Below are 72,089 nucleotides of genomic sequence, written 5' to 3' on the forward strand. Positions count from 1 at the left end.
TGGGGTGTGTATCACACACATGTGAGGTATCTGTATGTGCATGACATAGGTGCATTCAATTGTGGACTCCACGGTGTGTGTGTGTGGGGGGGTATGTATGCATGGCTGTCTGGTCCATGGAGTGAGGATGTATGTTACCATAGTCAACAGATAGGACCCCTAACCCCTCCAGGTGATGCAATCTACTACCCTGTTGATGCCGTCGATCTTAGGCATTAATGACTACCTGTACATGTGTATTCCATGTGTCACGTCATGTGGGTGCACAGTACTGTAATGGTGATTACCACATAGGCAGGGGTCCTCACCTCAAAACTATCAAGTGTGTGTGTGTGTGTGTGTGTGTGTGTGTGTGTGTGTGTGTATGTGTGTGTGTTACAGTGTCGTTGACCCCATGAGTGTGGGCATGTTACTGTGTGTCTGAATACATGTGTGTGAATACCTGTGTGTGTGTGTGTGTGTGTGTGTGTGTGTGTGTGTGTGTGTGTGTGTGTGTGTGTGTGTGTGTGTGTGTGTGTGTGTGTGTGTGTGTGTGTAGTTGTGTGTTCTCATCCTGTAATGTGAATGTGTATTACTGCTACACAGTGAGGCCTCAAGCTATCAACTGGCCTCTACCCTTGTCATCAGCTAGACTGCTATGTAAACTCCCCGCCCCATGTAACTGTACCTATGATGTCACCCAGTATCAATGTCACATCTCTAGCCACTGTAGCTTAATACACAGCTCCCATGCTCCTGGATCAGTAGATGTGTAGACATCTTTGGAATGTCAGCCTTTCTAACAGTGAGGTTGAAGCTACGAATAGCATGCTGGTATTGCCATACATACTTGTGAGTAGTCCACATTTACACATGGGAAACTGCAAACACTGGCACTCAATGGCACATGCGATTAGATCTAAAGGAGGGAAGCAGGACATCATGACCAACATGCTGTTACTGTTGTTACCAAGACACATACTGTGAACAGAAAACAATACATTCTAAACCTGTACTACATGGTATGTCTGCTGCATGTCAACAGTACACAGCAATTGTAATCTGCACTTATCTCCCTATTCTGTTCACCCTGTGCATCAGACCATATGAGCATGTCCCTGCACCGATGATGTGGATGACAGAGATGCGGCACAGGCATCATCATATGCACAGGGTGATAATGTTTGCCAGGGGCCTAGGCTGCACCAGTGGATGACATCATGTGTGTGGGTTAGGGCCTGTGATCTAATTGGCCATGTGTGGTTGTTATGCATGTGAGTGTTGCGGTACCCTACAGATGTTTCTGGTGTGTGCTTGTATGTGTGCACACAGTTCTGCCATGTGTCTGGCCTACACAGAGGTATTATTGACAGCTCTAGACTGCACAAACCAGGTTTTACAGCTGACGGTGTCCAGCCATGGCCACATGACCTGTGCCTGCCAGGGGTTGCATGGGCACTACCAGGCAGAGGTGCAGATTGGGTACTGTCCAATGACACATTTCCACTGGAACCGTGTCCCTGTTGGGACCTTCCAGGGCCACATGCATGTGGCCTGCTGTGTCCTGGTATGGACAGCACAGCACCAGCTGCACTGCTGCTGCTACTGCCACTATGGGAGCGGGCATGTGAGGTAGCTCGTTGACATAGACCTGCACCAGGTGAAGTAGCTGGCCTATGTCCACGTGTCCTATGCCTCACTCCTACCAGATGTTCCAGCACAGACAGCTCATGCTCATGGACTTTCATGCCATGGTCAAGGATTCCAACCATGTCACCCAATCATCTGTCCAAAACCTCGGCAATCTGCTGTTGAGCATTTGCCAATGCCTGGATGCCGTCATTTAAACAAAGGATAGCAGCCCTCTGAAGCCTCTGCCATTCTCTGTTCTGCCATTAAGCACGTGCCTGTGCCACCATTACAGCCTGAAACATGCGTCTGGTGACACCAGCTGCCGCGCTCTGTCCTGCAGGGGCTTGTCGGCCAGAGGTCCTCCTACAAGCAGCACTGGACACATGCCTATGTGGCCTATCTCCAGTCATTTACCTGACACCATGGTGTGAATACACACCTTCACCTTCCGTAGCCACCACACATTCCTGTTCCAAGCTACCACATGCCAACTGTCCTTCCTCTATGGCCACTGGTGATGGGGTATGTGTTGGCATGAGATCTGTGTGCGGGGATGAGGGGGGTATAGGTGGAATGGCAACCAATGGCACAAATTCAGCCCCTGACACCCCTGCCTGTGCCTCAAGCATATGTGCATCATCACTGCTAGAATCTGTGGGGACATTAACATCAGATGGACCATAGGAGGGTAACGCACCTACATCACCTGTGAAGGCAAACAAAGACTCTACAGTACAATACAGACACACATAGACACACAGACACACACACAGACACACACACAGAAAGATTATACACACACACACACACACACACACACACACACACACACACACACACACACACACACACACACACACAGACACAAACCATGCATGTGATTTGACAGAAGGCATGCAACATTTATGTGATACAGCAGTCGGCATGTAGCTCAGACAATAATAGTGGTAGTTATCATACATCCCTGGGTTGCACACAACAGCATGCATGTGTCATAGCAGAAGCCATGCATTTCACACAATCATGGTAGTAAGCATGCATCCCTGAGTTACACCATGTGGACCAGCACAGGTTAACAGTACATATGGCTGATGTGTGGCATATGACCTTGACATTAACATGTAGTATGACATGTAATCTGCTGACATGTGCATTGACATGCATACATGTTTAACACAATGGTGTCCTGTCACATATACAGTGGGGTAATGGTGTCACATTGCAGTGTTGTCTGTCCACCCTACAGATAAAATGCACATTTAGCAGATGTGCATGACCATTGCAGGGTATTATGAGGCATCTATATTGCTATACAGTCTGAAGTACAGACACAGTGCCATTGCATGGAATCATGAGGTGTCTCTATTGCTATACAGTGTGAATTACAGATACAAGTGCATAGCCATGACTGTGTGCATACACAATACATATATACTGTGGATTGTGACCCACGTCGTTGAGGTGTATACACACTAAACCATGATATGGAATGTGTGACACAGGTCACCAAAGTCCATACGGATGACACCCCTGCACATCTGCAAACATATTTTAGCTGTCTGGCAACCATGTCCACACATGGCAGATTTTTCAATACACCATGTCCCACATGACATTTGTGTACCACACACACGAGGTGCATGGCTGAAAGTGATGTCCAACAGTAGCAAGGGAAATGTACTGTATCTGTGGCCTGGTGTGGTTATCTGTGTATGTATGTGGATGCTGTACAGGTGACTACTGTCATGCTGTGACACAGTCGTGATGTTCAACGCATCTTATGTGGTCGAATGATGTTACACCTCCACAAGCTGTACACAGGCCTGTAGGATGTCCAGTGTTCCACATCTGCAATATAACCATTCAGCAAAGGCTATAGTTGGACCATGTGTAGCTAATGTACAACAGGGTGCACACACAAACAAATCACATCTACTGTGTGTTGCTACATGTCTCTGGCCATCCTCCATGGCCATCTGCGAACATGTGTTGGCCAAACAGCTGTGATGGCCATATATCTCACATGTCTGTGATGTCCCATATGACATAGACCCATGGATGTCATATACTCCACTGTCCACATGGTTATGCAGACAAACGGTTGTATGTTTGGTATGTGGGGAATGTTTTATGGGGTAGTGAGACAATGTTGCAGCCGGCCCACTACATGTCATGGACATGTCAGATGGCACATCATAATGTGTGCACTAATACCATAGGTTCATAGGTTCATAGGTTAGTACTAAGCTTACCGCGCTTGCGAGCCATTTTAAGCCTAGCCAATTATCCCTTGTGAGACTCAAACCCTGCACCTTGTGTTTGTAAGGCAAACACCTTAAGCATTAGGTCATCCTCCCAACCCCCTGCATAATCCACAATGGTGAATCCTGTGCACTGCCCATACTCCAGCTCACTGTGTAGTACTGTTTGTGTACCCTACATGTGTAGTTCTGATGTGTAGTACATGTTCCTACATTGAACAACAACTCCACCATTGTATGCACAGCTGTCCACACATCTAGCAATGACAGTTTCTGAGGATTCATGTCAGTGTTTCACTTAGTTTGTAAGTATTGCACATGGGTAGCCATTGTGATGGATTGCAGATGTGACCTGTATATTGTGACCAGACCATACATTATGTGTACATGTGTTAGCTGGCCACATGGTGAATAGATCTGTGCATTAACATGCCTGATACTTATAACTGTCTCACCTGCAATGGCCTGCTGTCTTAGCGGAATGCCAGAGGTACCTATATAGGGGTGACACAGCAGTATGATCATTATCCACACCTGAATGACAACTACAGGGTGCAATGTGCATGTTAACACATTCACCAGTACAATAGGATATACTATGGAGTATGCACATGTGTGCATACACAGAGTAGCATACTATAGTATGCGGCATGTATGTACATTACATATTGTACAGTGACACATGCAACTATATGGGATATAATAGTCATATGTGCAGTAGTGACTTACCAGGCAACTCCAGGCTCGGTGGTTGAGAGACACCCACTTCCATGATGTCAGCTAAGGCTTGTGGATGCTGTTCTGATGGTGTCCCCAGGTTGGCCCTGGGCCATGTATGAGCCTAGGATGTAAGGTTACTTAGCTGTAGCCGACAGCCGTGTTTCCAGCGCCAGGTAAAGCAGTGCCACATAACTGATCCACACGGTTAATGATACATCTACCATGCGGTCATCACACCATGTCTGACAGAGGTGAAATGTGCAGCTTTGCTGGACAGGGTTGCATAATATGGCAGGAGTATGTAACGTGTATGGCACAAGGATCTGTCTAGCATGTGGTGATCTTCATACTAGGAAGGTGGATGTCCATGACATATGTATTTCAGATCAGGATATGTACGTGTAGCATGTCCAACATCACAGTGTTGGACATGTCTTTATGCAGGGTACGCATCAAGCTACATAGTGGAGATGAGGATTGTGAAGGCTGGTGTCGGCCATCCAAACATGGCCAATACACCTTAAGGTGATATGTGATCCGATATTTGTCACTTGAGTGATGAGTATGGCTGTACAATGATGTCCATGTTCATGGATGGCATCCTGTCATGACTAGGGTTGCCTAATAGGCTTGATAACGTCGCTAGCTCAGGGAGGTAAACTGCACAGCACATCCCTTACACACAGTGTCCATTATGTTGACCGCTGCCTAGGTGGCAGTTCATGGGTACTGGGTTATTAACCTAGCGGTGACAATGCAATATGCAGCTGTCAGATTGTGCACATATGTCACAGCCCCTTCTGTATGTTGTCTACAACACTGAGTCACCTATTGCTCCTAGGTCAAAGCCATTCACATACTTTCATAGGCAAATGCCTCTCATTTGTCTGTGTGGTATGGGCTAAAATGAGGGGGAGTTCAACAAATTAACCCTGTTTTACTGTAGTTGGCACTGATGTGATATGCACATATTACTCAGACACCTTTTGTAGTGTTGATTCTGTCAACAGTCCACTAGCAGAACACTCCTGTGACATACAAATGTACATCTAGTATACTGAGTGTAGGTGGAACACAGTATGGATGATGGTGTCCTATGACCTGTCACAGGTATGATATGCAGTGTGAAATCATCCGTACTGTCATCTACATCTGTACTGCTAACAACATATACGTTGATTAAGGTTCATGGACTTTCAGACCAGACTCAGCAGGGTAGTAGTGCAGTGCCTATCATTATGAGTGGTGTCTCCACTTTTTGGGTTGTGATAACTGTTGGTGTGCACCATTCAGTGTTTTCACAGACTGACATGAAGCTATGTTTTACATGATGTGTATGTGTAGAGCAAACTGTTTTGACATATGTGTATGATACAGCCAGGGATGTGGACAGGTCCCATGCAGCCTGAGTGCACCTTGTACCATCATAGTTAAGGTTACAGGGGCTCTGTAGTGTATATCGATATGTGATTGTGTTCCTGTTGGGGGGGCAGTGTGTTTATGTTATCCAACACCCTATCTGTATTGCTTATTCATGCTCAGCACTTGTTCAGAACATGTAAGTACTACATGAGCTACTAATTACTATAGCACTCAATCCTCCTCATTACCTACAGGTAAACACTGTTTGTACTTACATTTCCCGCTTGCTTAGAGTAAAACAGCTCTTGTACACACTTTCCTCACATATCTAGTGGGAAATAGTTAAATATTCAGGCATGTCCAAGTGTCAATTCCCAGTGTTATTGTCTGTCTATATGATGAATATGGGCATCATGAGGCAATATAGAAATTGTCTCGTGTACACAGTCAATACTCCCCTCCTAACATACAACACTACAACCTGTGGGAGATGCACATATCTAGCCATACAGGAGGTAAAGCTCTCTCCAACCCAGACTGAACCTGACAATCATGTGGGAATGTTAAATGTTTGCACCACACCACACTCATCACATAGTCTCACTAGATCTCCACAACCACAGGCCACACATAGTAAGACTACAACATTTGTGGAGCCTCTCAATACTACTCTGTCTAGGCAACAGAGAACTCCAAAGCAGAAATACAGGCATCCCCATCCCCCAACACAACACCAATTACTTATAGCCCACAGACTCAGTGTGCCCATCAACCATTGCCATTAGGGCGATATAACATACCCAACACACTAGTCATAGGTGACTCTATAGGCGGTCACACTGATGTCCCACTCACCAGGCTACACAAAGAGATAGTTACTGTCAGCTGCCTGTCGGGTAACAGGATCCGCTACATAGCCTATGCACTCAGGTCACTCCTCAACAGGTACAATATGACTGTGTCATTCTCCATGTTAGTGTGAATGCCCTGAGATATACCTTCCTGGACTACATGTAAAGAGACATGAAATAGCTCTCCGATCTTGTAGCCCAGGCAGGTACAGCCCTAGCCCTGAGTAGCATTGTGCCATCGTCCAGACTGATAACGCAGTACAAGGACAAAATGATTTACTTCAACAATCAGCTATGCTTCTGGTGTCATTCCAAGGGTATCCAGTATCTGTCTGCTTTGGATGACATGGTCGACAGAACATGATGCTTTGGCACAGATGGCCTGCACCTGTCGGCCTTGGGATTCCGGATAATGGCTAAGGCTCTTGCTGCTCCAATAGTGCCTGTTTTAGGCATGGTTCAAATAACATATTCACCACCATAACAGGAACAGGCAAGCAAAACCTGAGGGTAATGCTACTCAGTGCTTGACGTCTTCATCTCAAACACACTCACCTGAGGCACTCCTTGTAATGGACCACTTTGATATCTGTGCAGTGATTGGGACCTGCTTCTAGGCTCCTGAGAGCATCCCTGCACTACCAGGCTATTACTCATACCACACCTTTCAGTCATGTAACCAGGACCGGAACACCCACGGTGGAGGTGTGTCCATATTTCCTAAGGATATCCACACCTTCAGGCTAGTTCCTTAGCACAATGCATCAGAGGTTATCCAAATGCAACTAACTCTAGCCATAACTGCTATACAAATTATAGCTTGCTACAGATCCCCCACCATACCCCATGGTTAACAGTCCTCACTTCTTGGTGCACTGGAAAGTAGGGTTCAAACAGACACAGTACTGATGTGCGACTGACACTACCCCACCATTAACTGGGATACCTACTCATGTACCGACACATTAGACCAACACTTTCTGGGATTCATAACCTCCAATTGCCTGGATCAACCTATCCACACCACCACCAAGGCCAACAATATCCTAGACCTGGCCATTACCAACATGTGTGACTGGTGTTCCACACCTGGGGTTATCTCCTCGTTGGTCAGATCCAAATGTATGCTAATCACCCTTGTTATCCACATCCCGGCACCACACCCTTTATGGAAAACACAGTACAATATTTCTGCAAAGCCAACTTCAGGCTTCTTATGACAGCAGTAGTAAACATCATGACACCCGTGCAGATGACAATACAGTTACAACTGCTGAATCATACACAACTGCACTTAATTAGCACTTACACGACTGCATGGATCAGGCTATCCCAAACAGAACCATGACGGTACCCACCAGAAAATGGAGGCCACTCTGGTGGTCCACTGCCATGGACATAATGTACAACAAAAGGAGGAGACTGTTGCAAAGTAAATTTTAATCCCATGAGTGAAGGAGCTCCCTGGACAGCCTCAGTAAGAATCTGAGATCCCTTATCACATCCTCCAAAGCTAGCTATGTAAACATAACTGTGACTAATTCCAAGGACTACCACAAAGCATTCTAGAGGTATGTCACTACTCTTGATTGTGATACTCACATCTGCTCTGACATACAGCAGTAAGACACGAACATTACAGAACCAACTGATATTGGCAACATCTTGGCAGATAGGTTCAGTGCTAACTTTACACCCCTTTCACACCCTAAAGGGCCCATATCTATACAGGAACAATGCAGAGTCCCTGCGATCACAACTATGCAGTTCAAAGCTGCACTCTCTAAAGTCAGGAACACAGCATCCATGTGACTGTACAACATCACAGGCTGCGATTTCCATGAACCTCAGAACGAAATGGCTCCCCACTTGGACACCATATTCACTAATAGCCTTGCATCAGGCATTGTGGCCCCTGAATGGCACACAGCAATAGTTATCACACTCCACAAAGGTGGCGCCACAATGGACCAGGGGAATTATTGCCCTATACGCCTGACTAGACTGTTCTGCAAGGCTATGGAGCACATCATCATGGATCTCATTCACAGAGACATTGGTGGCCTCCAAACCTTTGATCCCACCCAGTTTGGATTTGTTAGGGCCAGACCATGCCTCCTAAACCTGATGGAGTCCTTTGAGACAGTTACCAAGACAGTAGATGAGGCTAAGGAAGTCCACACAGCCTACCTTGATCTCTCAAAGGCTTTCAACACCGTTCCCCATTCTGGTATTGTCAAGATACACATCCATCTGCACATTAACCCCTATGTCACAAGATGTTATGCAAAGTGGTTCACGGACAGAACCCACACAGCGAGGGTAGCAAACCCTAGGTCCTACTGTAAATCAGTTACAATTGGCATCTCCCAGGGCTCGTCATAGGGCCCCTCATGTTTGGTATATGCTTCTCTGAGGTACAGGCTAGCACAGGAGGACTTACCCTGAAAAGGTTTGCAGACGACTGCAAACTAGGGGCCATGATTGATTCCCCAGCTGATACAGACACCCTCCATAAGGGTGTCACTGGGACGGATACCTGGTGTCAATAACATGGCCTCAAGCTATATGCTACAAGGTGAATAGACATCCCCTTTGGATTACACCAATCACCCATGGACTATCACATAGGTGGTAGTCCCCTACATACATAAGACATAATAAGGGATCTTAGAACCCAAGTAGATAGCATTCACTCCTTTGATAACCATATTGCCAAGGTGGTGTGGATATCCTTCTACATGGCCCCCCCTAATCTCTAATAGGTTTGTAGCCAGAACAAAGGCAGCCATTGTGCCTCTCTACTCATGACTTATGAAACACATTAAAGGGTACAACACCCAATTTGGGATGTACCTTACGAGACAACAGCAATGGCTTGAAATACCACAACATTACTACACCAAGAGGAATACTGACCTCCGAAGGATGATGTATGCAGCCCAACTACAGAAAGCCCAACTGTACTAGTTTGCATACCGCATACTCAGAGGTGATCTCTGCTGAACATACAAGGCCCATGTCCAAAACAGTATTGATGGATATGCTCCACATAAGCAAAAGCACCTGAGAGCCACATGCTCTGAGATATGTACCTAAATGCAACAATGAGTAGGATGTGCTGGAGGGATATATTCCTGACCCAGACACTCACCATGCTTTGGAACATGATTCCTATGTACATCAGGCAGGGACCCTCACTAGCACTCTTCAAGACTAGCTCTTCCATTTCAATTAGCTATCATGCTGATACACTGTCTGGTGACTACAAGTCATATGTATCCTGTTATTGTGTATTGTACATGCCAATAGACATACCTTATGTTTGCATAACATAACAGTAATGCTATGTAAAATGTTAGACATATCTACCTACAATAATGTACATTTCACATTTTTGCCACAATATCCCACAATACAAATCATAATTGCACAGCAGGTCCACCTTAGATATGTTATTCTCAGTTATATGCCCATACATATGCCTACTGTTACAGTATATCAACATATACTATCCCCTGTTATGGCACATACTTGTTGGACCAACCCTGCCACTGACAGTGGCTGGAGTGAAATTGTTGTGTTCAAAGTCCTTATATAGCATCTCTTGTGGTGTATGAGGTGTTTAACTTGTGGCCTACAGCGGTACACACAATTTCTACGAGCGTTACTATGCTCAACAATACATCACTGCATAATACCTTTTCCCACTATATGCATTGCGTACAATTTAATTATTACAGAACAGGTACTACAGACACTGACATACTGAGCGTTCTACATACCTTACTAGTATCCCGAGTTGACGGTAATATTAATCCTATTCGTTTTCTGCTGCAATCCCCGTTGTAATGTTTTTCTGGTATGTACATACATTTTGAATGTATGACAAGCCATCCTTTTATACTTAGATATCAGTAACATGTGGTATCCTGCCACCAATTGGTGTTCCGGAGTAGATGATTGCATGCACATCAGCTGTGCAGCTACTCCATTAGCCAATGAAATGGCAGCAGTGGGGTATAATTGAATACTCCACTTGGGCATTGTCCCTTTGCCCTACCTTCGATGAAGATGGCCTGGATGTGTTGTTTGTGATGAATTGCAACAGCTATATGGAGACACACAGAGAGATATTAACTTCATGGCCCCCGTAGATTGTGTGTAATGGCTAGAGGATGTAGTTCTACATGTGAGTCTGTTATATTTCTGAACATTGCTACTTCTGCAGGGTTTGTACCTGATACATCTGCAAATGTTTAGGTGTGGCAAGTATGTTTGGGCAGCTCAAGGCTGTGTGGCTATGCATAGAACATTAGGTGTTTTGAACTGTGCTCACCTGATATCTTTGGTATGTGTATCATACTGTGCTGTTAATCAGTAATTGGTAACACTTCCTGGTGTATGCACAGCCATCTGATATGGGATTATTGCAACCAAACCCTGTAACATCGGCGTCTGTTCCATTGTACAACAGCAACAATTTCACATAGGGCCATTATAGTGTGTCTCTGACAAGGTATGTTAAGGCTTCTGCAGATGTCATAGAGTGAGTGGATGTTTATGATGTTATTACAGTCTGTATTGCAATTGTTTCGGGTGTGGGGGAGATGTAGGTGGGTGTATATAGCAGATACAGGTGTGTAGGAACTGCATTTATACATATTTGATATGTGTGTGAGGGCTCCTTCCCTATTTGAAGACCTATCCTTTAGTAGACTAATACTATGGTAATTGCAGACTGATTCATTAAGCCATTGTTAATTGGTTCCTGTGTAGCATGCAGGTGATGTTGGTCCTTCAGTCCCTTCAGAAATACATCGGTATGTAATGAAATGTTGCTACATGAAAGCCTGTCTTGTGTATTTCTGTCACAGATATTTGCACTCATTGGAGTTGTGTTGGTGACTGAACCTCTTTGGCTTGGGTTGCCACCTTTTCAAATGGCCATAGTGGGACATTTGCAGGATACACATCGGATTTTAGTGGCCGACACATACCCATGGTCAGTACAAAGTATAGAACTTTACATATATGCCTATATAACAGCTTATATTCTTGTAGCGGTTTACTTGCTTATCCTGTTTCTTGTTACATGTAGGTATTTTAGATACAGATGACTATTTTATGCAACAATTGCATTAAATATGGAACATGACAAATGTCTCGAGATTGTAGGATATTAGTGTTTGTACTCATTTTGGTCAGGACACTATCGCACATAGAGGGACTGCCCTTCGCAAGGTGGGACAGGTGGTAACCCTATCTTTGGCTCATGTCCATAGCACATATTTGTAATAGTGTATAGACATATATACTCTCCATATCCTTTGTTCATAACATTCGGTCGTGGTGGAATGTGTGATTGCTATAGTCCATGTTATGCACATATTTGAAGACTTCAACCACTGTATATGGCATAACCACAGATTCAGGAACGCACACACTTCCAACGACCACATTACTGTTTCCAGACTCCCAAACCCTACAATACCAAACACTCAAACTCGCGACAGTCAAACTCCCGGAACTGACACAAACACAGAACACACACATGCACACACAGACACACGGCTACCCATCACATCCAAACAAACCATCCTACACTACATATGGCCAGGTAGCCATACCCCCATACACCCCCATGTGGGTGGCTGTGCCCCCCACACCACACCTACTTTAATAATCTACCTCCGAGATAGCACAAACAGACACATGAAGCAAACCCACACACACACATTACAGTCCCCCGGAAACACACACCACACTCAGAACACACACTTACACGCACTATAGCAATCAGAAACACACTTACACACAGTACCTACCTGAACTGCAGCACGAGAAGCACTAACTAAATGTCCCTTAACATCGTGATAATAGTACTCGCGGTTCTGATGTTCCTGTACTGTGGTCTTTAAGCCTTGTGATTACGCGCGTCGGTATGTAAAGCATTCGGTATTTGGTAGTATTCTATTTATATGTACCTCCATGGTTGTGTAGATGTTGTTAACCTATCTATATGTTTGCATATATATGTATATCCATATATATCAACATATATCTCTCTATCACCCTTTCTCTCTCTATATTTTATATATATATATATATATATATATATATATATATATATATATATATATATATATAGAGAGAGAGAGAGAGAGAGAGAGAGAATACACCTTTCACTGGGTACATGGCGGTTTATAATATTTCCCGAACTCCGCCCTTTTGTGTTTTAACCTGTCACAATACACACCTGCCATTGGTACATCTCAGGTAGCTTAGTGGTAGGTTATTGCAAAGATTGTGTACATGGTTGTGTGTTCTACTCCTGGCAGTGGTCGTTTTACCTTTCAGAGCAGGCACTATTAGTACAAGGGTAAATAATGCACATTTCAGTGGTTCTGGCCAGCTTTGCCCATGATCTGCACGATATTCAGCAAAGGTTAGACCTGTGTTGCGCATATCCATGTAGTCATGTTTAAATGCCGCTTACCAGCACTTACCGGTGCAAAAACCCGCTAACATGTACTTAAATGTGCTCTAATGACCTGCATCCAACATCCATTATTCGGGACATCAGAATTACGTAACAGCCCTTGCAGGTCGTGGAACCAGGACCATGAATGACACAGTCAGTGACTTTACCACTGAAGCATCTGGGATATGTAGAAGTGTTACGGTGTTTAATATGTAAAGTGTACTACGGCTGTTCCTCCATACTGCAAACAAATGTGTAACTCAGTTAGTGTACATATGGATGATACCTGTTAATGGTATGTCCAAGTGATGCTTAATCGATATGCTCCAGCTATGGGAATCCATGTCACAATGAGCCACACACTGTAATGTGCTACACCTTGCCACAACCATAACTGGAGAATGCTGGGGTGAAAGATACCTGTTGTGGGTACTCCCCATGCTTTGGAACTACATCCCTGATTACATTATATGGAGCCCCTCATTAACACACCAGGGAATCCTTGCAGAGTGGGTGGGGAACAGTGGTTACATCCCATTGATCCCACAATTGGCTCTGCTCCACAGAGGGACACTTAGTTAATCAATGGGGTGGCGACAGCAGACACATTTTGGCTAGGCTTATGAATGGCATCTTACAATTAGGCATGTACCTACCGATGTACCTAGGAACCTATACATACAGTATCAACACATGCTGTTAGCTTAATTTACTGTTCAGGTATTGACTTACCTTGTGCCAATAGCAGTTGGTTGTGCAATAGTTGAGGGCTGCCTATGTAGGATGCACACCGTAGACCAGCTATACATGACAATTTACAGGTGGCCGTGTGTGTGTGCCATCCCTTTTACTGTGTGTGCAGCTGGAGAAGTGTGTCAGTCCATAGGGGCCTACACTGTCAGTGTATGTGCTATACGTTCCCTCTTTGCCAAGGCATGGGCATACTGGGAATGCCTCCGTCTGCCTACTGGGGCTGGCACAGGATGTTCATGGTCTGAATCCATCTGTGCCTGTGGTGCCCTTGGCAATTGTGGTGGGCTGTGAGGGCCTTCACCATTATGTCCCTGCTGCAGCTGTTTCCGCAGGATCATATTATGTAGCATGGCACATACTATGAAGATGTGGGCACACATGCCTGGAGAGTACTGCAAGGCTCCACCAGATATGTCCAATCAACAGAACCATAATTTCAGCATCCCAAACACATGCTCTATGATGATTCCGGTTTGTGCGTGTGCCTCATTATGGAATTCTTGCATGGATGTGTGTGCATTTCTGATGGGAGTCATCATCCACAGCTCCAGTGCATAGCCAGCATCCCCCACAAGGTGGCCATATGGGATGTCCCCCCTGACAAATACCTGGTACAGCTGTGAGGCATGCCAGATGTGGGAGTCATGGCAGCTTCCAGGGCTGCCAGCACGCACATCCATGATAATGCCCTGGGTATTGCACACGACCTGGCAGTTGATGGACTGGTATCCCTTGCGGTTTATGTAGCGCCTACCATGCTCACTGGGTAGTGACTTGATGTATATGTGCATGCAGTCTATTGCACCCAGTCCCTCCTGTAGTCTGCCACACGGTGGAAGAGGCACATATTGCTGGCCAACTCCTCCTGAGTTCGGGGAAAGTATATATGCTCATTGGCATGTGGTAACATGGCATCCAGGAACTGGTGGAGTACCCTGGATGCTGATGCCTGTGAGATCCCCATGATATCTCCAGTTGGCCTTTGAAAGGTACCTGTGGCTAGTATTCTCAAGCTTACACATACCTTCATGTCCACTGGGATGGGTTCCCCCTCTGTTGTTTCTGGCTCTGAGGTGTGGCCAGTACAGCTCAATGATTTGATGTTCCTGTCCACCCTGTAATGCTCTACTATCTCCAGATCATCTAGCCCCTGGTAGGTTACCCTTGGTCTGAACACTCTTCTCCTCCTCGGGTGCATGAGGTGGTTGTCAGCATCATCCTCCACACCACCTTCAGTCTCCAACACATGCTGATGAATCAAAGCTATGGCAGCTCCCAACGTGTACATTGTAAAAGTTCCCTGTCTGTTTACACCGATGGTGCAGTGTTTGGGAATACACAAGTGTGTGTGAGGTGCCTTCACACTTTATACTATTGTGCTTTGGAAGCTGATGATGTCATAGGGTGTGTATGTACAATCCGAGCTGCAGGATATCTTACTTATGTGTTTGCTATTGTGGGGCCTTTGGTGTTGAATTACACTTGGCTGCCGTGGATCACCTCTTGCCCTTGCCTTCATTTTTCAAACCGATTCCCCTCCCATTGTCAGGCATGCATCCAACAGCCTGCGTTCTTGTTTTGTACTTTCCCAACCCAGGATTGTGTTGCGAAATGTGTCCTATAGCCAATCTACTGCAGGTTTACTTTGCTCTGCTGTGACAGTTCTCTTTTCTTTGCAATCTGGCACCTCTCCTTTCCTCTTCTGCAGGTTGCTGCTAGCAGCCTTGTTAGCTACTGTCAATGGCCCACTATGAGTTAATAGGTGTTAATTACTCAGCTGTACTCCAATTACCCTGTTGCGACATTTCCTTATTGTCTTCCTATAACCTTCCTGTTTCAGCTGTGGTGCACGCAGCCATTTACCAGGTTTCGAGCATGTTGTCATCCAAGTACACATGCTCTTTTGGTCACCTTGTATGCTCTCAGCTAAGCAAAGCTATGGCTACATCCACACCTCCTATCGTGCAGCTTTGCTTAGCAACGGGCAACCCAGATTAGCAATGCTCCAGTGTGCTTACAGCTATGGTGGCACACCCCTCTCCTGATGTCATGTATACCTCCAGCCCACTCCTCGGTGTTATACTGCTACACCATGTGGTACAGCCTTATACCGGCAAGGCTTTTGTGAATCAGTATTACTTGCCTCATTTGCATGCCATTGACTACTAATTCATACTTGCCGCGCTGAACACTGTCACAGACCCTTAGCAACCCTTGCGCCTTGGTTGTGGTGTAGCATGCATGCCATTGACTATTATGGAGAAATCATGATTTCTGTTACATTGCAGTTTTAGGACATCTATATATAGTTTCCTTGTGTTCCCATTTGCGCACACATGCCCTGCGGTTGTACTTTGCGTTAGTGTGGACATGACATTAAATGTTATTTTTTATGTGTTGTGCATGTTTTTTTATGCCATTGGCTGTATATTTAGCCATTGGCATATGTTAACTTTGTAATACATAAGTTTGGTCCGCTTTCATGGCTTCGATGTTCTGTTTGAAAAAATGTAAACCATTTTTTTTGGTTTACATTTCTGTATGCTTACGCTATGCCTGCACCACTTCATGAATCGCTATGTACCTTCATTTGCATGCTGCACTACTGCGCATGGGGTGATTCGCATACATGCGCTGAGAGCGGCGCAGCTCTGGAGTATGCTGGTAGTGCATGTGGAATCGGATCGTACCTGAATCGCTCGGCGACCATATTTGGCATTAGAACGCCTACACTATGCCTGCGCCTGGCGCAAGCTTCATGAATCCCGGGGAGAGTTTATTGTCATATCAAAAACAATTATGGTAATAGAGCAAAAGGGTAACAATAGAAAGTCATGTGGAACATAGGAGCATTTGTTGCTAAACAAATCCATAATAGAGAATTGTAAAACAAAGAATAATCTAAGTATGGAATGGATAGTTTACAAAACATAATTTGACAGCATTTCACATTCACAGATAAAGGAATGCTTACAGGTGTATAAGATACACACTCTATTGATAAATTATATTAAAGTAACCATGAAACAGTAACAAACAAGTTTGCAGTTTCACCATGACAAAGGGCAAATTAATATCCCAGGGACAAAAAATTCAAAGGGGGATATTCAAGGGTGATTCTCTGCTACTGTTGCTATTTTGTCTCGCACTTAACCCATGAAGGTATTTACTAAACAGATTAGGCTGAGGTTACAACTGGCTCCCAGAAACCAAACTTGCTTAAAGACATCTCATCTACTTCTTGTGGATGACAAAAAACTGTTTGCACTTCCTGTTCAGACTTACAATTTTGTGTTTATTGATTGGTCCCAAAAAGCATTAGATTAGTTAGACAAGAAAATAAGAAAAATGCTTCACCCTTATCAAATGATATATAAAAATCAGTGAATACAAAGATTATATATTCCTCTCTCTAAAGGTGGTATGGGCCTCCCCAAAATTGATTGCATGTATAGATCTGCAGTCATGGAGCTGTAAACATATCTGTTGACCTCACCAGATCCAAACATAGTGAAAGTTTTAAAACATGAGTATAAGAAGTCTAAGTTAACATCCTTGTTTACTTTTGCAGAAATGAAAATCAAACAAGAAGAAGACAGCAATCAGATAGCAACTGAATGTACCAAAAAAGAATATAAAAAAGAATCACATGAGAAGGAAAGAAAATTGGAAAATCCATAAATATAGTGGCCAGTCCAGAGATATTCTGGAACAACCTCATGCTGACCAGGTTTTTATGCAGGAATGGTTAAAGAAAGGCGACCTTGATAACACAAGCAGTGAAGTCACTTCTCATAGTAAACTTTTAGGCATGATAGTGGATGATAATCTTATATTTGACCTGCATATACAAAACTGCATAAAATATCATCAAAATTAGAGATGCTTTACAGAGCCAAAATCTTTCTCACTTTCACAACTAAAGCTACACTTGCCATTACTTATCTCCTCTCCTAGTGCTCCCATCCTTACTAACCTCCAGGCTTCACAAAATTAAAACTTGAACAATGCTATAACAAAGTTTCTAAATTTGCAGCTCATACCCCTTTCAGAACCCACCACTGCATAGTACTGAAAAGCCTAAATTTATTAGAACTGCTACGTCAACTGACATATACACAACTTCTTACCACATATAAAATTATCCAGCATCCATCTGCCTGTCGAGCACTAAAAACATTCTGCACAATTATGTTCCCAGTTGGTCATTGTGATCCAATGACCAAAAACTCCTGTCTGTCTACAAGCTTAACAAATCTGCTTGGCATTGTCTGTACTCGTGTATAAGGTTGCTAAGGCTTGGAACTCCTTACCTGTATCCATCAGGTCTATACCCTCCATCCCATCTTTAAAAAACACTCTGAAAGACTCCTTAGCTAAACTCTGGCTCCAATCCAGGATAAACTATATCCCTAAATGTGAACAAGTATTGTTTCATTCCTTATACCTCCTAACTCTCTCTTCTTCAAATATTTCCTTAATGCTATCTAATTATCTTCCCTGACTTTCTCTCTAAATATACCATAAGCCTGTTTTTCACTCACTCATATTCCAAATCCTATTTGTGTTAGACTAACTTACCTTTACTTTCTCTACAAACTGTCTAAAGTTTTTCTAAATTTTAAATGATTGTCATATCTTTGTAGCAATTTTTAACCAATGTTTTTATATTATGTGCACTTTGTTATAATTATTTAAATTGCAAATGTTTTTGTTTTAGTTTTAAAGATTGTAAAATTATTGTTCTTAAAATGTTTTGTAATAATTTGAAGCATTTCTCCTTGGCCTCCACTGAAAATGGGCTTCTACCCAGTCGGACTTTCCCTGTAATCAAATATCATTAAATAAATAAATAAACTGAAAACAAAAAATGAACGGTTAATAATGCCAGCCCAGGAGAGTGGATTACACATATGTTGGTTTACAAAGTCCATTGAGCATGTGGTAGAAACAAACAAATACAGGTTCTGTAAAAAAAAAGAATCTAAAGCAGCCATGCATCTTGTTGTTGGATATCATACACTCTTAGCAGAGGGCCTGTATACTGAAAGGCAAGACTGTTGCCCTGGGGATTGTGCAACACTAAAATCTAGAAGTAGTTGAGGAGCATTGGGAAGATGAACCACAAAACATTATAGAGAATGATGAAGGTTATACCATATCACCCATTATAAACAGTTCAAAAAATAGATGTGAGAAAACAAGATGTAGAAGTCCGACAAAAGTAGCATTGATCATTGGAAATGTTACACCCAATGATTCCAGTGTCTTACGTACAGAGAAATGCAAAGTCATTTGCAGGCAGAAATGAGAGCAATGTAAAGTAAGCTACATGGACAGTTCTAATAGTAGTATGAGCAACGAGTCTAATAAAAACAAAATTGCAGTTGTACTTAGATGTGCTACCAATAGAGGTAACTCCATATGAATTACAGGAGTTAAGTCGGGAAACATTGTTGGTGCTGAGAAGAGCACTTTTGGCTAACATCAAAGACTGAAACAATATTAAGTTCATGAACTTTAATCATACCTTAACTAACAAATGGAGTCCATTCCTGTCATGGTGTTTAAACCCCAGACGGCTTGGAAAAATTCAGAACATAGAGTTATAACCGATAACCAAATGTGTTCAGTGATGGAGACAGATCTTGGTATGCTAAACTCCTCTTGTTGGTTGCTATGATATAATCTGTACAAATCTGCATGGATGCACCATTCTTGTGCCCACACTCCAAATATGTGGCACCAAAGGAATTTTTCATTGGATTAGTTCATGATAAGCATGCCAGAAAAAAAACTGCTGAAGGTTGTACAGAATGGGCTGGTCAGGAAGAGGACCTACAGGAGGAAGTAACATCAGTGTCAGAGGTCAATACAGTGTGGCACACATTAAATGAGATATACCATGCATGACCACAGTGCCTTCATTGTGCTCAGTAGCAATGTTCACAAAGTATCATGATGTGTGTGTGTGTGTATATATATATATATATATATATATATATATATATATATATATATATGCTGTCATGATGGGGAATCTACTACAGTGTACATTGGATAGGGTATAAAATAGACAGATCACTGGACACTCCTTAAATCATCTTTTGTATTGCTAAAAGTCCACATAGCTGCACAGGACCACCCAGTCACCAAGACAGACATACAGTGGAGTAGCTCATGTACTGACACACTACCATGGAACCAGACATGTTTTGTGCCACATGGAGGTTGTACTTTCTAATGGCTGGTTGCTGTTGTGCAGATGCTGCCCATGCTTACCATGACTGTTCCTGCAGTGAACATCCATGATGTAGCATAATGTGCAAGGGTCAAGTCACCCAGCAATAACATAATGTCTTCTCTCTGAATGACAACAGCATCATGTACATAATCTGAAGATTGCTGTGGTCTCCTTACCATCTATATGAGGTGCTTCCCAGCATCCTTCAGCTAAGCCATATCAGCATATGCAACATTTTGCAATAAGCCAGCAGTAAGACATAATGCCAGCAATTCAGAAGTTATTATGGATGCATAATGAAGTTCATCTGAGTCCTAAACTGATCATCATTCTGTGTGGCCAATAATCCAGTCATGCACACAGCCCCTTTGATTACCAGAAATGGGTACCATTGTATGTGGCATGGGTACCATTGTATGAGACAATTTGTCTCTTCTATCCTTAATTTCCCTACCTCCTCTCTACTATTTTCCTTCCTATCATTTGAATATAATTAATTCCCATTGTGCTATGTACCAATCTTATTTTTCATAATGTATTGTGATATATTATTGTACTGTAAATCAATCAAACTTGTGATATTAAATGTGTTGTGTACTTGGAGCTTTTCTCCTCGGGCCTCCACTGAAAAAGGACATGTATCCAGTTGGACTAGCCCGGTCAACAAATGTAAAATAAATAAATAAATAAATTTGGTCCACAGCAGGGGATGTGCTGATAGAATCCACATCAGTTTTCAGGCAGTCTGTAGCAGCACTATCCATTAGCCTGGAAACAGCAACAGACACTCTTAATGTGGTAGCCCAGCAGAATATTTTCACATCCTCTGTACATTTAGCATCCTCTGTTGTGAGGCTGCTACCAGTCTATGTGAGTGGTAGAGGCACATGGTTGTGTGCTTTGCTGCATATCTCAGACTGCAGTTTTGGGCATATTATTTCAGTAGTGTTGCACCTGTAAGTACTGTGCACTTCCCTCATTGCCATGGTGTGCTGTTCCTCATCTGTATCAGTAGCATCCACATTGCCACTGCAGAAAATGCTACCTCAAGTTTATGTATAGTCAACTTAAGTGCAACATCTAATAGTATTTGGTGGTGGTGTTGTATCATTATCCTACTATATCATGCACATTGCCTGCATCAAGAAGGTCACATCAGTGATCCAGTCATGTAAGTGGCTAAACATGAAGATAAATGTAATTTAGCAACAGTCATTTGCAAACACAACATATTATTGGAAAGTAAATATAGAGATGACAAAATATCACACATACCTGTGGTGTTGGATGTTTCATTCAGGAGTAGCAATATAACTACTGCAGCCTATGGAACATGGGTATTATCTGTGGCTTAGGAAAAGCTGTCTGAATAGCTGCACATGTGTAAACATTTGTAACACTTAATCCTGTCCAGCACAAAGGAATTCATGCTTTTAGTTGACTTTTTGCATACATACTGGGATATATGCAAACAGATACCTATGGCACATATAGCATGTCTCTGTATTAGTAGCACAGAAGGATAAAACTCTGACTACAACCCAGACAAGTCAGGTTTGGTTAGTGACTCAGGTGCTTGATGGTGCAGCAGGAGGGCAGGGAGTGGGGTGGTGGGCATGCTAATGCTGCTGAAAAGGATTTAGGTCAAAGCTAGCTCATACCACCACTCCCAACCTAACTGCTGCCTAAGGGCAGAGATGGACTCAAAAGGGTGGAGTTGGTGCGGGGAGGATGAGGGCATGACAACCCATGCAAGTAATGGCAGATCTTAACAGCCATATGAAAGAATGCATGTGAGCTGATCGAGGGGATAGGGTATCCTTATTGTGATGTAGACTTTCCCTATTGTGATGCATGTAACTGCATCAATAGCAAACTGCATTAATAGCTCTCATTTCCAGGATTCATCATTGCCAGGATGCAGGCTAGAACACCAAACTCCCTGAAGTTTGTCTGGTTGAAGGCATCTCTGAATGCCTCTCACCTTAGGAAATCTGAGTGGAAATCCTCATTCTTAGGGAATGAATAGGCTTATGCTCAGAGGTAGATGAGAGGTAAAAGCACCTAAAACATATAACATGCACCCATGGTAGTCCATATGACAGGCAGTCAATGTGATACCTGCATTGACTTATGCAATATGTTAACAACCACATAAAAGGCACATACCTACAAATGGCAACAGGTATGCCCTCAAGAGTACATATTGGAAATACCACCAGAAACTCCATTTTTGTACCCAGTTTCAGGTACATTGGTCAAAAATTACTGATTAATCAGGGAACTCCTCATCTGAGGAGTGGGACCTGACTAGGTTCCCCAACAATGGCTGTTTTTTTGAGATGACTAACATGTGAAGGCTGCCAGCCTAGCTAGATAGAATTTTGTGAATAATTCTATGTCATCATAAATATTAATATTCCACAGGCTTGTTCACCAAATGTAAAGAGAACTAAGTGTTATGATTAAACTATATATTGTACTGAGCTTCAAAAATGTAACTACAGTGCAATCTGCTGGAAGAAAGATGATAAGTCAAGCATTGTATGACTGTTTGATCTCAAGCTCGGAGACATGATGTCTGGGCCAGGAAATTCTTTCTGTTGTCTTGATTTAAGAAAAAATTACTAAGATTTTTACATGTAAAATGTCTGTTATTGCAGTGGCTTCCTGCAGGTGCAGATTACAAAAATAAATGTACATTTTGAGTTTCTGTTAGCCTGGGAAACTAAATCAGAACTGTTAAGAATGATGTAATCTGAAATGACTCAGCAGTATTGTGTTATCAGTTTAAGACTTTCCCAGAGATAGGGTTACCATATTTGTTTGTATGAAAAAGAGGACGAAAAAATATGTGCTGCTACCAGCACATATTATTTTGTCCTCTTAGGGCTGAAGAGCAAAAAAAAAAAAAAAAGTCCGTGTTTGGGGAGCCAATCAAAACTGCACACAGCAGACCCTCTTCTGTTCAATGCGGAACATCAAGCAGTTCTGCATTGAACAGAGCTCCGCTTTTTGATTGGCTTGTATACCGGTATATGAGCCAATCAAAAAAAAAAATAGCAGAGGAAAGACTCCAAAATAGGGATGTCTGTTTTTTGAAAATTCTGCAATTTGTCCAGGTTTTAAAACCTGGACAAATCACAGAATTTTCAAAAACTGCCAGGACAGGAGCCCAAAAAAGAGGACATGTCTGGGGAAACCCGTACGTATGGTAACCTTAACCAGATAGAAAGATAGAGCATTTTGGATTTTGTCTGAACCTGAACACATCAACCCACCAGCACTCTGCCTTTGCTCTGTATGCAAGTAGGATTTTAGATCTTAGTATTTCTCTTAGAGATAGATAGAAATAGTAAAATTACTCCAGCTGTTTTCTATATTTATGTCAACAATATTATTTTAAAAGTTTCCTGTGATCTCTGAACTCTGTAGTCATTGTGTTGAAGTAATAACTATTGTCTTGTGTTTTTATTATTTTTAAAGGATCCGCAGTGGTGCAGCGGTAGCATTGTTGCCTCACAGCAAGAGGTTCTCCCTTTCGATTCTTGGCTGGAGTGCGGAGAGTGCCTTTTGTGTGGAGTCTGTATGTCCTCCCCACAGTTGGGTGGGCGTTCAAAAGTCATGCTTAAATGGGCGTGCCTTCGTTGAAGGTTGAACGTTGAGCTGGCACCTCGGCATTTGTGAAAATCTAATGCCAATCATTAGTGGACCGGAGTTCCGCTGTGGCGACCCCTAACCAGGAAACAACAACAACATTAAATATTTTTAAACCTTTCAACTGTGGCTGTTTTGTGTAGAGATAATTTAAGCTTTAGAGTACTTGCATGTATTTAGTGATGCTGTACTAAGCCACTCCAGAACTGCCTTACCCCTGGGTTACACTTACTATTTGGATAACAGTAATATTGCACAGTGAAATTGGTCACCCTTTTGGAAGGGCCTTATAGTAGCTGATATTAGTGGTTAGTGGCAGTGATTTATACCTTATTGTCTGGAGAGAAGGGGGCATAGCTGGAGAACCTGTGCCAGCCTTCTCCAGGAGTGTCTGTGTATTTGTATATGACTCATGTGTCAAAGTGTGTGTGTGTGTGTGTGTGTGTGTGTGTGTGTGTGTGTGTGTGTGTGTGTGTGTGTGTGTGTGTGTGTGCATGTGTGTGTGTGTGTGTGTGTGTGTGTGTCAGCTACTTGGGCAGGCAATGGCGTTGGCTGCATCTTTTATACCCCTGGCACACTGAAGTCAGGCAAGAGGCGACAGCAACCGACACCGGACCTAGACTTTGGAATTCTGTCCGACTGCGGGTAGCCTGCCAACAGGATAACCCAAGAGTAATGACTGCAACAGTGAATACACTCGAACATCTACATTTATGGTAGGTACACAACTGTACTTTCTCTGTGTTTTATCTCACGCATCTGCAGCAATAGGGAATTAAGAGCATACCTGTTAAGGTATTGTTGTGAATATTCACAATGAGAAGAAATAGAAATGTTTTTATGCTACCATGAGCCTGAGTAAAGTGAAGTTCAGAGTGGTGTATTCTAAAGAAGTATGTGCATTGAAAAAGGTATGCAAAATGGAGACAAAGATGGCCGCCATTCTATAAGCACTGCAGTACTTCAGCTCTCCAAAGACCAGAAACAAAAATCACCTCTGTGGATGTACATTTGGAGTTAATCAACTAATTGACAGCAATTAATAATCTACTAGAAGTCAGCGATCTTATCGAGGAAAAAAAATTGAAAAAAAATACTTGGTGACAACAGGATTGGAACTGATTGCTTGGTTGATTCTGAACAGAGCAACAAACAAAGGACTGAATTACCACATTACTGAAACTTTTACTTGGTAATCATCTCTATCTGCAGCATTTCAAAATGTCAAAAGAAGATAATAATTTGGACACTACAACTACTAAAACTAAACTATCAGCATTACAGTCTCCAGAGAAGGAATCCATATTTAAGAGACAGAAAACATTCAGACAGCAAGAAACTGCAAAAACAGGGGCATCAGCGAAATCTGATCAACAGGTTACGATGGAAGAAATTAAGTCTGCATTGTTGCCTATACAAGATGCATTACAAGACCTAACATCCCAAACACAAACATTTAGTGAGACATGTAATCAGATTCTAACAAGAATGGAGAAAGCAGAAACCAGAATAGCAGCAAATGAAGACAATATAGCATTGCTCACTAAAAGATCTGAATCACAAGAGGCTGATATACAAATGATGCAAAACAAAATTCTGGACCTGGAAGCAAGATCAAGACATAACAACATAATCATCAGAGGGATCCCAGAATCAATCCAATATAATGAGCTGAACACTTCTATCATACAAATATTTGAAACATTACTTAAGGACTCTGTGGATGTGCAGCAAATTGTCATAGAAAGAGCACATAGAGCTTACAGGAATTCTCAAGCTTCAAATACACCAAGACCTGTGTATGTCAAAATATTAAACTTCCAGGATGTGAATAAAATACTTCTAACCATAAAAAAATCTGGAGGATCTATAATGTGGCAAAGTTATAAAGTTTCTATAACACAGGATTTACCAGCACAAATAAGACAGTCTAGACAAATGCTGGCTCCATACTGTAAGTTTCTAATTGACAAAAACATTAGATTTCAAATGAAATACCCTAACAGTTTAATCTTTACTCTTGATGGCATTAAATACACTGTAAATACAAAAAAGCCAGACCTACCTTTTTGAAGCTGTTTAAGGCTCTGCCACCGTCTGAAAATTGAACAGTACATCCTGGCTTTTTCCTGCATTAGAGTGAATGGGAGACTTCATTTACGAGAATCCGAGGCTTCAAAATCCTTTGTGTGTTCTTCTTTCTTCAGCAGGCCTGGTAATTCTCCATTTTATCTTTTAATCTCGTCTTCCTAGCTGAAACACGAAGATTCCACGAAGTTTTATGGCTTCCCTGACCCACGAGGAAGCAGGAAACAAGGTAAAGGAAGCAGGGGACCGTTTTGAGTGTGGTACAGCTGAGAGGTCCATTCGCCAATTGGTTAAAATTGAACTGCCTGGACTGCTGCAACTGCTGGGAAGCAAGAAGAGCTGCTGTAAATCGAAACAAAGCTTTTGGGACTTTTGAGGCTAAAATGACTGAGAAATGATCAATGAGGTAAAATGTGTCTTGTATGGACAAAATGTATGGTTTGGCTGTTGCTGTATAAGAGTCTATGGCTTAGTGGTAAATCCAGGTAATGCAGTCTATTTTTTGTGTTATTTTTTTCTCTTTTTTTTTTTTTTTTTCTCTCCTTTGCAGGCTTGTTTTGTAACTTACTGTGTTTTATTTAGTGAGTAAATAAGTGAATAAATAAGTATCTTTTAACTGTGTTCAGTTTGGGGAAGGGGGAGAACAGAAAAAAGAAAAAAATATATATATATATATACATATAGTATAATTAGCAAACAGTAGTAGTAGTTGTGTAATATAGGTGATGTCTAACTGTAATGATCTATAAAAATTAAATGCAATATTGTAGGAATGTTTTGAAGATAAATAGCTGACCTAAATAATGGCTTGTTTTAAACAAATGTATAATAACTGTGTGCTTATTAGGTGAACTGTTAGTTAAAAGGTTTTGGAACAAGTAATTATAATGCTAACATATTATTGCTGTATTTAAAGTTTGTTAAAAGTGAATTATTTGACATGTCAGGTACAATTAGTTTACATGAATATTAGGAAATGTTCAGAGCTGTAGTTACTTGAGTGCGGTGTTTAGTAGGGAATGTCTGGGTTAGACTTTGTAGACGAGATATAGTTGGTGTAGGTTTTTGCATGCTATTTTATTGTTAGTTAATAGAATTAGTAGTTTAGCTACTTGGGGAATGTTATCCAATGTGAAAAACCTATGTTCATCCTGGTCCGGAGGAATAGTGGATAGGCACTGGGTAGGGATGGGATGGCTGTTTTGCTTCCAAAAATTCACGTAATACCAACACTTGTCAATTTAAGGTGGAAAACAAAAAATAGATACCATTATTCATCAATTCATATTTTAGAATGTGGATAATAGATTCCTGGAATGTTAAAGGACTCCAGAACATGAAAAAAAGAAAGCTGTTTCTGCATCTGTTTTTTAAATCAAAAGCAGGTTTTATTCTATTACAAGAAACACATTTGACTAATGACCAGTGGGAAACAATGAAAGACAAGAAATGGATTAGGAAGGTTGTAAAGGCGGAAGGGACTACGAATAGTGCTGGGGTGGCAATTATAATCAAGAATCAGTTTCAAGGAGAAATTTTGGAGGACAAAATAGATAAAGAAGGCAGATGGTGTTTGGTGGTTCTCAAAACTGAAAGTTTCGATAAGCCGATAGTACTTTTATGTGTTTATACCCCAAATGTGAACCAACATCATTATATAGCTTCAATTTACTCTATTCTACAGTCATATAACAACTGTTACATAGTGATGGGGATTGGAATGCTTACCAAGATTCTAAAACTGATAAGTTGGGAGCTTCGACTGCTTTTAATAAGCAGGCAATGGTAGTGTTGAAAGAACTGAGAACGGATTTCAAACTATATGACCCTTTTAAACACAAACACATACAAGCAAAGGCAGAAAACTTTACTTTCTATTCTAGCTGCCATAAAATGTGGTCAAGAATTGATTTTTTAATTCCAGAAGTGTTCATTTCACTTGACCCTAGGGTTTCTAATCAAGCTAGACAGCTCTCAGACCATTCTAAAATAACTTTAACTTTAAAGACCGATATTTTGAATACTAAAAATCATGGTGGATATAATTGGTCCTTAAACCCATACCTATTAATCAAAGAAGATATAGTACAGGAAGTTAAGGAGATACTTAAACAATTAGTATACAATATACCCCGTAATGAACATCCATTAGATATAGAATGGGCTACAACTAAAACTTTGTTAAGAGGATTATTTATTCAGAAAGCCACTTATTATAAAAAACTCCAAAATAAAGAACAACTGGATCTGGAAACTAAAGTACAATTATTGGATCAGGAGCTGATGAGTAACTACACTGAGCAAACAGAAACTGAGTTGTTAAGATGTCAGAAAGAGCTGTTTCTTATGCATAACAGAAAATTGACACTGTACGAACAAAGAAGTTTAGTTAAATATGCAAATCACATTCAAACTCCCTCGAAAGCATTAGCCCGTATTATTAATCAGACAAAATCGACACGATTAATTACTGAAATAAATCATAATAATACGTTATATACTGATAAGTCAGATGTCATGAAGATTTCTGAATCAATTTTTAATCAGATATATGGTGAGCAACAAACTCATGGGCATGATGAAGAGAGAAAAGAGTTCTTACAGAAAATTAATTTTCCCAAGATTGACGAGGATTCTCAGGAGAATTGACTGCATTGATTACAGTTGATGAAGTTCTAGAGGCAATTAAGAAACTAAAGCCACATAAAGCCCCAGGACCAGATGGTATGACCTCTGAATTTTATAAATCTTTTAGTGGGATTCTAAGCACCGTACTTTCACAGACCTTTAATTATATCATTTCGAATGGCAGCAATGATCTTCATTTTAATGCCTCAAGAACAATTCTGTTATTGAAAGAGAATAGTGATCCCAAAAATCCAGACAATTATAGGCCCATATCATTGTTGAATATTGATATGAAAATCATGACATCTATTCTAGCTAGTAGATTAAAAAATAATAGACTTGATAATATCAGAAGGACAGGCGGTGTTTATAGTTGGGAGACAGACTACAGACAATACGTTAACTCTTCATACTTTAATATCTTATGCAAAGTATAAAAATATGAACATATATGCTTTAATAATTGATGCTCAAAAAGCATTCGATAGAGTTAATTTGGCTTATTTATTTGAAACATTATCATATTTCAATATACCTCAGCTTTTTATTTCTATGTTAAGAAATTTATACAAGAATGCATACACTAGTTTATATATAAATCATGAATGTTCCAAAAGGATTCAAATTAAAATGGAACACAGGGGTGCCCATTGTCTCCCATATTGTTTAATCTGTATTTGGAACCTTTATTTCTTCATATGAAACAAAAAGTTTTTTATAATTCTCCTGTACTTCTTGGGATAAAGGTTAGGATGGCTGCTTTTGCAGATGATTTAAATATATACAGTACCACACCGGTGTCAGATACGGAAAAAATACTAACAGCAATACAAACCTTTGAGAAAATTGCTAATTACAAACTAAATTTTAAAAAAAACAAAATATTCCCTCTAAAAACACCTACACCTTTTTCAATGCTACCATTGATAGGACGAATAAGGACAGAAGAAAGAATAAAATATTTGGGGATTGACTTTTCAACTGAAAATAGAGAATTTCTCATCATCAATATTAAGGCAACTGGAGACCGAATAACAATGGATTTGAAAAGATGGAGTAAGTTGAAGCTACCGATGATGGCAAGAGCAGCGATAATAAAATGAACGTTCTCCCAGAATGCTATATATTTTTAGAGCAGCACAACTTAAAATCACGAAATCATTTTTCAAGCAATTTCAGATAGGACTGGGGAAATTTCCGAGAATATCCTATGAAAAACTGATGGCTCCTAAAACAAGGGGGGGTTGGATTTACCAGATTTTGAGATGTATTATACAGTGATTCAGGCCAATAGGATTTTAAGGGTGTCTTACTTGGATAGTGAAAATAGAAAATGGATACCCAAATGGGTACTGCTAAATTATAAACATATAAAAGGGAAGAGAATTAATGTTAAAGCTGTACCATTTTTGAATATAAAAACATTGAGTAAATATGAGTTAATGGAACACATCAAGGTATGGGCAGTGGCGACTCAAACTCTGTTTGCCTCCTTGAACCTTTTAAAATATATGATGATGTTTCAACCGTTTGATGGAAATCCTAATATAACTATTGGTAATCAACTGATAGACTTAAAGAAATATCTATTTATTAAGGAATTAACTGTAAGGGATTTATACCCCTTCCTAGGAGTAGCGGTACATGATATCTTAAAAGAGATGAATCTTCCCATCTCTTATTTAATTATAATGAGGCAGTTAAAAGATTTGGCCATAAATTATTTTACCAGTTTTGAAATAAAAAAGAGGAACTAGTTATTTCAGGTCATCTGTGGGAAGCATTGCAACAAGATAGAAAATATATATCCTCAGCGTATAAAATGGCAAAAGAGAGAAAATATAATAATCATATTCTGTTATCCAAATACTGGAGAGAGAAATTGCCATCCCTAGACGACAGTAAAATAGTAGAGGCGTTTAACTTAACATTAAAAATCACTTCAAAAAACTGGTCTTTACTCAATTGATGATATTTAACAATGCATATTATACCCATCTTACACTTCATAAATTTGATTCTAAAAAGTCACCTAAATGTCCACAGTGTGTAGATCAGACAGCAGACCTGTTACACATGTTCTGGAGTTGCAAGTGCATTTATAAATTATGGAATTCTTTAAAGTTACAACTACAAAAAAATGGGTTACCAAAACTCAACACTCTCCTGGGAATTTCTGATTTTACATATTCCACCGGAGAATTTGGACAAAACAAAAAAGATTGTAATTATGAATATTAGTTTACTAATGAAATTATATACAGCCACAAATTGGTTGAACCCAGCACAGGTGTCGTGGCAAAATTTCAGGCTGTTAGCGATTAAGCATATATTAGCGCACAAATTGTTAATTAGAAATAATAGGAAAAGTATAAACAGCATAAAAATTTGGGAACAAATCTTTAATATTATTTTGGCGTAGCGGTTACTATCCACTTTCCGTCAGGACATTCTGTATGTGTACCAACACATTCTTGGATTAGATAGAAAATGTAGAAATAATACAAATTATTGGCTTGAGTTGGTTTATAATTGTCTATTGTAGATGCTTTTATGTTTAATTTTTTTGTGATTTTAATTTCCTATACTTGGTTAAAATTATATTTATTCTTAACGTATTATAGGGAAATTCAAAATGGAACTAAAACATTGGAAGCAATATTGTACATAATGTAAATAGTGTGTGAAATGTATAATGGTTTGGCAAAACAATAAAAATGATTATTGAAAAAAAAGAAAAAGGTATGCAAAATAAGCTTTGTAAAATAAATTCTTCATTGGGCATTAAAACAAAATCAAAGTTTTTTATCTGTGTGAGATATACAAGCAGAGCCAGAAATAGAAACTAGACTCTGGGAGTGAAGTAAATGAAATGGTTCTTAAACTGAGATGCAAAAAATTGCATAAAAACATGTAGTAGAATGATAAGTTTTACTGATTTGTTAACAAGGAAATGCAAAACTGATGGAAGGCTGCTTATCAAAAATGCATACTAAATTCAGTTCAGATTATATCCATGTTAATATAGTTTGATTACTTTTATATGAATGCAAATCTGTCTATGATGCAAGTAATAATTCAATAAAGGTGCTGGAAAAAATTCAGATTATATCTATTATGGTATTATCAAGCAAGAGTTTAGGCTTATATCTCCACTGTGAGAAATGGTGAGTTCTGTTGAAAGGCTTAAGGATGAGGGAGTTTAACGAATGATAAGAGAAAAAAAACTGAATGTTAGTTTTGAAGTCAATAGAAAAGGAGACCATGACACTCAAGGTTTGGGAAAAAGTCCAATGTTTTGAGAGGCAGAATAAAATGCATCATCTCTAACAAAGGAAAGATAGAACTTTTAGTGATTAAAATGATCACATGCAGGCATTAAGTCTTTGAACAAAGGCAATTCTTTATTCTGGAATGATTCTGAGGTCTTGTCCCAGGAGAACTTTGCATGAGATTCCAGATACCAGCGAAAATAATCCAATGGATTTGCCATGTCCGAATATATTGCCAATGCTTTAATGAAAACAGTGACACCAGTGTGCAATAGTCAGTTAAGAGTTATTGACCTTGAAGATCTCGTTGTGTAAGATGACCTAAGATTCAGGTTACATTTCTGAAAGATTCAACATACATTACTATAAGCAGAGTTCCATTTTTAATTTGACAAACAGAATGTTGTCTTCAGAGACATTTAACATTTTGAGCAAAGGATTTTCTTTTGTGTCTCCTGTGTATGTGTCAGTTAGAAGAACTGTAACGACCTTGTAATTTACACTAGCTGCCTTAACTTAAAATGTATTCTAAAATATATCAATGCTGTTCAGAATGTTAAGGCACATATTTTTAAAAAGAAATGTTCATTTAAATTTTATCTCCCTCTTGTGACTTTTGAGTTGTGCAATAAAGTAATTAGAAATGGTTTAGCACAGCCTCTCACAAAGAAATGTTATAACCTTACATGCAAGCAATTGGAAGCATTAGGAACATTATAGACAGTTAATTTAGGATTATGGTGGCAGAAAAGTGGAGGGAAGTTGTTTTAATGAATAACGAAGACTATGAAAGGCAAAGTTCAATATTCTGTCTAAGGAAACAGAATTTGCAGAAGTTTCAGTTTCAGAAATTAACACTGCTTATATAAAGACACAATGTACTTGATCAAATGTTATTTAATGATGACATTTCTATGGATATGTACAACTTATTTTCAAGTTTCCCATACCTAGACAGGTTAATATGTTTGTAATATCAAAAATACATACTAACAAGCAAAATCCACATTTTCATCCTATACCATTAACAAGAGGTTAATACACTGAATCTCTTGCTATGTCAGTGGATAAAAGATGAACATTTATCTATGTAATGTATATTTATATGTAAGGGATTCTTTGTATGTTTTAGAAATGCTTAATGAATGTTTATCTTCCTTGCAGCTGACCATCAGCTGCCACCAGCTTTTCTCCTCCTTCACTGGGTCTACCGGACATACCCTAGCCTCACCCAGGCTCAAAATTACTTATGTGAAGGGTCGATGAGGAGCCTGAGCATGTTGGTGCAGTGTCATACCACCAGCCTTGTGAGCTCTGCAATCGCTGTCTTTGGGAGGTGTGAAGGTGCTTCCTTGCATGAGTATTTTTAAATATAACATAGCTATGACGGCCAGCAGAATTAAACTTAACAAGGCTTTACTTTGTCTAGGCAATTCAGATCCTTAGTTACACCCATTTGCTCAACCAGTATATTTCTGACAGAATACTCTGTAGAGAATTTTAAAGTCTGTCAACTCATTATACTTACAAAACATATGTTTTGAGTTACCTCTTTCTTCCCATCACACCTCCAACATTTGCCATTCACCTGAGGTAAAATTATTTAGAGTCTGCTTGGGGTATAAAATACCTATGCAAATACTTCCAAGCAAAAATCCTAAATCTTTTAGAATTAGAATTTGTTACATATTTGAGTACTATATATATGTCATCCCATTGTTTCCTTGTGAATTGCTTATCCATTCTCCCTTCCTAATCTTTCCTAACTTCCACTAATTAATTCCTATAGTTAATATCCAGTATTTTATATGCTCTTTCAATTATACCTTTTTAACAGCAACTTCTGTTCTAGATTCAGTTATAAACTCTACCAGAGCAGGTCTTTTACCTGGGATTCTCCTTCCCCTTTCACTTTGCCTGTAATCAGATATGAGTCCCTTATAGGGAAGGCAGTCTCTAGCATGCATTCCAGATGTCTTCCTGGCTTCTTCCCATTCTATTACCGTTCCCTCTCTAGATATTTGCTCCCAATAAAGTGGTTCCTTTGCCAGTTTTCACCAGTAAATTCCAGTCCCCACTTGCTTTTCATTGCACACCTGTTATTGTCACCCCTATCTGTAAAGTCTCCTTTCTCCATTCTTGTGTTGGCTTAGTTCTTAGAATATATAATATTCTGTATGGGTTTTGTCATTCTTCTTAAGGATCGGTATCCAAAATCCCACTCTCTCCTTTTTTCTTGAATCACCCTCCCCCACTTCATCATCATCCATTTCCACTTTGAATTACAGCTTTCTGTTTGTGTTATGTATATGAGCCTTCACTGTGTGACTCTAAGATATCCCTTCAAATCAGGTCATCCTAATCCACCCTGTCCTATTGGAAGCATCAATTTATCCACTTGACCCTTGCTTTTTTAACAAAATAGCAGATGAAATTGGTGAAAAGTATAATCAGATTTTATGTGCTGGTAATGATAGTTTATTCAGACAGAAGCATCCTACATAGAGAACATCTGCATGATAGTGACATGCAATACTGATACCAAAATTATCAAGAATGTGCTTAAAGATAATTGAAATATTTTGATAGGCAATGTAGTGACCTTAACAATGTAGCAGGTCAAGAACCTTGGTCTGTACATAGAAACAGATCTAGCATAAAAGCATGTTTGAACAAGAAAGCAACGATTTGCCATTATCTATGACACAAAAAGGGATATGTATTTGTGATGCATGCTCTTCATGCAGATACATATATAAAGGACCAATTACATTTATGGAACATTAGGATGAAATCTTTTCGGGTAACAAACATTATAATTGTAACATTGCATATATTGTATACATAGCAATACACTCGGGTATTTATCCATTTTCATTTGCAGACTGTGTTAATCATCCCTTTTCAAGAGACGATGTGGGAAAAACCTCCTCAAAAAGAAAAAATACAAAGCATTACATTACATATGTGTTTATATTTCTGACAACTCTTTATTAATTACTGTCCACAAATTCTCTTCTGGTTGATAAAAATATGCCTGACTTATATACAACACTAGGGCCTAAAAACATTTTCACTGCTTGTATCTTGCTATACATATCCACAAACAAGAGCATTCAGTTTCTCGGTTTTTGTATAATATTTTGTTTAGTCACATCCCACCTATCCTTAGCTGCCATAACAGAATCTTTTTTAATCCATACTCCTAAATATGAGTATTGTTGGACCAATTAATGTGTGAATATATAGTTTACAGCTATATCCTTTGTTTTATCTTTATTAATTGTATATCCTGAAAAGACTTGAAACTGTCTCAAGATGTTCTACAATGCTGACTTGTTTGTTTCTGGTTTTATCAGGTACAAAATAATATAATCTGCAAATAAAGGCAACTTTTCTTGATTAACATACTGTTTATATCCTTGAATTTCTGAATTCCTCATTTTTCCTTGATGTTGAGTTTACATTAGATAAAGAATTTAATAATAATTTTTTAAGAATATGTCATAAACAAACCTCCCAACCATTCCGAATTACTCGGTTTTTACTGAGTTTTGGGGTCCAAATGAAGGGGTGCCACAATTCCCAAGTGGCACCCCTCCATTTCTGATTTTTTTCTTTTTTAAAATATCCTGCTGTCGGAGCTGACGTCATCACGTGCGCAATGACGTCAGTGCCGTCAGGCTACCAGCCAGTTGGAATTGAGCTCAAGGAGCTTGCATCATCATTTCCGGCTGGCTGGCGGTTAAGTTAACGACAGGAATTGCAAGTCATGAAGCTGGGATTAATAGTGGAGGTGGACGGAGCCGGGATTAATGGCAGCAGCAGCATGGGGAACAGACAGAAGAGGGCTGGGGAATGGATACAGCGAACCCACAGAGCCAGGATTAATGGCGGCAGCAGGTGGGGATACAGTGAGCCCTGAAATGGGATTAATGGCGGCAGCAGCAACATGAGGAACAGAAGAGGCCGAGCACTACTCAGGGTAAGGTTACCAGAGTGTGTGTGTGTGTGTGTGTGTGTGTGTGTGTGTGTGTGTGTGTGTGTGTGTGTGTGTGTGTGTGCATGTATCTATATATCTATATCTATAGCTCTCTATCTAGATATATACATACATGCACACAGACACTCACCCCCTGATATGCAGACACCCACTGTTTTTCTGCCTTTCATCTAACGTGGTACAAGTGAATGTTATCTGTACTGTGCATGATGATCTACATGTCTCCTTTTGCAGAAATCATCCTTGTTTAAATGTTAAGAGCGGTACAGTTACAGATGAATGATTTTCTAATTACAGCTTTAGATCCTGAGTAGCAATTTACACTCAAGACAAACATGAGAATCATAATGTGACTTTCGGCCCTTGTCTTAGTGCTGTAAATGGGCAGTCATGAAGTTAGTATATTTTAGCTGTAGCTCTTAGTAGTATTTAATTTCACAGGTGCTACAAACCCTTCAGATTTCAATAGAAAATCAACAGGTGGATGGTAGTACATTTATTATACAGTGAAAACAATGAACGACTGCTTTGAAGGTATGTAGAAGCACACAAAACTAGACAGCATCTCACCCTCTTGTTGCTAAAATACTTTACCGCAGATTTAAAATCTAGTTTGAAAAATTAAAACATGAAAGAGATGAAAATTATAGCTTTAGTTTCAACTGTACCTTATTTTAAAGAATGTCTGTGCCTCACATTTTAGTCTGTTTCTCGTAAAATTTGTGTTTTTCTGACAGACTAAACAATGACAAATACTGAAGTTTCTGACTTCACATCCTTCAGAAAATGCAGGGTAAGGCAAGGCCTGCTATTCAAGCAACTTGTAAGTATACAAGAGTAATATTTAAAAGTCCCCATATAATACACTTGGTGGCTAGAGGTGTTCAGGCTCAAACTCTGTACCTTTAGTACAGGGTAAAAAGAGCCTACTATCCCTAGCCACCACCATTTCTGACTGAGTTGAGAGCTATGATGAGAAGTAAGAACACTTTATTTTTTGTGCTAAGAGTTGAGCTATGATAAGAAGTGAACACACAATTTGTATTCCCCTATTATTGTTTTTGTGCTAACAGTTCAGAGATATGGTGAGTGAGAAGTGAGAAATGAATTTGTATTCCCCCATTATTGGCTTTGTTGTTTGTCCATATTTTTTGTGTTGAGGTTAAGAGCTATGTTGAGAAGTGAGAAATGAATTCACTAAATGATGGCTATTAAGTTTCAGTCTTCCTATTTTTCAGGCAGCTGCTGATGTGTGATAGTGGTATGTTGTTCTAAATGTAGTGCATAGAGTCCTGGGTTCAAAACCTGCCAATGAAATGCATGATGGTAGCACAACATTTTATTCTAGCAACTTTACAGAATTATACAAGCAATGTTTAAAATGTGTCCCTGGTTTTTGACCTTTTGTCCCCCCACCCCAAAAAAAATATGAAATTGAAAATAAGTGCGAAACACTGTGCAAGATGCCTATGACTTACACTACTGTCATTCTATTTATAGTGTGGGTGTGGAAGCAGACTTTTATGATAGAAAAGTTCTGAATTGGGCAGTTTTGTCATTATTGGTTCATGTGTTTTGTTTCATTGTATACAGTATAGATTACTGGTAAAATGTTCAAACAATAAATTTAAAATGCGCTCTAACACGTGTGTTGTTTTATACAAGGAATATAATTTAATACAGTCAGGAAGGTGTATAAAGAAAAGAACACATGTATGTTTCTTGTTTTGTGTGCAAGGGGCCAATGATTTGAAAACAGCCCAAAGGTAATCTTTATCCACCACTGGCCAGATGCATTTTCTTTGGATGTGGTGTGGGTTTCAATGCTGTTTCAAGGGCAAAGTTTAATGTCAAGCCTATTTTCATTGTGAGACAGTATTGATTTGTTTACCAGATGATGTCTTTTAGTGTTTCTGCATTGTTGTGCTTTAAAATGTAAAAATAAAATTAAAATCATTGTAGAAGTAAAGCAGTATGCATACATTAGTGTTTATGGTAAATGGGGCAAAATAGCCAGGCAACAGGACACTGAAATGGCTGCAGGGGGACTTTGGTCTGGTGCCATGTTTTGGTTGTCTGTTCTTCAATTTGCGTTCGAAAGTTGGTATCCCATAATTCCACTGGAGTGGGTGGGGTTACATAATTATGTATGCAAATTAGATGTTAATCAGCGTACCGATTTGTACCTATTTTTCATGGGCCTTGTCCAGATTTTTGATGTTTCCAGGTTGAGAGGTATGGTCATAAATCAGCATCTGTTAACAACTATCTTTGTTAAAATCAAAGCACTAAAATCTCAAGTGGTCAGTGAATCTCACCTGACATCTAATGATGAAGATTCTTTTAGAGAAGCGGCAATACACAAATAAATGTTTTTAGATAAGTCTACAATGAGAGCTTTCTTTTTAACAAAATAGTAGACAAAACTGGAGAAAAGTATAATCAAATTTTATGTGCTGGTAATGATGGTTTATTCAGTCAGAAACACCCTACATAGAGAACACCTGCATGATAGTGACATGCAATACTGATACCAAAATTATCAAGAATGTGCTTAAAGATAATTGGAAGATTTTGGTAGGTAAATTATCAAGAATGTGCTTAAAGATAATTGGAAGATTTTGGTAGGTAATGCAGTGACCTTAACAAGGTAGCAGGTCAAGAACCTTGGTCTGTACATAGAAACAGATCTAGCATAAAAACATGTTTGAACAAAAAAGCAACAATTTGCCATTATCTATGACACAAAAAGGGATACGTAATTGTTTTTTTTTAAAACAGGTTTATTGTTTTAACATATAAGAGAAATATCATAACAATTTTATACAAGTAATTAAAAATAGGTATTATTATAACATTCAACAAAACAACTAAAGTATTTACAAAGACATCCACTACAATCAGATCAATTAATTAAACTAAAATACCATGCTATTGAAATAAAAATTTTTTAACAAATTTTGTAAATTATCCCATACAATATAATAAGATGTTTTTCTATTTGTTCTTGTCCTAATTGTGTTTATTTCCATATGGCACACTATATTCATAACATTTTTAAATTCATTGAACGAAGGAGGTGTATCTGAAATCCAATTTCTAGTTATTATTTTCCTAGCCACTGCTAGAATAGACCATAACAAGGGAAGCTTGACCTTTTTAACACTTTGAGGTACAGGTGTGTTGAATAATATAAGAGATTTAGAAATAATGAAATTATCTGTAAAAAGAGCCTGCAAAAATTCATTAATTGACTTCCAGTATTCTTTCAATTTTATACAGTCATAAAACATATGAGCCCAGTCAGCATTAATTTCTACATTACATCTCTTACATAAATTATCTTTATTATTTATTTTATTCATCATCAAAGGTGTATAAAGATCTATGTAAAAATTTCCATGTATAAAGTCTCCAAACAATGGAAGACGTAGTTCTATAAGCAGATTCCAATATATATTGTTTATCTTGTTGATTTGGTGGGTCCCCATTAATAGAAGTGAAATAATTCCAGTATGAATCTACACTGTAAAAAGTTTCTTGTCTGATAATTTTATGTATGTATGAAAGTTTACCTTTATCAGAAACTTTATGTTGTAAATTTAATATCAAGTAATCAATCAGTGTTGGAATAGATTCTTTAACTGTTATAGACATTAGATCTATTTTATTAATGAGATGTTGTCTAAAGGTCTGAACCTCTAACCAGCAAGTTTCTCTTAGATCAAATTCTTGTTTTAAAAATCTAGATTTTTAACTTTATTATCAGATATCAACTGATACCAGTACTTTAGATCATTATCTATAGCTAAATGAGTTGCTTCAGAAGTAGATGACAAAAGCATACCCTGAGTATACATTATAGGGAATACAATAAAATTCCATTCCCTATACTTAGGGTGCATGAATATAAAGTTACGATAACTAATAATAATATTTAATGGGTAACAAACCATATGTTTAGGTGTAATAGGTGAAGTACAAAATTCCTTTAGTAACCATAACATGGAGTTATTTACAATCATAATTTTATGTGTTAAGGAGATTTTCATGAAGTGCATACTAATTAGCTCCCAATAATCTTTCCATTTTGCGACATATGACTGATCTATTAATAAAGTAATAACTTTTACAATAGAAGAGATAGTATATAAATTAAAGTCTGGAAAAGAAATACGCCCTTGAGACCAGCTATTAGTATGTTTCTTTAATGCAATCCTAGGTCTATTAGGTGCCCATAGGAAATTTAACATTAGTGTATTCAGTTTCTTGATAATTATTTTTGTAGGTGGAAGTATTATTGATTGTATTAAGTATAAAATCTTGGGGAATATTATCATTTTAATAATTGTAAGTCTCTCCTCCATAGTAAAAACATATTATTCCAGGTATTAAAAAGATTTTGTATATTAAGAAAACAGGTATTATAATTATTATATATAATAGATTTAATATCTTTAGATAGTATTATACCTAAATAAGTTATCTGACCTGAATTGGGTACATATTTAGTAAAATCACTAATGAGAATATTTTTTCGTGTATATATAGGTAGTATTTTAGTTTTTTCTTCATTGAATATTAAACCAGAAATACTTTTAAAATTCATCATGATATCAAATAGAGACTGCATAGAAGAATTAGATCCTGCTGATGTAATTAGAACATCATCTGCAAAAAGTTTAATTTTGGATGTTGTATTTTTATCTATTTCAAAACCCTCTATGTCAGTACTGTTTCTGATCAAATTAGCCCAAGGCTCCATTACTAAAGTGAATAATAGTGGAGAAAGTGGACATCCTTGTTTTGTACCTTTAAGAATGGGTATTTTTTGTGAAACATATGTTCCTACCTTAATATAAGCCAATGTTCCTTTGTATAAATGCTCAATTAGATTTACAAATGCATCTGAGAAGTTTGTGCATTTCATTAAGGTAAACAGATAGTCCCAACTTACTGAATCAAATGCTGAACTTATATCAAGACTAATAAGTGTTAAATCTTTCTTTTCCTATTTGCAAAATCTATTAATGTTAAAGTTCTTCTTATATTATCAAAAGTATTTCTATTTACAATGAAGCCTGTCTGATCTATATCTATAATGCCGGGAATGATTGTCTTCAATCTATCAGCAAAGATACTCATAAACATTTTATAATCAACATTAAGTAATGAGATGGGCCAATATGAAGAACATCTAGTTGGATCTTTATTAGGTTTTAAAATTGGCGAAATAAATGTATATTGCCAAGATGGGGGGGTTATTAACTCAGTTTGGGCCAAAATAAAAACCTTATGTATTAATGAATATGTACTTTTAGAAAGGATTTTATATATCTCTGGTATAATACCATCATTACCCGGTGCTTTGTTTGATTTAAGCTTATTTATTTGTGTGATAACCTCTGTATATGAAATACTTTTGCCCAATAGTTTAATCTGTTGTTTATTAAGCTTTTTGTGCATGTTTGTGGTTATAAACTCCTTTATTTTATCTTTAGGTTCCATGTTAATGTTATTATGGTTAATTTTGTGAAAGTGATTTCTAAATTCATCTAGTATTTCTGGTACACTAGAAACATTCTTCTTTTTCCTTAGAGAAAAGATTTCTTTGATATGGTTTTGTTTATTCAACCTTTTTGTTTTATTTTTAAGTCTATGTAAGTATTTGGGGCTTATTGAATAAGACAAAACTTGTATTTCTCTAAAGTTATTTTAACTTTATGAGTTAAAATTTCTTTGTATTTCTCATTTAGTTTGTTTATTTCTTCAATAACTTTCTTGTCCATAATATTTTCTTTATTATTATGTTTATAAGAGTGTAATTTACTTTGAATATCTAACAATTCCTTATCCCAAGATTTCCTTTTATTATTATACCATCTGATACTTTGTCCATATAGATATGATTTTAAGGCATCCCAAACATAAACAATGGAGACTTCAGGAGTATTATTTATGTCTAAAAATGTTTTACTTCTGAAAGTATATATTCTTTATAGTCTTTTAGTTGAGTTAAGTATGCTGGTATCCTTTTGATCTGAACATTATGAGTATTTTTATCATGAATTCAAAAACAATTGAATTATGATCAGATATAGGACATGAAATGATTTTGGAATTAATTAAATTTGTTACCATCTGGTTAGAAATAAAGACCCTATCTATTTTTGAATAAGTTTTGTATCTGTTAGAAAAAAAGGTGTATGGTAATGATTTTGAATCTATCTGATTATTAATATCATTCAAATGATAAGAATTAGCAAAATCATTTAAATGTTTTGCATTAGATGTAATTCTTCTTTTCCCTATAGTGGTAGTATCACTTCCATGTAGTATACAACTAAAGTCACCAGCTAAAATAATATCTCCTATAGAGAATGATATGATCTTATCAAGATGATGTTTCACTGTATTAATACCAATTCCAGGTATCCAATATACATTAATTAAAGTGTAAGTCTTCCCATTAATTTGTATTGTAACCATACAAAACATTCCTTTGTCATCCTGATAACACTTAATGGTTTTAGGAATGGGCATACTTTTATTCCATAAAATAGCCACTCCTCTTTTTTTCTGAGTGTGCTCTGAACTAACCAATACTGCATATTTGTTTGTGGCTAGTTTATCAATATCTTTTTTCAAGAGATGGGTTTCTTGCAGGAAGACTAAGTTGGCCTTATGTAAATTAATGTATCTTATTAGGCTTGCCCTTTTACATGGATTATTCAATCCATTAATGTTTAAAGAAATTCCTTTTAAAGATGTCATTTGGCATTTTTAAAACTTAAGAATCTTATGATCAAAATAACAAATAACAAGATAAGTAATGTTACATCTCCTCCTTTAGGTGTACCTTTAAATATAGCTGTATTTATTGAATCTCTTATGGGATTTCGTATAGGATTCAATTTTGTTTGTAGTGACAATGAATGTACAAAATATATTGTGGATGTCAAAACTATATACAAATAACAATGAACAAGTGAAAATAATGTAAGGATTAAACCTTGCATCCAGCCTGGAGTTATAAACACCAACTTAGAGTAGTATTTACCACTCAAGTTAACCCCTACCCTAAGCAGCAGTACCTCAGCTACCACCTTATCAATTTAATACTAGTTATATTTAACTGAGGTTAACAGTTTTCAATTCAATTATCTAGCAAGACAAGACTACACATTTGGTAAAACAGCATCATATAAACTAAAATAAACCTTTTTTTTTTTTTTTAAAAAACTGTTCATACTACTATATACATCCATGTAATATAAAACACTTGTATTCAAATAGCATTCAAATAATCTTAATGTTAGAAATCAAGAGGAGAGAAAAATAAGTTCTAACATTCATTTAAATCAAAAACTTTGGCTAATATGATTCAGACATTACATATATTAAGATGCATTTATTTTCTGTCATGTAAATGCAATTAACGGCTTCCAAAAAAAACCTTGAATTGCTTGTATATGAGCTTTTACTCAAACTCATTATTGTCAATAGAATAAAATATTGTATTCATAGAAATTGTTATAAATCATACTGCATAGTTATGCAGATTCTCAGAAACACTTATATACATATATACATACACACACACACACACACATATATATATATATATATATATATATATATATATATATATATATACATATACACACACACACACACACACACACACACATATATATATATATATATATATATATATATATACATACATACACACACACACACACACACACACACACACACACACACACACATACACATATACATATATATACATATGCATACACACACACACATACACACACACATACACACAAACACACACAAACACACACACACACATACACACACACACACACACACACACACACATATATATATATATATCTGATCTCACTGAGTTGTGTCATTACTTAGCACTATCTTACTTGCTGTCCCTATAATAAATCTGTCTGCTTTATACAAAATAATGCACAGCAAACACATTTTAGTAACCATATTTTACAACCATGCTATACTACTGCTTTAAAATATATCACATGACAATTTCTTCCAGTATAGAGTTATAAAATTATTTATGCTTGTCAATCAGATGAATTAAATGAGTTATAGTAATGTATATGTTTGGAACATAAGTTTTAACACAGATTATTAAGCTGCTGTTAAGTAGATTTTCAAAAACACTTGAATAAATGTTTCATTTTCTATACCTTCTAAAATAAGACATTTACTTACTACAAGAAACTGTATCATTTAAATTCATTATAACTGACATATTTTATGAATTATAACATAGATATTTAAGTAATTATATAAAATAACTCACATTTAGATGTTAAAGAGTTCATTTTCCTTCACATAGTCGCATTTGTATCATTTCTATTTCTTGGTAGAGTGTCATTCCTGAATCTGTGATGTGTCAGTGTGATATTTAGGTCAAAGGTGAGACTAGCTGCTTTCAGCTTCTCTGTGAGAATTCTGAGAGTTGAAGCTTTTGAAGTAGCTCATGGACACTGTGCATGAGACAGCCCACATCCCAGATTGTCTCCCTTAACATTTTGGCGGGAAACTTATTAAAAACTAGTGACAAACATTAATTTAGCAGTGTAAATGCATCTAAACATGACAAAACCTTCACAGTGTATTTTACAGGTTATTACAGCTTCTATGTAAGTGAAATTAAGCCCAAAATTATTAATAAGTAATAAAACTCAATATTTTTGTCCCAACTCAATTTTTATGCAAATCTTATTATTTACTGTGTCTATATGATCAAAAGCATTTCTATATATTAATAAAGAAAAGAAAAAGAGAGTAGAAAGTAAAAGGGTGTAAGGCAGAAATAAAAAATGTAAGAGAAATCTATAAGAAGTATATACAATGGAATATTACTTACTGTTTATATTAATAGAGTTAAAAATAAAACATATTATTTACTATTATTTAGTTCTAATTATTATTAGTTAAAGCATGACAGATTATTTACAAACAAGCACAAGCAGTGTAATCAAGAAAGTATAATTAAGAATAGCATTTGAAGAACATATAAACTTTTTACAAGGAATAAATATGTTATTATTCTATTAATCATATTTTCATTACTCTTCTCTCTCTGCCCTCCCCCACCCTTTACCCACTACATAATCTAAATAGAATGTCATTGTTTAAACAAAGAAAAGAAGAAGAAAAAAAAAAGATAAAGAAAAAAAATGTATCAAATTACTGACCTTACTTCTCCTTTTCAGAAAGAGAAACCAGTTGAATCACAACTTGCCATTAAATCTCCAGGTATTTTGACTAGTTATGAAACAAAACATTTCTTTGCACACAGAGAATAACTTTGAATAAATCTTTTTCAAAATATTTGTTGCTTCTTGGAAATGCAGGAACTATATTTAAAAAGATTAATAATGAAATAAAATGATGAGAGAAAAAAAACATAGAACAAATCATTTGTTTTTTAGTCTCTTCTTCTTCTCTGAAGTCTTCCACGAAGTTTCAGTTGCCAGTCTCTTTAATGAAGGACTAGCCCATTCCATTTCTTCTATTTTATCCAAAATCTTATTTTTTGATAAACAGTAAAGCAGAGTCTAAGTCATCGAAAATTTTAGGACCATCAGGAAGGAAGATTTTAAGCTTGGCAGGAAACAGAAGGTATGTTTTAAACTGTGCTTTTAAGCTCCCTTATTAGTGGCAGAAAAACTTTTCTTTTAGCTATTACCATGGAAGAATAGTCATTGTCAAAACGCACAGTTGTCTCATTAATCTTAACAGGAGCTTTAGCCCAAGCAGATTTAAGAACCATCTCTTTATCAAAAGATGATAGAAATCTAACTATAACTGATCTAGGATAGTTTTTGTTAGAGTTAGTATTAGCTATAGATCTATGTGCTCTTTCGATACCAAAAGAGAATGCTTCTGGTAAGTCTAAAATTTTAGGGAGCCATGTTGTTAAAAAAGAAGTAATATTGTTACCTTCAATATTTTCTGGCAGTCCAAAAATCCTAATGTTATTGCGCCTAGATCTATTTTCCAGGTCATCCAGCTTTGTTTGTAAATGTGTATTTTGTTTCAACAGAAACTCAATGTTGATTTCCTGTTCTTGTATTCTATTTTCCATGTCATTCACAGCTTCTTCTATGCCTGTCATCTGGATCTTCTGTTGTTGCAGGTCTATATGTAACAAGTCTATTTGTTTTGTAGTTTTTTCTATGAAGGTGTCTATTTTAGTATCCATTTTATCCATCTTAGCAGTAAGTTGCTGGATTATAATTATCAGAGACTGAAGTTCTTTCTTGATGCTGGAGTCTTGAGAATTTGTCTTACTGGAACTCACTTCAGACTGATAAACTGACAGGAAAATTTCCAAAGTGATTTCTGACAGGAATATTGTTAAGATTTCCTTTCTTTTTTAGATATAGTTCAAGAACTATATAAAACAAACATATTTAGAAAGAAAATTACTTCAAAAATTAATTTTTTAAGTAATTAATTCCTGTCAGTGTAATGAAATTGGTGGAGCTGAAGAAATCTGCTGCTATCCTGTGTTCATCCTTGGCCACGCCCCCAGGGATACGTAATTGTGATGCGTGCTCTTCATGCAGATACATATATAAAGGACCAGTTACATTTATGGAACATTTGAATGAAATCTTTTCAGGTAACAAACATTATAATTGTAACATTGCATATATTGTATACATAGCAATACACTTGGGTATTTATCCATTTTCATTTGCAGCCTGTGTTAAGCATCCCTTTTCAAGAGACGATGTGGGAAAAAAGCTCATCAAAAAGAAAAAATACAAAGCATTACATATGCTTTTATGGTAACTATCATGAAAGGAGATACTGCCAGCCTAGCTATCTGGAATTTTGTAAATGAATTATATGTCATTTGTGAATATCAACATGATTTATATAGAAGTGTGACATAGAGAGATACTGCCAGCACAGCTATCTGGAATTTTTTAAATGGTTATGTGCCATTTGTGAATGTCAACATACTTCATGTACGATGCTTGTATTACAATCTTTGTACAGACGTGTATTGAAAAGTGTTTGTAATGTACTGAGCTTAAAGATGTATCCACAGTGTACCCTACTAGAAAAGAACAGAAATGTATATACACTATTGCAACTGTTTAAATGTATATATTTTAACAGGGAAAACTGGAACACAGGACGTTAACTTGCAAAACTTCAGAAAAATAGTTGAAATTAAATTACTTTATGGCTGGGCCATAGGAAAGATGCTAAGTTTCAATTTCAGTGCAACAGACACAATGTCTGTATTAGAGAAGTTTTCTGTATTGTTTTTAAATGTGGAGGAATGTAAATTATTTTATGACTCCCACCATTTGCCAAAAGATCTGAGGTGCATGTATTTTCACAGTTGGATACTAAATACTGCTAGCTTTGAGCAGCAGGAGTTTTACCTAGGATAGAGCAAGATGACAAGAAATGATGTCATTCTGCAAGCTATCGCAGCAGTAATATTTGAGATATTAATTTGGGAAGTCACTGAGAGAGCGAGTTATCATTCTGCATTTCGTCTTTGACCTGACAACATCAAGTTCCACTCATCACATCTGTCTTGCTTGCTCTGAAGTAAGTTATTAGGGTAGAGTAATTTTCTTAGATTCAGTCAAGAATATACTAAAGAATAGTTTAGATGTTTTTCTTTATTTATTGGAGAATGTCCTGCAATGTTGTTTTAAATATTTCCTGTGATTTTGAACTCTATCACTGTACATATATATATATATATATATATATATATATATATATATATATATATATATATATTTAGCATTATCTTGTTCTTTTATTATGTATTATTAAATATATTTAAAATTTCAATGTGACTAATCTTTGTGAGACATATTTAAGTTTTAAACATACTTGCTTTTTTTATTTGGTGACACTGCGGCCACTCCTAATAGCCTTGCTCATGATCTAGCTACCATTTGTATTGATAGTACCATTACACAATAAGACTGAACACCCTTTGTTAAGGGCCTTAAAGTAGCTGATAAAAAGTTGGCTGGTGGCAGTAATAACTACCTTATAGTCTGGGAAGAAGGGGGCATAGCTAGTAAACTTGTGCCAGCCTTTCCCAACTGTGTGTGTTTATGTGTGTGTGTGTGCGTGTGTGTGTGTGTGTGTGTGTGTGTGTGTGTGTGTGTGTGTGTGTGTGTGTGTGTGTGTGTTTAGAACCTAGGTGCTACAATACACACAGATAGAGCATTGCTGAGATGTGGTGCAGCTGTCATAAAACCATAAAACCGTTCCATTCTTCCTACAGGAGCAACAACCTATTGTCTAGCACAGACGTGTCTCTGGCTCCATTCAGAACTATGGGATAACATCTTTATGGCTTAACCCATAAAGTAATTTAATTTTTAATTTTAATTTAGGTGGATTAACCGCTTCCCTTCCAGTGTATATACTGTTACAATGTATACATTTAATTCAGTTACAATAATATATGTACATTTCTTTTCCTTCCAGCAGGGCACACAGTTGATACATTTTAATACAAGCAAATCTCAGGAATACATTTTCAGCACATGCATCTCTACCAATCAGTTTGATACACAAATGACATATATTTCTTTACAAAATTCCAGCTAGCTGTGCTGCCATATGTTACACATCCACTGCCCTATTTCTCCTGGCAGGGTTGACAGTACCTCCTATCATCACACTTACATTAGTTGCTTTTTAGATGTCTCTCTAATCAATGTTTTCAAGGTGACATTCTACTTTTTCCTTTCTTTTCCTTTGTTGATGTTCATTATTTATCATTACTGCAGTCGCTTAATAGTGCACAGGACATAACAGGTGGCCAGCTTTCATAGGTTCATAGGTTGGTAGTAGGCTATTGGCCCTAGGGCCTATACAAGCCTAGCCATAACAATTCCTGGCTATTTCTTCCCACAATATTTACAGGCAAATTCCACACACTCAAACAGAGCTGTAGAAAGTCAAGAGTCTGAGCACCATGCCCTTCAGAGCTTTCATGCTAACTGAAAGAGGAAGGCAAGAGCCCTGAAAGAGGACAGTGCTAGGAAAGTAAAATCCACTGCCCACACCCTGGCAACAAAAACATAATAAATAAATAAATGTAATGGGAGGAGGGAGTGGCTACTGCAGCAGTGATCATTCAAGTATCTGCTGTTATGGTAAGTTAATCACACAACTGTACTTTGTTCATAATTTGATAACTGGTGCAGTATCCTTCGCTATATAGATGGACTACCATAAATTAGAATGACTGGTAGGAGGAAGAATGAGGGTCCAGGAAACCATGGAAAAGGGTCCTAGCAAAGCTTACTTTAGCCCTGGAAAAGGAATATAACTTGCAGTGCTCTGTAAAGGCATGTACAGAGGACCAAATTGCTGCCTCTAGCATAATGTTAGAGTCTGATCTTTTCCAAAAAAAAAGCAACTGATAATGCAAAAACTGTGCTTTGAACATAGGTGGAATAAACTTGTTACAGTGAGAATAACAAAAGGAGACAGAATAGGCCAACCACTTGTAAAGAGTATGCTTTGTACTTTTTCTGACCTTCACAGCCATCATTCATACTCTGTTATATAAACCACAGCTGGAAGTATTTCAGGGATGTCAGCAAACCTTTTCTTTCCATCCTTGTCTGATTCCCATCTAGACAGGGAATTTAATAAACCTGAAAGCTGATTAGTAACGATACTATTTCAGAGTAAATTAATAAAAACTATCAGTTGCAGACAGGAAAAGTGAAAGCTTTGAATACACATTATTTCTGTGTTGTCTTTTACTGAAATTATGTTCTTGTAAGCTATGTACATCATTTCTTACTTACTTACTATAATGTAATCTTTTTATATTAGTTTCCATTGTATTAATTTGCAATTTTTATATATTACCGTCAGTGTCTTGCATTGTTTTATAGTCTTAAGTTTGTAATTCAGGCATGCAGTTTCTTAAATAATTGTTTATTTTTTTTTCCATTTGTGAGTGTTTACTCCATCTATAATGCCTTCTTTAAGGTCTGTGTCATGCCTGAAAGGGGTCATTGGACCACAGTACCTACCCTGTTAACAAATTCAAATAAATTAATAAAAATGTGTGTTTTCACTAGTCCTATTAACTTCTCCTGGGTCACACATAGAAACAAATTTTGCCTTGGTATGCCTTACCAAGTTTCTTATTTTTAAACAGGCATATGCATTCAGACATGATCTTTAAAATGTGCTGGTGGAAAACTGCACAGTTGGAAAGCAGTATTCTTAAGAATTTATCTCGCCCTACCAGTGATGGTTTGTTGAGGTCCATAAACATTTGCTTTTAACAGAAGAATGATTTCCATAGCAACAGAATCTGATGATAATAATAATAATAATAATAATAATGATAATAATAACAATAACAATAACAATAATAATAATAAAGAGTTGGTACTTATGTATTAACACAACCAGGAGACAAATGTTTCAGACTTCAAATTATTAATTTCTGTTTGAAAGATTACAATGTATCCAGTGAAAATATAGTTTGCTAAATGTGTACATCTCTTGAAAATGTTACTTGCATAATACATCAGAAAAAATTGATTTTTTGGGGGCAAAAAAAAACATGTAATGTTTGTCAATGAAGTACAATCTGCCATGTTTGTCCTATGTAAATTAGAAATTCTGTGGTACTATTTAGTGTATGCTGTCAAAAAGTTCTTATATTTGTACTTACAGACAAGTAATTATATTTGTACTCACAGACAAGACAAGTAACCATCACTGTTTTTCATTTGCTAGTGTTACTCTCCCAAATTATGTATCTCTTACCAGCCAACACAAGACCCCGCTCTATGACCCAGGAAACCCATACTATGTATTTAAACTTATTAGAAACACTAACCATCCAACCAATACCATATTTATGGGTGACATTAATTACCCCACTATTAACTGGGAATCCTATACGACATCAAACATACATGCACAGAGATTCCTGGATTTTGTAAACACAAACTCCCTGGGCCAGATAGTCAATACACCAACCAGGGGTGCAACCATACTGGATCTGGTCCTTACTAATATGGAAGAGTGCTGTACACCGCCTACTGTAATGCCTTCCCTGGTAAGGACAGACCACAAAATGGTCTCCTTTGAAGTAAAAATAAAACCTGGACCCCCAGCTCAACTGGGAATATTCAGGAACTAATCTAAGGCTAACCTCTTGCTATTAAGTGAGAACCCTGCAGAATTTCAAGCCCCTATAAACCCTAAGAACACTTCTGCCTATGCAGAACTGTTCACTGAAACCCTGTACAAGCATGTTAATAGCTGCATACAGGCAGCTGTACCCACCAGGAAGAAGTACAGAACTAACTAACTCAAAAAACAAGCCACCCTGGTGGAATCACAAATCAATCAGATGTATAACAGGAGGAAGAAAATCATGGCAAACATTAGGAGGTGAAGCATGCAAAATGATAAAAGCACTCTCATCAAACTAAACAAACAACTCAGAGGATAAATAAAGTCTATTAAAGCCAAATTTGAGGTATGTTTGGCTTCCCAGGGCAAGGACAACCACAAAGCATTCTTTAGCTATGTCTGCAACCTCAAAGGCAATACACAGTTGTGTGCAGAGGGTATTGTAAATGGAACCACCTATACTGAGCCAGAAGATATTGCAAACTTCCCGGCTGATAAATTCAACTCCAACTTTACTCCTCTCTCCCCCTCAACCTTCCCTCAGGAAATATAAACAAATACAACTCCCCCTACTATCATTAAGGAACAGGTCCTTAATGCTCTATCTAAGACCAAGAACACTGCATTAATGGGCCCAGACAATATCCCAGGATGCCTTCTAAATAGCATGAAAAGTGACCTATCAGGACCTCTGGAATTACTATTAAACACTACCTTAGTTGCTGACAATCTCCCTGCTGAATTCCTGCAATTTGCACCAGAAGCAATCATATACCCTGTATCCATACTTATAAACAGGTCATTATCTGAAGCTTATGTCCCCACCATCTGGAAAATCTCCCACATATTACCCTTACACAAAGGAGGAAACTCCACCTAGCTAACATGCTATTTCCCAATTGCAATTCTCTCCCCTCTCTCAAAAATTCTGGAAAGGGTCGTACACACCCAACTTATGAACTATCTCCTTACACACAAGCTCTTATCTAATACTCAACATGGTTTTCACCCCTCTCACAGCACCACCACAGCCCTACTGTCTTTTACTTACACAGTTAACCAGCATAGAAACAATGGTCAATTTGTATCACCCATATTCCTGGACCTTTCCAAGGCCTTTGACATGGTCAACCACTCCAAACTCATCTACGTCCTCTCCTCCCTTAGCCTCAGTCACCCCACTATCACCTGGTTCCAAGGTTACCTAGCAGAACATCAACAGGCTATCAGCTGGCAACAAGATGTCTCACCCCTTCGCCCTGTCACCTTAGGGGTTCCCCAAGGCTTCATCCCTGGTCCTCTTCTTTTTTATCTTTTTACCAACCAGCTCCACTCAGCTACACCCCAGGCCCCAGTGGTTCAGTACGCTGATGACACTACCCTGATTTGCTCAGCTTCCTCCCTCAAAGACCAACATACCATCACTCAAGATCCTTCTTATTTGCTGAATCCTGGTTCACTAGCTCCCAACTTATCCTAAATCCCAATAAAACAAAACTTCTTCTCTTACACCCAACCAGATACACCTCTGCATCCACAACCTTCAGTATCCTTTCTAAAAATAAAACTATTATCACCCCAACAAGCCATACCAAATTACTAGGAGTGGAAATTGACAATAACCTGAAATTTGATATTCACATTGCCCAATCCATTAAAAACGTTCACAAAAAATAGGTCTTCTGTATAGAAACAATAGATTTCTGACAAATAAGACAAAAGCCACCATTGCTAGAACCCACCTCCTCTTAACGCTCCTGCATTACTCCCCAATCTTAACCAACCTCTGCAAGACAGATCTAGCCAAACTCAAAGCCTGTTACAATAAAATCTCCAAGTTTGCCACTAATGCCTCATACAAGTCACATCACTGCTAATCACTTAAGCAGCTCAAGTGGCTTGAACTCCCTCAATATCTTCTCTTTAATCAACTTACCTTCGCCCACAAAATACTCTATCAATCAGAAAAAAAACCTCATATCATTCAGCCATATTCCTCCTCAAGACCCCTTCGCTCCAGCAACGAACTACTTCTACACACCACCAAAGCTAACAATTCAGCAGGTGAATCACTTTTTTCAAACTTCATCTACAAACACTGGAATAATCTACCTAACTCACTAGTAACTAACTCCTCAACACTTGAATTTAAAAAACTTCTAAAAACACACCTTACTAGCACCTGGCTCTGCACCTGCAACACCCCTGGATAACCTATTCCTCCTTTTAACCCTATTGCCATTACTCTTACTCTACTAGCATATTCTACCACTAATGGTAGTTTGACTTTAACTGCACAATCATTTGGATATATCCACTAAATGTAAACAACCATTTTTTATGTAAATTACTGTTGCGCTACTTATTGTGTCCGAAACCATTATCTTGTATGTATTTGTTACTCTTGGAGCTTTTCTCCCCAGGCCTCCACTGAAAAAGGACTTGTGTCCAGTTGGACTTTCCTGGTAAACAAATGTGAAATAAATAAATAAAGGTGGGTCATCTACAGACCCTGGAAACTACAGACCCATAAGTCTCACTAGTTTTATATGTAAAGTCATGGAAAGAATTATTATGGAGATGATCAACAGAGATATAGTAAACTCCAGACACTGGACCCAACCCAATTTGGTTTCATCAAGGACAGATCATGCTTAGTCAACCTGGTGGACTTCTTTGAGAAGGTCACCAAACCAATGGATGAGGGCAAAATCGTTCACACTGCCTACCTTGACCTGGCCAAGGCATTTGACACAATCCCTACTCAGGCATTGTTGACAAACTCAAGAGGATAGGTGCAAACCCATATGTCACACAGTGGATAACCAATTGTCTCACAGACAGGACCCAGGAAATTAGAATTGGGGAGTCCACCTCTACAAAGAGGCCAGTCACAGGTGGAGTCCCTCAGGCATCAGTCTTTGGATCGCTCCTTTTTGGCATTTACTTCTCAGAAGTCAAAACCAATGTCAGTGGTCTCTGGCTGACAAAATTTGCAGATGATTGTCATTGAATCTCACACTGACACAAATGTTCTCCAGGAGGGGCTGACACAGACAAATAACTGATGTCAGAACCATGGACTAAAACTAAATGCCAAGAAATGCATAATAGTATCCTTTGGGAAGTCATCCATCCCTGGTAACTATTATATTGACAACACACCCCTTAGAGCTGACCCAGTAGTCGGGGACTTAGGGACACACATAGATAGTAATCTAGACTTTGATCATCACGTATCCACAGTGGTGATGAAATCATTTTATGTTGCACAACTTATAAACAATGGCATGGCATCTAAGCCCAAGGAATCATTGTTCCATGGCATTTATCAGACCTTTCATTGAGTACAGTGTCCCCTTTGGTATGTACCTAACCACACATATGCAACAACTGGAACATCCACAAAGATTCCTCACTAAAAGAATACAGGGAGTAAGTAATATGTCCTCTGCAGACCGCCTCAATGCCCTAACCCTGTAGTCTGTCTCTTACAGGCTTTTAAGGGGAGACCTGTGCCTGGCATACAGGGCATTGTCAGACCCCACTCTGATGGACCTCATGCATATCCACAAAACAAACAGTAGCAGAATTGCCCATTCCAAAGACTTAAACCTTGCCTGTGATATAAGCAGGACCTGCTAGAAAGATAGGTATGTATCCCAGAGACTAAACCATCTATGGAACAGGCTCCCCATCCATGTGAAGCAGAGTTCCTCCCTAACCCAATTAAAGTGCAACTTGGACAATTGGATGGGAAACCAGAAATTCATCCCTGGTTTGGCACCTATGTCTGTAATGCAAACAGGTAACCTGTAAATGGTTCATCTCCCAGGCCCATGCTTACACTTATCAAGGGTATCAGAACTTGTCAGAGATTTGGGATGCATAGCTAGGCTTAAAAAGGCCTTTGTGGTCACTAGCCTAGTAAACACCTATGAACCTATAAGAGTTAAATGGGTGCAGTACAGCCCTTGCTGCAGTAGGAGGGACATGGAAGAGGATGTATTATTTTTCAGAAATAGGAAGGTGGATTATTTTCCATAACTTTGTGTGGTTCATAATGCGGCTTAACAGTTCCAGTCAGTTTTGTTTCATCCAATATGGGTAATTATTTTTCATTGGGGTACCTCTCCACAATTACCAAAACGACTGTTTTACTGTCAGTGAAGGCAATTGTTTTGCATTAAAATGACAGCCACAGCAATAACGGAAAATGTTTTGGACTTAAAACAGTCATTTCGGTGTAAAGGTGAAATAATTCATTCCTGCTTGCTTTAATAATATGTACACATTTAGGAAACTATAATTTCATTCAATAGGTTGTAATCTTTCCAACAGAAATTAAAGCAACCGGGACCAAATTCTTTCACATTTACTCCTGGTTGTGTTAATACATAAGCACCAAAGAGTTTTATGACTTAAATGTTAAAACAAATAATGGAATAGATAAAAGATAAACAGCCTGGCTAGATGGAAATATATTTAGTAATAGGAAACTAAACACCTGAACATTAAATGCATATAGAAATTTATATAGGATTCTACTAATGCCAGCTGTGAGTTTTGAAAGAAACCTGAAGGCTTCTTTCTCAGTGGAATGCCCACTTTCTGACATGATACAGGGAAATATACATTTCATGGGTCTGAACAGGTGTGACTGCCTTATGTTAAAGAGAGAAAACAAATGTCTTATAAACCAGTAATGAATTTCCACCCCAGGAAGCTATTGCACAGATCAATAACTAATTAATATTCCTGCAGAGCTGGACAGAATTGGATGTGGTTTCTCCTCCTTCTTTAATGACCATGTAGGCACACTCTGTGACTTGTTAATAGGTTTGAAAATGTCCAGCTGTATTCTATGCGTAATGAATCCTGTTTCATTAAAGCTGAAATGCCATTCATTTATGCAGTGATGCCTCCTAGGCCTGTCAGCAGGCTGCTTTCCAAAAAAAATTTTAAAAAAGAAGAAATAGCTATTTTTACATGCATTTGCAGAGAATTTATTATGTTTTTGGTTCAGTGGTTCTTTATTAAATAAGACATTTTTTCCTCTCAGTTTAGGCCACTTGAAATCTGTTCTACTGTCTTCTCTTTTTCTCTTGTTTTCATCATATTATTTTGGTGATAGACATATGACTTGGGGCTTGATCTGTGAGCTTTATGACTTCCAGGCAGGTGTGTGTGTGTGTGTGTGTGTGTGTGTGTGTGTGTGTGTGTGTGTGTGTGTGTGTGTGTGTGTGAGATTCTGTGTGTGCGATTTTGTGTGTGTGTGTAAGAGACAGAGAGATGATATAAACACACAAAGACAAAAATCTGCTGTTATATGAACCTAGAAGTTTGGAGAAAATATTGTACAGTGTGGTAAATTCATTCTCTACTTAAATTATTTGAAATACTACATAGTTCCAACTAACAATTTCTTGTTTAACAGGATATTATTTAATCAAGTCACATGCTGAAGCATTGTCTGTGGTTTTAAAAAGGAATTTTAGTATCATTCAGTGGAGCTAAATTCATTCTGGTTGATATTATGTCTTACAGATAAGATGTATGTGTGTGTGGGGGGGTGCATGCATGGGTGTGTGTGTGTGTGTGTGTGTGTGTGTGTGTGTGTGTGTGTGTGTGTGTGTGTGTGTGTGTGTGTGTGTGTGTGTGTGTGTGTAACCTATGAAAAATTATTAAAATATAATAAATCCAAAGTGGAATGAGCTTAAGTCCTGTTAATGTGACTTGGGGCTTGGTCTGTGAGCTTTATGACTTCCATGCAGTGATGTGTGGCTCTCAGAAATAGTCTAAGGCTTGCAACTTTAGCATTGTTTCTGGTCTGCTACACATAAACTGTTTTATTTTGTTTAAAGCCCAAATATAGACAGATATGTGTGTGTGTGTGTGTGTGTGTGTGTGTGTGTGTGTGTGTGTGTGTGTGTGTGTGTGTACCTACTAAAAAATGTTTAAAATATAATAAATCCAAAGTAGAATATGCTTAAGTGCTGTTAATGTGAAAATATCTTCATTTTAATTGCTACATGCATCAAAAAATGTTCTTTTAAACATGTATATGCAAATACATGGTCAGTATGAGAATTAATTATGAAATATTCTGAGATAGATAAAGATATGAGCTGTCCTTGACTTTGCAGAATACCCCTTATTTTGCCATAAGTGTTTGCTCTGTCCCTCATAAAACTTTTGATTTTCTGATAAATCACAGCGAATTACAATTGATCAATGTAGAATAGTGTGTGTGTGTGTGTGTGTGTGTGTGTGTGTGTGTGTGTGTGTGTGTGTGTGTGTGTGTGTGTGTGTGTGTAAAGTACCTTTAAGAAGCACTTCAATGTCTGCATGTGCGTATAAATAGCAAGTACATGCTAGTTTCAGTGCCATTTTGTGAGTGCAGCCAGAGAGTGAGCATGTATGAGTGTAATAGCTAGTTTGTTTATAAGTTTATCTAAGTTAAAGCTATTAAGCCTTAATCCTAATGTGTTTGTACATAATAAAGCTGATTGAACCGAACCCACAAAGACTCGACTATTTTATCCTGACTGGACGAGCAACATGGTGTCAGAACCGGGATTCCAGAGACTGGTTTTCAGAGCTAAGAGGTGCAGAGTTAACAGTGAAGGTAAACTATTATTTTATTATTACTACTTATTATTTTATTTATTATTATTTTACATTTGTTGACCGGGTTGATCCAACTGGATACATGTCCATTTTCAGCAGAGGCCCGGGGAGAAAAGCTCCAATCATTCAGATAATAGAGTAAAGTATAACTTGGTATACAATATATAATAGATAACACACAAATAACGGGGAGAAAAGCTCCAATCATTCAGATAATAGAGTAAAGTATAACTTGGTATAAAATATATAATAGATAACACACAAATAACGGGGAGAAAAGCTCCAATCATTCAGATAATAGAGTAAAGTATAACTTGGTATACAATATATAATAGATAACACACAAATAACGGGGAGAAAAGCTCCAATCATTCAGATAATAGAGTAAAGTATAACTTGGTATAAAATATATAATAGATAACACACAAATAATGGGGAGAAAAGCTCCAATCATTCAGATAATAGAGTAAAGTACAACTTGGTATATAATATATAATAGATAACACACAAATAATGGGGAGAAAAGCTCCAATCATTCAGATAATAGAGTAAAGTACAACTTGGTATACAATATATAATAGATAACACACAAATAATGGGGAGAAAAGCTCCAATCATTCAGATAATAGAGTAAAGTATAACTTGGTATACAATATATAATAGATAACACACAAATAACGGGGAGAAAAGCTCCAATCATTCAGGTAATAAACAGGGTAAAGTATAACTTGTAATAGGTAACACACAAATAACAAGACTGATAAGAGATAATAGACTGTCATAGTAAAAGGACATTGGAGAAAGTCAAAGTTAAATACAGTACTTTTTTATGATAAAGGAAGAAAAAGAAGGAAAGAATAAAAATTAAATATTCAGACACAGGGATGTACAAGAGAAAAAGCAAGATCAACAGCCTAGGTGAGAAGGGACAGTATAGTAAGAGTAAATTAGACAAGATTAATCCCCAGACTACCCTGACATAGTATCAAATGTATGGTAGGATATAAACAAAAGAAATACGGTAAGATTTATAAGTGTAAGGGAGAGGACTGGGGAGGGGTATAAAGACTGAAAGCATAGAGGGGTAAAGAGTCATATGTTACATATACTTCTCACAGAGAGAGGGGAGGTAAATCCTTAACCGAGAAGTTGGGGAGTTAGTCAGGGTTGGTACATGGACATAGCCAGTGTTTCATTAGGTGCTGTTTGAGGCATTTTTTTGAATAGAGAGAGCGAGGGTAGTAGAGTGAGGTCAGCTGAAAGTGAGTTCCAGGTTTTACCAACAAAGTTAGAAAACAGGGAGTCACCAGCTGAGTTATTGGATTTGTATGTTCGAACCAGTAGTTTGTTAGAAGAATGAAGTTGCCTGGAGTTACAACAGGTATTGATGAGGTTTTTAAGACCAGGGGTATTTTTGGGTTGGTTGAGGACTTTATGTGTTACTATAAACTGATTATATTGAAGTAAGCTGGGAAATTCAAGCCACCCTAGTAGTTTAAGGTTTTGGCAGTGATATGTCCAATATTTAGATCCTGTGGCAAATCTGGGGATATGGTTGTAATAGTTTTAGTGTTTACCAAGTACTGATTTATTCAAGTTAGTTAGCATAGGTGAGACGTACAAAAGGGTAGAGAGTAGGTGTGTGCGGGCAATGTCAATTCAACTAAGAGAAACAAGTACAAAAAAGGCTAGAAATGAACCAAAGGTAATGAAAACTTGCACACATGATTTATTTTATAAAAAGATAAAACAGAAAATTACAAGGGCAAAAACCTCATTATTAAACAAGTGAGGGGCACAAAAGGTTCATTAATTAAACAAAATGTTTAAAATTAAGATATCTGACAAAACAATTATCAGAAAAGCACTTAATGGGTTTGGAATTACCTTGGAATTGTAAAGTGAGCATGTTTAAAGCAAAACGGACATGTTTAGAGTAAAACGAGCACAGGAAAAGTATAATGGGCATGTAAAGAGATTAAATGAGCAAAACAAATATAATAAGGACATAAAAGGGCACATTGAGCATACATAAAGCAAGGTGACTGCATGTTTTTGACAAAGTACTGTGTTTTGGCATAAACTACTATTTCACATTAATTGAAGCCCTGAGTAGCATAACTAGAGTTATTCGAAGTGCTGCAAAGTGTGCACAAGTATTTACAGTGTGTGCTTAGTACTGTGCATTTAATCAGAAGAGTTTATTTTTATGTAAACTGCAACTATTTTGTAAAGTACAGTCAAAATACAGCCATTTTGAAAAGTTTCATGTACTGGGTGTGCCTATTTGCAAAGTGCCACCATTACAGAGTGTTTCTTGCACTGTAAAGAGTTATTTAGCAAATTACTGCTATTTTGGGAAAACTATAGCCACGGTGGTACAGCAGTAGTGTTTTTGCCTCACAGCAAGAGGTTCTCCCATTTGATTCTTGGCTGGAGTGCGGGGAGTGCCTTCTGTGTGGAGTCTGCATGTCCTCCTCGCGGTTGGATGGGCGTTCGAAAGACATGCGTAAATGGGCGTGCCTTCATTGAAGGTTGGACGTTGAGCTGGCACCTTGGTGTTCATTAAAATCTACTGCCAATCATTAGCGGACTGGAGTTCCGCTGTGACAACCCCTTACTGGGAAAAGCCGAAAGACAAACAACTGCCATTTTGGGAAAGTTTCAGTGTGCTGTGTACTGTTTATTTGCAAAGTGCAGTTAGTTTGAAATGTTTCTTACTCTGAGCTTCTGCTGCCTAGTTTATTCACACAGTGCAGTTATTTTGAAATATTTCTTACACTGATAAGGGGTGATTTCTTACAGTACAGTGATTTCAAGATTATTATAGTGCCCAAGAGACTTATTTTGCAAAGTTCAGTTATTCAAAGGCTTGTTGTACTATTTGGCATAGTTACAAATACTGGCATAAGTTTCTGGCATATGTATATGTGTGTGTGTTCATGCATACTTGCAAAAGCCTTCACTTGTATGTGTTAATATGGCAGACAGATTTAGAAAAACAGCACCATTGGTGTTCGATCAGAATATTGCAGAGAATTGGAGAATATCTGAGCAAGAGTATGATATTTTTATACAAGCAGCTTATTCTGACAAAGATGCATGCACCAGGGCATTCATTTTGCTACACCTAGCTGGGTCATTGGCCATTGAAAGAAAGCGCTTATTTGTGTGTGCGCTAGCAGTATATGAGGTAGAAGGGGAAAACTGTCATTTTGTTGTATGGGCTGAATCAAGGGAAGACACAGAGTGTTTGAAGTGCAAGTTTAGGGAAATGTGTAACCCTCAGACAAATATTACATTAGAGAGGCATTTGTCTTACACAAGAGATCAAAAACCAGGGGAAACTTTTGCATCTTATATAACTGATCTGCGAAACAGAGCTAAAACGTGTCGGTTTGGTGATTTAAAAGATGAGTTGATAAAGGACAGGCTTGTGTGTGTTATTAATTGTGCTGCAGTGAGAAAGATTTTGCTTCATGACAGTGATTTAATGTCGAGCAAAGCTATTGTTATTTGTCAAATCCATGAAGTTACAGGAAGGCACTCTAGTATGGTTGCAAGTGATAAGAGCATGGTTTCAGCAGGCTCTAGAGCAACTGTAGACAGCATGCAACATGTGGCTAACAGAAGCAGGCCTAAGCATATGGCACCTATCACTCCTGTGGGTTTTCCTGGGAGCCCCTGTAGTTTTCCAGCAAGTTCTAAGAAAAGGAGATGCTCAGTGCAGTACAAGGCCGTGTCAGCAAAACCCAAATCCTGCTTTATTGTTAACTGTTGCAATTGTGGTGCCAATCATAAGTCTGAAAGAGAAAAATGCTTAACATTTGGTCACCAATGCCAGAAGTGTAAAAAATGGAACCATTTTCAAAGTTTTGCAAATCAAGTATACCTCACACAGTTATAAAGAAGAGTCACTTAAAAAAGCAAGTTGATCATATAGAGGGCTGCAATTCTACTTTCTACATAGATGGTGTATTAGTAATTGGTGAAAAGGCTGATGCAGTAAATTTGTTGGCAAAGAATGTTTAGTACTGTTCAGATTAATGGGAAAACCACCGAAATTAAAGTGGACACTGGCGCAAAGTGTAATGTTATATCAGCAGACACATTTGCTAAGGTGAGAACTAATGAACAACTCAATGTGGCTAGTTGTGCAAAACTTGTTGCTTATAGAGGTGAAGAAATTCAAACTGAAGGCTCCGTAGTGCTTTCTTGTTATTTGGCTAGGAACTGTTACAGCTTGTTATTCTATGTAGTCCGAAGACCTTTAAAGTCATTATTGGGTCTCAAAGACAGTTTGAGGATGAATTTGCTTTCTTTTACCAAAGAAGTTCATCATATAAACACATACCCTGCTCCAATTTTATTGAAGCTATTTTCTCAGAGTATGCTGATGTTTTTGATGACAAGTTGGGCAAACTTACAGTTGTGTATTCTATGAAGTTAGACCCAAAGGTCAGTCCAGTGGTCAGACCAGCAAGAAACATTCCAATAGCTATGCAGAATAAAGTTAAAGCTCAGCTGGATAAAATGGTGCAGCAAGGTGTAATTTGTCCAGTTGCAGAACCAACTGAATGAGCGTTGTCCATGGTGGCAGCCCACAAAAAAGGCTCAGATGAAATCAAAATATGTATTGACCCAAGAGATTTGAACAAAGCATTAAAGAGACTGCATCATCCAATGCGTACAGTTGAGGAAGTCACAGCCCTTACACCAAACGCCACTGTTTTTCTGTCTTATATGCAAAAAGTTAATTTTGGCAAGTGATGCTTGATCGCAAATCCTCATTACTGACTACTTTCAATAGCTCATTTGGCAGATATAGATTCCTCAGGATGCCACTTGGAATACATTCTTCAAGTGAAGTCTTTCAGCGTGCAATGGAGCAATATTTTTCAGGTTATCCTTGTGCCATAGTAGTAGATGATTTATTGGTTGGAGGCAATGGTGAAGCAGAGCATGACAGAAACCTTAAGAAAGTTCTAGACAGAGCACATGAAATGAACTTAAAGCTCAATCCTTTGAAGTGCAAATTCAGATTACCAGAAGTTATATATATAGGTCATTTATTTACTAGCACTGGCTTGCAACCAGACCCATCCAAGCAAACAGCCATTCTTGAGAGCCAGCACCAGATAATGTTCAAGATCTACAATGATTTATTGGTATGGTCAACTATTTAGGCAAGTTTATACCAGACTTCAGTGAGTTGACAGCATCTTTGAGCTGACATGCAAAAATGTTATATGGTCTTTATTGGAGCAACACCAGAGAGCATTTGAAGACCTTAAGCAGAAAATTGCCACCCCACATACATTAAAATACTATGATGTCAACAAACCAGTAACTTTTTCCTGTGATGCTTCAAAATTTGGTCTTAGAGCAGTTATTCTTCAAAAGGGCAGACAAGTAGTGTATGCATCTAGAACTCTTACCCAAACGGAAATAAAATATGCTCAAACTGAGAAAGAATTTTTGGCAATAGTATTTGCAAGTTCAAAGTTTCATAATTATAGCTATGGTTGAGCTATTCAGAATGAAACTGATCATCTACCTCTAGTTACTATTCTAAGGATGCCTATGCATCCACTCCAACGAGATTACAAATAATGTTCAAATTGCAAAAGTACAACTTCAAAATGGTCTATACAAAAGGCAAACTTCTTTATCTGGCTGATACCTTATCCAGATCTTCCAGAAATATAAAGGAACAGCTTCATGCAGAGAATTTTGACTCTGACATCATGGAAGTGCATAATTTTTCTACCATGAGATTTGATGAGCTGAGGGATCATACAAAGACTGATCTAATTTTACAAAAGCTCAACCACTATATTAATGTTGGATGGCTGTCAAAGCAATCTCGTGTACACCTGAAGTGCAAACTTATTTTCCTTACAGAGATGAGATGTTGCTGGAAGATGGCATTATTTTCAAAGGTCCTAAAATTGTTGTTCCTGCTTCCTTACAGCATGAATATATCCAGATTTTGCATCGTGGTCACACAGGTTCTGAATCTACCAAAAGAAGGGTGAGAGAACTAGTATTTTGGCATCCTCTAGTAAAATATATTGATAAAGTACTTTCTTCTTGTTCAGTCTGGAATAGTAGTAAACCACATTTGCAAAAAGAACCACTTCAGCTAAGTCAAGGCCCTGAACTACCTTGGTCAACAATAGCTACTGATATATTCGAGTGGAACAATCAGCATTACTTAACATTGGTAGACTTTTATTCGAACTGGTTTGAGATTGATTTACTACCTAATTTAATGTCCACTACTGTTATCACCAAGATGAAACCTCATCTCTCAGTCCATGGTAGTCCACACAAAGTTGTTTCTGACAATTGTACTCAATTTACTAGTCAGTTGTTTCAGAAATTTGCAAAAGAATGGAACTTTCTACATGTTACTAGTGGTCCAGAATAACCACAGTCGAATGGACTAGCTGAACATGCAGTACAGAGTGCAAAGCAATTACTTGACAGGTCACATCGTGATAATACCGATGTCTTTTTGAATTTTCTCAGTCTCAGAAACATACCCCGTGATGACATACTTGGCTCACCTGCTCAGAGACTTCTATCCAAGCAAACCAGAATAACATTGCCTATTAGTTCCAGTTTGTTGAGGTCTAAAGCTAAGAACAACAGGACAATTAGAGACCAATTATTCAGAAAGCGTTCTTTCCAGAAGTCCAGCTATGATAAATTGAGCAGATTTCTTTGTCAATTGAAAGAAGGAGAGACAGTGAGGATACAAACCGTGAAAGGTTTCTTCTGAATTGGTCAAGTAACAGGTATATGTATTGAGCCGAGATCCTACATTGTTGAATCTGAGGGCGTGTAGTACAGGAGAAATGGCATACATCTTCTTCCTGTACAAGAATCAATATCAGAGCAGTTCCTGTGATACAGACTCTAGATCTCAGAGCAATCCAGACAATGTTCCTGTTGCAGAACATGTCTTATCTTCTTCTTCCATTCCTGATGATGTTCCTGATGTCCCTAAGGTTGAACATTCAGCAGAGACAGTTCCATTTGCTAGACCTAATTCTAATTTCTATATCACACAATTTGGTCATATTTCCAGACCTAGTGTGAAATATACAGCAACCTGGGCATAATTTGTTTATATGTATTTTGTTCTGTCTAATTGCATGACAAAGAATTATTTGTATTGATTGCATGTCAATTAATGTCGTCAATATTGCATGATCTATTTCTCAAAGAGGGAGGATGTAGTGAGTGTGTGTGTGTGTGTGTGTGTGTGTGTGTGTGTGTGTGTGTGTGTGTGTGTGTGTGTGTGTGTGTGTGTGTGTGTGTGTGTGTAGTACCTTCAAGAAGCATTGCAAGATTGGCACATGCATATAAATAGCAAGCACGGGCTAGCTTCAGTGCCATTTTGAGAGTGCAGCCAGAGAGTGAGCATGTATGAGTGTAATAGCTAGTTTGTTTATAAGTTTATCTAAGTTAAAGTTATTAAGCCTCAATCCTGATGTGTTTGTACATAATAAAGCTGCTTGAACAAAACCCACAAAGTCTCATCTATTTTATCCTGACTGGATGAGCGATAGTCAGTAAAGCCTAACATTACACTTTCATACTTCTGATTTTTTCAGAAAATGCATATTGATGCAAAACCCACCTTTCTATTAATGTTTTAAGTGACTTTATAGTAATATTTAAAAGTTGTCCATGATTTTGGACCCTTGTTCCTCATTATTTTTGGTTTTATTCCAGATTCTTGAGCAAAGAAGTTAAGGACTATGTCTGAAAACAATTTCTGAGTTTGCACACCTAGTAAAAAAACTCTAAAAACTATTCTGACCTTACTTCTTTTTTTTTTTTTTTTTTGCTGTGAGCAACGACTTTCACATCACTAGATGATTGTTTTAAACTTTCAACCTTTAATGTCATTATGATTAAATACTTTGACATTTTTTTTTGCTGAGAGAAGGAAGAATCTAAAGCTACCACCTCCTTTTTCTACCTAGGACCCCACAAGCCATGCAAACCACACACTTGCCAAATGCAGTTATGTCATAACACTCACTTTACTTTTCAGCCAGGTAGGGCTGTACTGATTCCAATTAAACCAGTACAATGTAAGCAGCAACTTTAATTCTTTTGCATACATCACATACATCTATTTTGTTAACTGCTGTTGCTGTGAAGTTATTCTTATCTGTGCATTGCTGTTTTGAAGTTATTCCTACTGCTTGTATTACTGGGTTACACATCAACTATGTTTTCTCTAAATCTTGAATGCCTTACTCATTGCATTGATGCTGTGAAGTTATTGTTACCTACCTGTATTACTATGTTTACCTAGTAACTGATTTCCTTAAACTCTTCACACTTTAATACATTACATGCCTTTATTGTGGTTACAAGATGCTATTTCCAACAACACATTCCAACATGCCTATATTTTTATGGAAAGAAGTAAAATAGCCACAGGAACAGCTCCAGTGTTACAACCAGTTATTTAAATATTTAATTGAATAAAACAGCAGACACAGTGACATGGCAACAGCCACAGTAAAACCAAACAAAATAAAATAATAAAATCTGGTGCAGTATAAAGCGCTTTTCATCTGTTGAATAAACAGACTTCCTCAGATACAAATGCACCATTCCCATATTACTTTATAGTCCCTTAAGTCACATGCTCAATATTCCACTTAAATGTAACCCTTTGTGGGCTTATATAAGCCATAAACCCTATATATAGTTGTGTGAACACTGTCTTAATATTTGTGTTAGTCCAATTGTGTTGTACATATATTTGTCTACCTCAAAAAATATACATTTATATGTTCATAACTGTATCTAGGTGACTATGATCCCTTCTGTACTATCTGGTCTCATTGCACGTTACTATAAATTACCTTTCTTTTGTAAGCGCAAGGAATGGAATCTCTGTTATTCAGACCATTACCTAGTAACCTAAAAAAATTTTTTATGATGAATAATAAATAATAATGACTAAAATATACCCCTGAGTGGCACTAATATAAAAATATAAGCCCTAATATATAATCTAATATAGTATATGATTATACTTTAGGCACTCCTTCATCTAACCAGTTATCTTGACCAATTTTCTAACTTTAGTATGCAAGCTATTGAATATAATTCATTCAGACCTGATGGCCTGCATGCATCAAGTCTTAGTTGCCACAGTAGTTCTGCTTTTTACAAAAGTAAGGATTTTGGGCCTCCTCTGGTCATTGTCTGAACCCTATTTTCCTGATCCGGTATTTGTTCGATGACTTTAAACTTAAATGAGTGGTTGGGGTACTCCCCACAGTGTTTAGCCAAAACATTATCTTGTTTACATCTGTTAATTGCATATGTGTGGTCGTAAAATCTTTTACGTAGCCTTCTATCAGTTTTTTTCTACGTATAAGGCTGGGCATGCCTGGCATTGTGCCAGGTAGACCACCAACCTTGAGTTACAATTATATCTGTTCTTAAGTAAGTAACTCCTATCTCTTATCACAAATTTGTTGCCAGTGTCTATATGTCTACAGTAGTTATACATTTCACATCTGGACATACCTATAATCCTATCTCTGTTGTTTGTCTGTCTTTCTAAAATATTCTTCACATTTTTCCCCCTCCTACACGTAATTACTGTAGACTCTCCTACCTTTTGTACAATTTCTCTATTAGTTGTAAATAAATGCCAATTCTTCCTCAGGATTCCTATAATTTCCTTAGCTCTTAAGTTGAATGTTAAAACAAAGCTAAGTGTATTTCCATTTCTTACTGTGGCATTAGACCCAGTTGTTCTTGTGGGAGGGTCATGTAGTATGTGGGTGCCCTCCATATTTTCAGATGATACTCAAGGTATGGACAACTCTAGGTTTGTGACCACTGACCACCCTCCTCTGTTTAATATTGGTTTATATGTTCCATTCTCACACTTCCTTTGGACTTCAGTGATAATATTTTGAATGAAGTCCACTGGGTATCCCCCATGTGTGAACTTGTTGCTTAGGTTTTCACATTCTGCCTTAAAATCCTCTTGCTTAGTGATCATTCTTGCCGCCTGCACTAACTGCCCTATAATTACGGACTTTTTCTGATGGAAGGGGTGCAAGCTAGTGAAATGCAAGAGTGAATTCGAATGTGTGCTTCTTCTAAAGATCTTAGCTGTGTAGCATTGTCTTTGGATGTCTTTTTGCAGTTCTATATCCAAGTAACTTATCTTCATCTCCTGGTAGTCACTTGTGAATTTGAGAAATTCAGTTGTCATCCAGGAAACGTGTGTAAAAGTATATAACTGTGTTCAAACAGGCATTATCTAATATGAACCTGTGTTCCTAGTGTGCCATTACCAAATTGGCAAAACTGCCTCCACATGGGGACCCCATGGCTACCCCGATTCATAATTCTACTCTCCTTAAACTGCTGTATTGAGACATCTGTCCCTATCTATCCCAAGTTAAAATTCAAGAGTAAAACTGCTACAATTTAATTCTTATATAAACAAACATACTTTGTACGGAAACAACTTCTGTATTTAAAAAAATGCTTCCCTCCTTCTATAACCATGATAGAAAACTGGTCAAGAAAGATATAAAGTACACCATTAGAAAGAGAAAGGCAAACTATGACATGAAAATGACTACCCTTGCAAGGATAATAATATGGCCTTTTCAACTACATCAAGAAGCTCAAAAACAATTCCTAGTACTGCACCAAGACAATATCTGATGGTATCAATTATTCGGACCCAGAACCCATAGCTTATGTTGAGGCCAAAAAATTCAGCTACAATTTTACACCATCCATGCACCTGCACCCCTGCAATTTCCCTTACTCCCCAATATACCCCTTCTCTATAAACATTTTAGACAAAATCCTCTCACCATTGACCAAAACAAACAAACAAAAAATGCCAGCTCTGAGAACCCAGAAATTATGCCCAGCTGTTTAATTCTCAGTCTAAAACATAGCTTTTCTCTACTCTTTCTGAGGCTATTCAACCTTAGCCTCTCCATTGATGACATACCAGATATCTATAGTGGTACCACTGCACAAAGATGACACAACCAGAGACCCTAAGAAATATAGGTAGACCCATCAGCATCATCAGTATTATTTGCAATGTAGCGCACCAGAAACAGTGAAACAGGTAGCCTTCAATCCCTTGACCATATTCAGTTTGGTTTTGTGAAGGGGAAATCCTGTCTACTCATCCTAGCAATTTTTTTTTTTGAAAAAATTACTCCAGCTATGACAAGATCCAATTTGTCCATGCTGCCTTTGTGGACCTAGCTAAGGCATTTAATACAACCCCTCATGTTGAGAAGCTCTTCTGCTAAAACACTAGCCCTCATGTTATCTGCTAGATAGCCAACTGGCTCATTGACAGAAAGTGCACAATAAGGTTGGGTGGCTCCACATTCACAGAATATAATATCACTAGAGGTACCCCCCAAAGGGCTCTCTCTTTTTAAAGCTGTCTCGCTATGTTAAACCCATTTAACATAGCAAAACAGTAAAAAGCAACGAAGATCTTGCTTTCTCCGTTGCTTTTGCCCACAGCTCTGATGTACTGCATAGGCATGCACAGTACATCAGAACTTCCGAAGAATACCAGACAGCTGTGGAAGGGCAGCAAGGAGGCATTATACAATGCCATTATTTAAGAAAAGTAATTATTTTTTTTCTTAAATAATGTCATTGTATAATAGCAATAACCCACACCTGGGTGTGGGTAATGCTGGATTTACCCACGGTTGGCTTTGTTTGGTCCCTCGGGTGAAACCACGCCAACTGTGTGTAAATCCAGCATTACCCACACCCAGGCGTGGGTTATTGCTATACTACATCATACCTCTGTCTGCTATATCTTAAAGAGAACAGATCCAAAAGCTTTTTTTTACTGAGTATGCACTTAAAATAGCCACTAGAATCAAAAATAATTGCAAATATTTCTTTAACTATGTCAGAAAGTCACAAACTAACACCCATCAGTCTTTGGAGCCAGACCATAATAATACTACACTCTCTGATCCAAACGAAGTAGCTAATATCCTAACAACTTTAGTGCAAATTTTACTTCATCCGTAGTTATAGCTATCTCATAGATTCCACAATCCCAGCAACTATGGAACAAGTTTTCCCAACCCTTTCAAAAACAGAATACTTCATCCATCAGCCCTGACAACATACCAGGTTGCCTGATTATCAGTGCCAAATATGATCTTTCTCAATCCCTACTTAACCTCTTTTACTCCACCCACAGTTACAACTATCTCACAGATTACGCAGTCCCAGCTATCCCTATAATTACTGTGGAACAAGTTCGCTCAGCCCTTTCAAAAACTAAGAATACTTCACCCATGGGCCCTGAAAACATATGAGGTTGCCTGATTATGAATGTCAAATATGGCCTTTCTGAACTCCTATTTAACTCTTTAATCTAAGCCTCTCCACTGGTTACATTCCTGAAGTCTGGAAAACAGCCATTGTAATGCCGTTACACAAGGGTGGCCCAACCATGGACCCTGGTAACTACAAACCCACTAATCTCAATTGACATATATGTAAAACTACAGCACACATTATCTCAGATGTCATTAATCTGGACATCAAAAATGTCTTAACCTTGAACCATCATCAATTTAGCTTTATCAATGGAAGGTCCTGCCTCTTTAACCTCATTAATTTATTTGAACAAACAACAGAGGCAGTGAATAGTGGTTATGCAGTCAGGTAACATATCTAGACCTAGGCAAGGCCTTTGATGCTATCCCCTATGCAGGCATTATTGATAGACTTGTAAATCTGAATATTATTCCTTACGTTATGTGATAGATATCTAGCTTGTTGTCTGACAGAACCCATGTGGTTAGTTCAACTTTTGAAAGCAAAAAAGTTACTAGTGGTGTACCACAGAGCTCAATTTTGGGTCCTCTTCCATTTGGCATATATTTCTCAGACCTTCAGGCCAGCATTTCTAGCCTATGTTTATCTACATTTGCAGATGTCTGTAAATTGGGTGTTGTTATCTGATTGTTAACTGACTCACAGTTGCTCCAACACAGCTTAGACCATGTTAACAATTGGTGCAAGGACAACGATCTCAAAATAAATGTGAAACAAATAGCTTTTTGATAAACAAAATGGTTTCAAATGCCATATAGGAGATACAACCCTCCAATCAAAAACTGTTGCAAGGGATCTGGGTACTCCTGTTGATAATTCCTTATCATTTGACCAATATGTCTCCCCAGTAGTTCGGAAAGCCTTTTATCTGTCACATCTGATTTCCAAAGGAATCTCCACTAAATCCAGAGAAGTTTTAATTCCCCTTTACTTGTATCTTCTCAAACCAGTTATTGAATATAATGCACTTTTAGGCAAATATATATCTAAACATATCAGATGACTTGAGAGACCAGAGAGATTTATAACTAAAAGGTCAGTGTCTTCAAAATTGTACTTATCAGAAGTCACTGGCAGCCCTTCCCTGTATTCAGTCTCTTACAGACTCCTCTGTATAGATCTATGTCTAGCGTTTCATGACACAAAGGATACAGCCCTATTTGCTCTCCTATTCCTTTGCAGAACTAATGGTACATCAAATACTGAGTTAAAGGAACTAAACCTTCATCAGCAGATAAATAAGACACATTACAAGATATATTCATATTCCAACATAACCCTCACCTCTGAAAGAAACTTCAAGCAGAGTATCACCCTTGACATCTTCAAGGTAAAACTAGATGACTGGATGGATAGCATCAAATTTTCTCTTGGTCTATCTTGTCTTGCCTTCCATGAAGCTAGAGGGAAAGTTTGAATACGTTTTTGGCTAGGCTTGAAATGGTCTGCAGACTGATTCCCTAGTAGCTACCTAAAATCTAGGAACCTATAATAAAGAATGACAAAAGTAAGTAGAAAAGCCCTGCAGGTGCTTAATGTAAAAATGCTGGGCTGTCTTAAGTTATTTAGTACCAAAGGTTAAGGTAGGAGACAAAATGGTAGCATCATATTCCACATGTAGCATTTTCTGTAAAATCATTCTGTCTCAGTTTTTGAAGCATTGAGTACCTCTCCAGTAGTTAGGCATAACTAATAAGATTATAAAAAGAGAAATAGAAAAAAAGTCAGGTACCACATTTTTTATATCTTCACTTTCTGTACCTTCTGAACCAGCAACTTACCCTATTTTCAGATTGTCAATACATGTAAGAATTCTCACTTAAGAAGCACAAGTTAAAACATCTGATATAGATGTTTCAGTTAATAAACTGGTGGAGTCTTATAATTCAATA

Source organism: Protopterus annectens, chromosome 8.part0 (genome assembly GCF_019279795.1).
Source record: "Protopterus annectens isolate FY-2018-M chromosome 8.part0, PAN1.0, whole genome shotgun sequence".
Lineage (NCBI taxonomy): Eukaryota > Metazoa > Chordata > Ceratodontiformes > Protopteridae > Protopterus > Protopterus annectens.